This window comes from Carya illinoinensis, chromosome 10 (assembly GCF_018687715.1).
Source record: "Carya illinoinensis cultivar Pawnee chromosome 10, C.illinoinensisPawnee_v1, whole genome shotgun sequence".
Classification (NCBI taxonomy): Eukaryota; Viridiplantae; Streptophyta; class Magnoliopsida; order Fagales; family Juglandaceae; genus Carya; species Carya illinoinensis.
The window spans coordinates 11,917,125-11,989,213 of NC_056761.1; the positions used below are offsets into that span (position 1 = coordinate 11,917,125).

The window sequence follows — 72,089 nt, forward strand, 5'->3', positions numbered from 1 at the left end:
AGGCTTTGCATCTTCATCTACATCAAAATCCACGGCACTAAGAAATAGTATTGCAGGTAAGTAATAATCCAACCAACTCACAAGATAAAAATACATTCATGCAATAACAATATACATGCACATGATGACATATGCACAAAACCTAATAATCATCTCTTCCAAAAAATGAATATTTTACAATGCACGCTATAATCTCATTTTGGCCCAAAAACCAAGTTCATTAAAAATATCATCTGCCATTTTCACAAAAAATGGCCCAAATATCCAATTAACACTGTAGGCGAGAATTGCAAACGAGACTCTACTACCATCCATACCGCATGCGTTGTAGGTAGGACTCTACCACAATCCCTACTTACCACCATCCACTGCATGCACCGTAGGCAGGAATCACAGACATTACCACCATTTCTACAGTTCCTTTTACCTTTCTTTCAATCTATCAGAGCATTATAGGCGGGACTCTACCACCATCTATGCTTACCACCATCCTTACCGAGTGCACCGTAGGCGAAAATCACAGGCGAGATTCTACCACCGTCCCTGCTTACCACAATTCCTACAACAACTCTCTGTTAAACTGTTCAATCCATTATTTCAAACACACCAAAAATCATTTCTCGTATAAAAATCCAATTTTCAAATATATATATGGACATGCATGCCATTAAGCGAAAACCCAGTTTTCATTTTACAAATATGAACATGCGTGCACTATACAATGCATGACACAAAACAAATATCCAACAACCAACGAATCCCAACATCAACCAAACGCATAAACAACTCCGTTCCTCATCCCAACCGACCCCTGACTCCTCGGCCACAATCCGGCACAACCAACCAATTCACAAAATATTTGTTAATGTAAAATATATTTAAACCTCAAAAGTTATTCAAAAAATACTTACAACACTATAATATAATTTTCGGAAAATCAATGAGCTACAAAAGGTATCGGCAAAGCAACGTCACAGTGCAAAATGCAATATGGCCGTAGGTCTCAAAATACCCAAATTTAAACAGAGACAAACGAAAACTAGGGAATGCTAGGGTAGGACTTAGGGGTGTTGGTGAAGCTACTGGTGGTGGTGATGGTTGGCCGTGGGTGGTTGAAGCCAAAAAGTCCAAATCGAAAAATGTGATGGTTGAGTTTCATTGGTGGTGGATCAGAGCTAGGAAAGGGTGGTTTGGGTTGTTAGGAGGCCGGTGAAGAAGTGGTGAATATATGATGGCCAACGGCAACACGACGACAGCATTGAAACACAAAAGGGCCACGCCTTGGATTCTCTCGTGGCATTAACGGCGACATAAAAGGGGACGATATTGGAAAGAGTGGGACGCCGGCCAAAGGGGAACCAGGTGGGAGGGGCAGTAACGTCCACTCGGGCACGCTGGGAGGAACAAAAAAATGACAGGGGAGAGGGGGGAGAAAGACATCGCGCGTGGGGAGAAAAACAGGGGAAAAATGAGAAGTGTTTATTATAATTATAATAAATAAAATAATTTATTTAGTTAAAAACACACGGAAATATGGGATATTACAGTTAATGCATTTGTGTGCACACTTATTTTCATATTCATCCAGCATATATTGGAAGTGTTGATTTGAATATCTTTTATGTTGGTGCTATGGTCATCTTTCTGCTAAGATTTGCAATTGGGTAATAACTAATATGAATTTATTTCCCTTTACATTGCCAAACAAAAGTACATCAGCAGCATCATAATAATATTTCCTTGCATCTTTACATAGTTTTTAGTTTTGGGTATCAATGAGTCAATGTTCTATCCTTAGGCATGAACTTTTACTTGTTAAAGCCCTAAGAGAAGACTTGGAAAGAGAAATGGATAGGGATCACCATGTGTGTGTTATGGGTGAGGATGTGGGTCATCATGGAGGGCAATTCAAGGTGACCAAAGGCCTGGCGGAAAAGTATAGGGATCTCAGGGTTCTTGACACCCATATTGCTGAGAAATCCTTCACAGGTATGGGTATTGGAGCTGCCATGACTGGTCTGAGGCCAATTATTGAGGGTATGAGCATGGGATTTCTCCTTTTAGCCTTTAACCAGATTTCCAACAACTGTGGCATGCTCCACTATACATCCGGTGTCCAGTTTAAAATTCCAGTTGTTATTTGTAGACCCAGTGGATCAGTTGGTCGGGTTGCACATTCCCATCGTCTTGAGTCATATTTTCAACCAATCCCTAGAATCCAAATGGTGGCATGCTCGACTCCATATAATGCGAAGGGCTTGATGAAAGTTGCAATTCGAAGTGACAACCCGGTGATACTTTTCAAGCACGTTCTACTTTACGACCTCAAGGAAAGAATTCCAGATGAAGAATATATATGTTCTCTAGAAGAAGGTGAGATAGTTAGGCCTGGGGAGCATGTCACTATTTTAACCTACTCCTGGAAGAGGCATCATGTAATGCAGGCAGCTAAAACTTTGGTTAATAAGGGTTATGATCTTGAAGTAATTCATATCAGATCACTGAAACCTTTTGATCTCTACACGATTGGGAATTCGGTGAAAAGACGCATCGAGTGTTGATACTAGAAGAGTGCATGCGGACTGGAGGGATTGGTGCTAGCTTGACGGCTGCTATTGCTGAGAATTTCCATGATTATTTGGATGCCCCGATTGTATATCTATATTCGCTATTGGGAATTTGGACCTCTCAAATTCACCGCCCTAAAATCTACTATTTGCAAGAATAATAAGAAAAATAGAGAAATAATAACAACACAACAAATTTACATGAAAACTCCAAAACAAAAGAAAAACCACTAGACCCAAAGAAGAAAATTTACTATATGAAAATTATTACAATCACACAATTTTTCTCCTCACTCCAAACACACCACAAAACTACCCCACTAGTAAAACTTTAACTTTACACCTCTTCCCCTTTTAGAAAAGGCTAATAGAGAAATTTAACTAAAGTCAAAAGTTACTAAATAAGCTTTCAACTGGTGCACTTAGACTAAGAGATTAAGCCTCTTATTTATAACTTAAAGTGCACTCAAACTAAAAGACTAAGCCTCTTATTTATAACTTAAAGATTTTGCTCCTTTATTATTTCCCACCGGTGTGGGACTAAATAAATGAGCAATTTAGTCAACAATCTCCACCTTGCGACTTTGACTGATCCCACAGCTAAGCTCCATCTCAATGAAAATTTTCATAGATTCCGCTATCATACTTCACCATAAAAGCATACCTTCTCAGAATAAACAAATTCCAAGCATTTCACTTATGCCTTTGTCGAAAACAACATTGCTGAAAATTATGGTGTAACTTCCACGTTTGACTTTCCTGAAAGTTCATCAGCCATCGACATGAATTTCCACCATACACCCTGTATCAATGCTAAACCAATGCATGTGTGCAAACTTGTGTACCCGCTAATATTAACACATCCTCTATCATGGCAACTTTGGGAATTAGCGACATGCAATGAGGATATACATGTCTCTTTTTCTATGGAGAGAGACACAACATTAGTATCAATACCAGTATTTCCATTTACTGACTTAGAGCCACTTGTCGAATTCGCTCCTTGTACTAGCCGTTCTACCAGTCGCTAGTATAACTGCTGACTTCAGGGGTTGGTCTACCTTTTAAAGTCTTGTGTAAACCAATTTCTCCACATCAAATCTAATAGGATTTGAAGCCCTACTTCCTGACATTACTTTGATGAATTTTATTGTAGAAATGAATAGTACCTCACTAAGTCAGTTCCCATGAAAGATTGGAGGGTCACAATGGACACACTTAAAATTTTCAATTTCCTAGACAGAACCTCCTTAGACTGTACGTATCCACACTACCACACCAAAGCTCCACCCCACAAAAAAAAAATAATAATAATAATAATCTAGTGGCTCTAATACCAATTGTTGAAAATTTGGACCTCCCAAATTCACTTCCCTAGGATCTACCCTTTCCAGGAATAACAAAAAAAAATAGAAAAATAACAATAACATAAGAAATTTACGTGGAAACTAATTCCATATTGGATTCAAAACCTTCACAGTATTAGATCGCAAAAGAGGCGTCATGGTCCTTATGTTCACAAAGAGGCTCTATGCAACAATTCTGTTAAGAAAATTACTCTTGCAATTGATTTTTTTCCTTAAGAAAATGTAATAAAACATCATGGTCCTTAGATTTCATTGGTCAGAAACTCCTGTCTATCTCTCCTCTGCCTTGAGCTCTTGCATGCCTGTCCCCCACTTTCCCATATGTGGCAAAGGAGAGATCCCAGTGCCGGAGATTTCGGCCCTTCTTGTACCGGCCAGCCATTGAAGGTCACTTGTAAAGAGCATGTTTGGATAATGAGATGATATGAATTCTGTAAATAGTATTGAAATGATTTGAGTTAAGATCTTTTATAATTTTATTATACTTTAGAAAATGAGAGAAAATTTTGAATAAAAATATTATAAAGTCAAAAAATTATTTGAATAAAATTTTTTAATATAACTTTTGTTTTAAATTTAGAAAAGTTGTATTTTTTTTTTTTTGAAAATTTGAAAAGGTGGTGATAATTAAATAAAAATATTGAAGATTTAAAATTAAAAAATATTTTATATTTGATTAATATTTGAAAAAGTTAAAGGATGATGTTATTGGAACTGATGTCCCTACCGATAATCCAACCTATAAGTACATTTCAGAATTTTTTTTTTATAAAAAATACATAAACTCAATAATATTCACTTACTTAATTATTAAGAAAAAAAATTTTAAAAAAAAGGAAAAATCTATCAACCGTCGATCATCTATCAGTTCAATCAGCATTATCCAAAGTTAAAAGCATAAGTTACTATCCTTATATCTCCTTAATTATATTTTCTCCCTTTCCATTTTTTTTTTTTTTTTAAGTAAGTAGGCATTCATGAATGAACTAAAGGATTATAAGATACAAGGTTCAATGAGGTGGAAGCCTCCTACAGTCTTCTCAAAACTAACAAATACAACACGAAAAAAATAAAAAGTAGAATGTAGAGCCAAAAATTGGCTCCCTCCAATTTCTTACAAAGGGAAGATGCTCGAAGTGATTTTAACGTAGTCTGATAAATAGACTATTAGACTATGGCTAGAAGTCGCAGTGAAGATAGAGTTGTGTGCTGCATTTTGTTAGACTAGATTGGCTGAAAGAGTTCACAACCACTTCAACTTGTTGCTTGGTTAGGGAATGTAGAAACATAGAATAATAGCAACCGGAAACTGTATTGAATCAAGGGCAACCAGAACTTGTTAGGATTTGGAAATCTAATTCATTAAGTTTAACGGATCATGTTCAGGTTAATCCATATCGTATAATATACACAACTTAACATGACATGAATACGATTCGTTAACATGATTTGTCACTCCTAGTTTTCACGTCAAGTAATCCCATGTCTGTTTTCAACATGATTTGCCACTCCTAGTCTTCCCTCAGTTTTTATTGTGCTTCACAAAGGTAAAATTCTTGAACATTCTTATGTTTTCAATTTCTATTTCTATTATTTGCTTCATTTTCGGAACTAGTATAATATGTGTTTGTGGGGAAAGTATATTGTTGAAATGGGGTTTGCTTTGTGGTCTGTAGAATGTATACTCAAGTTGCTTGGTCTATATGTTTTGTGGTCTGCTATGTGTATGTATTTCATAAGAACAAAATGCTTAATTTCTATTGTCGCTTCTTCATTGTTCAAAAGATCTCTCTCTCGGCTTAGCTGTGTTTTGTTTGCTTGGCTTTTTAGAATTTGTTTAAGTGGTGTTTGGTGGTATTAGTCGAGGATAAAGAAAACTAACAATATGATTAATGAAATGAAGAAGCAAAAATATTGTGGACATCTGAATGCAGTGGAAGAAATAACACTACATGGTAAGCAAAATCAAAGAAGATGAGGAACTTGCACTGCTACAAAAATAAAAAATAAAAAGAAAAATCTAGAATGTGTTTAGGTGGTTTGCAACCACAAACAAACTTTGTGGTTGGTTTAATTATTTCCAATTTTTTCTTAGAATGTATTTTGGTGTTTCTTTTGTACACTTTCTATGTACATACCTTTGAATACATGTTTCTTTTATTTTTCTTTTCTACAAGTATTATAATGAGATATTCCCAAGCCTATCTTATTAGATAAGAAGACTGACTTTGTTTGAATTTGGCTTGGGCACGTTTGGGTGGATGTTTATCCAAGTTGGAATTTTTTTTTTTAATAATAGAGAAGAATATTGTTGCATGCTAATATATGCTTCTCAAAAATCTTCATAGATCTCTCTTTCCTCATTGCGTGTTAGTTAGAATTGTTAGTAAAACTTTTACAAATTATTATTGGTGGTGATTGAAGTTTGAGTGGGACTAACTCAATGCCTTGAATGGCTTGTGTTTATATTGTCAGGGCAGAGTTCTTCTTAGTGGCTCACTAACTGCTATTACTTGTATTGTCTCATTGTATATTAGTGCTTTTCCTGCCCCTCTTTCCTTGGAAATAATATATATTAGTGCTTTTAGAAATCATGTTTATTTTTCTTAGTGGCTCATTTTCCTTTAAAGATCATAGTAGAGAGGAGAGTAGCGGTGATGAAGGCAGATCGTGATAATTATGCACAACTAGAACTTGAGAAGAAAAGTTTGAAGCGAAGATTATGAGATTGGATCTTATTGGCATGAATGCCATGCATCAAGACAACTTCCTTAATATTTAGATGGGAATTTATGAGGCATCGAAGAAGAATTTCGAAGGTACATCCACATTTCCATCCACACCTTATGTAGGTGTGTAACTGTTGGGCAGATTTGCAAAATTCTGCTTTTAGTGGCTATCCAGCCACATATAACATGAGGCTAGGTAGCAACTATAGGTCTTATTTTTGTTTGAAATGGATGATATTCTTTTGTGGATGAGATCTAATTTTAAACTTTGGCAGCTGGAAATGGACGATATCTTTTTGTGGGCTGGACGTTGTAAATTTTTGGAATTGTGGGTAACATTGCAAGTAGAATCATTTCATGCTATTTGTTAAGTTTGGAAATTATTTTATAGATTTGGTTTGGTTGGATTTAATTTCCAAGATATTTTGTATTTGGATTGTGGGGATGTTTGTCTATGGTTTGGATTTAATTTTTAAACTTGAACTTGTGTCTGATTTTGTGTATAGTTAACTTGCATGTACCAAGAAATACTAAGTTCAGATTTTTCCAAATTTCCCTCATGGCTATATTAAGTTCTAATTTTCACAAAATTTTCTTGCTGCTAATGCAAGTGGAAACACACATAGACATGCTACCTAGCTAATTACTACTCTTTGTGTTTGTTTTTCAATGTAATGATGTCCCACTGCAACGAAGATTGATTCCTAAAATTCTTGGAAATAATGTTTTAAAATATATGAAAAGAAAATTAATAATAATATTATCAAACAAATGTATTATATTATTATTTTAGCTAATACATGGATAATCTAATGTGGAGTTATCTCTTGAATGGCTTTGACTTTAAGCAAAACATGTAGTTTTAGCCATATTAGCCAAATTTTGGCTTTGGCTTTAGCCAAATCATTGTCAATGCTCTTTGTATATATAGTTTGAAAAATAAAATAAAATAAGGTCTATAATATATAGGATAAAATAGTGTTATAAATTTATCATAATAATGATGATAGAAAGTCCATAGATATCTATACGATAAGTGAAAATACTTATGAAAAAGCAGTGGTTCTACTCAACACTACACCTAGAGGGGGGTGAATAGGTGTAATCTAATTTTTATGGCTTTTTGAAAATTAGACAAACAATCAGTTAATAAATGAATTAAATAACACAAATAATCAACGCATGATTTTGATCACGAAGTGGAAACTCATTTGAAGAACATCTTCAAAATCTAAAACCACTCTGGGTGTAAGACACCACCTCAAATCCACTATAGAAATTTTAGTTTGTTATAACCAATTTAGAGACACTCACAAAACCTTTGTAGTAGCTAAACTTGGCTTGCAACACCACGAGTGACCCACTCAATCTCTACACGCATGTAGTGTCGGAATTCCGACCTTCCTATAGCTTCCCACGAGAACCTCTCGATCTCTGCATCAATGGCAGCTCCGGACTCCTCCGGCCAACAAAAATGTCCACTTCAATGGACTCAAGTAAGAGTTGATTTTGAATGTGTTGTGGTGGAGAAATGTTTATCTAAGAGAGAATCAATCAAATGGGGGAGAGTTTGCTCTAAGAAGTTCTTGGAAGCCCTTAGGGTTTTTGCTTTGATTCTCCACCCATAGAACAGAAGTTAACCTGTTCTATTTATAGTTCCCATCAAATGAGGCGTTCAAAACCCTACATTGTAACTGATCTGGAACATTGGCTCGAGCGAAGGTCGAGCGCCACAATCTGCCAAAGTTCGCTCTAGCGACATGTCGAGCGAGTATCAAGCGGTCGACTCTGCCTGCGTCCGCTCGAGCTCAGTGTCGAGCGAGGGTCGAGCGACACACTCTGCCTAGGTTCGCTCGAGTTCAGTGTCGAGCGAGGGTCAAGCGAGATACTCTGCCTAGGTTCGCTCGAGCTCAGTATCGAGCGAGGGTCGAGCGGTTGAATCTGCCTGAGTTCGCTCGAGCTGTATGTCGAGCGAAGGTTGAGCGGTGCAATCTGCCCAAGTTTGCTCGAGCGCTCTGTCGAGCGAGGGTCGAGCGAAGTCACTTTCTTTGACCAGTCTTCAAGCCTTTCCGCAACAACATTTGTTACAACACTATTTTACATAGATTTTCACAAGAATATGCCAATACGCTCATTTTTCCCTCAATAACTTACAATTATTTTAAAAAATAAATAAATATTAGATGTTTTCATGTTAAAATATATATAACATCCTCATTTTAAATTATTTTCGTAGGCCTCAATTCACATCGAGTGGTGGCCACCGATTACTAATTAAAGAGATCCTCTCAACTTTCAAAAACAAAAAGGAGATCCTCCTTAATTAATATAATAGGCTTCAAACGACAGGGAAACTATCTATAACAACGTGATTTACAAATAACGGATTCTGAATTAAATAGGTTTACCGTAAACTGATTTCTCCAGTTTGAGAGACGAGGGAGATGGATATACGAATTATCTAGTAGCTGGCTAATATATATTATTTATTATTCTCTATATAAATATTTTGACAAAATTAAATGAGCATTAATATATATTATAAAATCCACTTTAAAATTTTAATTGTCTAAGTTAGAGAAGCTAGCCATTTCAAGTAAAGTATATGATCGAATCAAACGTGTTACTTTAGGTATTATTTATAGAGATATTATGGCGTAATAAAGATGATCAACTTCTAAAATATATCTCGAAGACTCTCCGTATTAATTAGAACGATCTCCTTCCGGATCATTACCTTTAATGTGTATCAATAAGACCGTTCTTGAGTTTGCAATCAGCTATTAGACTTTCGTTATAATGGATCCGTGGACGTACCAAATATCCCTTCCAGAATCAGACGTCGAGCGCATGAATAGAGGGCAGAGGACATGCACTTAATTTGATTAAATATAGCAGTCATATTCACTTCTAAATAATGATAAGTAATTAATTAATAAATGCTGCATGCATATATGCCATAATTGGTAGGCTTTTGCAAGCAGATTCTTCGCATGCATGAAAAAACAAGACAATAGAAATGGCTCATGCATTTTAGTTTTTATGTGAACATTTATTATTAATTAATGCATGTTTATAATTACATGTGTACTTATTAATTTTTTTTTTTTCCTTTAACATTTTTCTGAATTCACGGTTTGAATTAGTAACACGTTTTAAATAATTCCTTGCCTCTTTAAGTATTTTGAAAATGCGTCATTTAACTGCGCATGATATTCCATCATGACGGACGTTGGGGAACGCTAGCTAGTGCACGTACAGTGTTTTGCCTTTATTCCTTTCTTACAGCAGTATTAGTTTTTGGCCACAAACATACAATAAAACGGACACCTAGAACGGTTGACAATGTCGCGATACTTTTCAAGAAAACGCCGCTGATATAATCTTAAGAGTTAAAAATTTAACTAAATTAGTATCTAATAATTTTAAAATTTTTAGATTAATGATTAAGTCTTTAATAATTAGTATTTGGACTACATCACGAGTTCAAATCACAGAAAATGGACCTATAAATTGAATTAAATGTCTTAGTACATTATATGAATATAATTTTAAGTTTTTAATACTAATAGATAAGTTAAGCCACCAAAAAGGAAATGATTATACTAGGTGAGTGCCGATTGAGTAGGCCACCGTTGACATCGAATTCAGAAGCGTGGTGAAATGTTAGGATCTTGAATGTTAAACTATTAACCAAATTAATATCCAATATTTCTAGAGTTTTGGATAAATGGTTAAGTCTTTAACATGTAGCCATTATTGTTTTCTCCCAGCACTAAAACTATATATATATATATAACTAGTAATTGCATGTGTATTATGCACTCCATCTAGATCGAACTTTGGTAAAGCCTTCAACGTTCAAGTTCTTCAATTAACCTAGCTAATATATATATTGAGATCCACGAGCTTGTACGTAAACATGGAGATTTATGCAGTATATATTTTCAAGCAAAAAACAAAGCTCCGTTAATGTAGAACATCGATCCACATGAGTAAACACAACACGTACGTACGTACAAGATTACTATAATTACTAGATTACTATAAGTACTATTTGCAAGCTGTGGGCCGGACGTACTTAACAAGAGGAAGATCTAAGGAGGCAGATCATATATCGATCGATCTCGATACACACCATAGACGATGAATCCAAAAGCAAACGGAAACCAGCTGAGCTCGAAAACTAGCTAGCTACCTTCGTTCCAAAAACTTCAATTAGCTGAGTCCCCATCAAAACGATCGAGTAAAAAAATGACCAGAAGGAAAAGGTTGTAAGGTTTTGAAAACGAATTGCACGCAGTAGATTATTCGGGGAATAATCTCCAAGACTGGCCGGGGATCATACGGTGGTCATTCATTGCGGTCCTCTACGCCTGGTTTGTCAAGTCCTTTGAGTCTATAAACGTGCCATGAAAACCATACGGCACCCTCGAAGGTAGCTTTACTGAAGCTTCTATCTGTAAATTCGTGGCGTTCACAATCTGAAGCTCGGATTTCCATGTCCTCTCGTCGTGGACGAAAGTAAGAATATACCCATCATCTTCCCTTTCTGAATGGGGGTCTCTTGGCAAGAAAAATGGCTCTCCGCCGTACCTTTTATCGCCGTATATATACTTCTTTACCTCCCCAGTTGAAAGATCGACCTTGGCGAACCCGGACACTTTTGGCCACGGTTCAGCAATGGCAAGGTAACCGTACCTTGTTTTCCTCCCAAGTTTGTTCCGGTTCACCATCCCGGCCTCTAGGTTCACATGCTCGGAGGCCGAAATTATTGATCTCCGCGCCGACTCTCCAGTCTTCAAATTGAACCTGATTTCAGAGAGCACACTTTTCAAGCTCTCATCGCATTCATTAAAAATGGAGTCCGGCGGTGTCATGCATGAGCCGATTACCACGATCTCTTCAGACTCCTGTTCCTCCCAGGCATTCCACAAGTGAAAGCAAAATGTGTTTGGGGACTCGACCCAGAAAATATCTGTAGCATTACGGGCATTTTTTGCGAGAATTCCGAACCGGGACTTCTTGTCCTTGTCGTAAATCACGGGAGAGCCACCTCTAATCATCTCGTCGAGCCTGAACACCACCTGTTGATCTGGAATCACCACAAAGTTCTCGGTGATTGCAAAGTCATGCATCATGGTAGGTACCGGCACTTGAATTTCAATGTCCGGGGACTTCTTTCCATCGGGAGAAAATTTGAAGTACTTGAGGTACGGTTTCTGGATAACGTCGTAGCTGAGAGCAAAGAGCTCTTTGGAAACTGGGTCGACCTTTGGGTGAGCAATCATGGTGGACTTGAGCTGGTTATCGAAATTGTATCGGCCTACGGTTTCAAGGTCCCCGGAGGTAGTGACTCTTACCTGATATGGCAAGTCGTCCTCCGACATGGCGAGCAATCTCTCGTTGAAGTACACTAACCCGGCGTTGGCGACGCCGGTGCCATGGTTATTGTCCAAAAGTCCGGAAAGCCCTCGAGCGTAGAATAAAAGAAGGCGTGCGATACCAGAGTGTCCGTGGAGCTCACCTATGGCCTTTGGGAAGACCGGATGGCCGAGTTTTTTTTCTTGGACGAATCTTTGTGTCTTGGTGAACCGGCACGCGTAGCTGGCGGAGTGGCCATGAATGGTGACGGCGTGAACCATGCCGTCGCCGTCGAAGAAGTGGTGGCCAGAGACAGGTTCAAATAGAGGGTTGGCTCCGTTTCGGAGGTAAACGCCGTTGATGCAGTCGGGGATTGTGCCGGTGATCGGAAGTGAGTGCAGAGCAGGTTGTTCGGGTACGGGAGCGAAATTTCCTGCAATCTGAACTTTTGGGTCCGAGGTTTTGGGAAGTGGGTGTTGGCGCTCAAGCGAGAGCAACACGCCTTCGGCCATGTTCAAGGCCATGGCAGCAGCTCTTTGTAGCAAATTCCACTGTGGAGGAGGTTGGTGGCAGCTCTGTTTTGGGAAATGAAGTACCGAAGGAGAGTGTAAAGCACTGTTTACGCTTTTGACAATGCTTGCTCTACTATTGTTGGGCTTCTTCGTGTAGATAGACCACGATGGAAAGCCCAAATCAGTGAGGCGAGGCATCTGGGCAGCCCAACTGCTAGAGTTGGGTGCAGTTGAAGCAGCAGTCATGGCTTTGGGTGCAGTCTCTCAGATGACTGAAGACGGGAGGTTCTAAATAATCGGTTTGGTTTGCGAGAAAGAGAGAGAGAGAAGAGAAGAGAAGAGAAGAGAGGAAGAGGCGAGTTTTGAAGAGAAAAGGGTGAGAAAAGAGGTTATAAATAGGGCATTTGGAGTCTGGAGTTGTTTGTAAGAGAAGGTTTTCGTTTTGGCATAGAGGTCCACCTCAGACGTATGAGAAGACCACGTGATGGTCTGGTGGGAAAAAAAATCTACGCAACTTTTTACTATTTATACAATCTCTATATATTATACTTTTTTTTAATTTTTATTATTTTTTATTTTATTAAATATTTAATATATAAATAATAATTAAATTAATTAAAATAAAATAAATATTTAAAAAATATTAAAAATTAAAAAAAAAGTGATGTGTAGAAGTTGTGGAGCATTGCTCATGGTGGGAAGGGCACTTAGAGATTGACATTAGAGATTTTTATAAGAGAATTACTATATACACAAAAAGATTATATAAAGTAAATTTATAAATTAATGTGATTTTATAAAATTTAATTATATTTATTTTATAAAAATTAATTTTATAATCTGACATACTATATTAAATTATATTAATTTATAAATTTATTTTTATATAATTTATTTATAGTTAAAATATTTTTCTTATTCGAGATGTATTGGCGTGGGGCACTCGAACAGGGTTTGAAAGTTTGGAACCACCACCATTATACCATATGAGAGAGATCCTCTTTCTTAAAAAGAGAGAGAAACGTACATAATTGGAGGGGACCTATAATCTAGGACATAGCTAGACACAGTGATCAAGTCCTTACCTCCCTCCGTGACTCGAAATGTCGAATCCATTATCTCTAGTTATGATATATATGCTTTGACAATTCCAGCATGCAATAATGCAACCATAAGCTAGTGCATGCAATACCATGGCCATCAGGTCCTTTTGAGAATATAATTATTTTTAAATATTTTCAAATTATTTCATTATTATTAATAAATTATTCATTACAATCTATCATTTGAGATATTGTCAATATCCCAACAGAGCATTAGTCACTGCACATTTTGTTTCTAATATTGATTAATTTATCAATACTAGCCGTTCAGTCATATTCGTGTGTATTTAAACAAATAAAAAATGATCCTATTTCTCCCTCTCAAGTTAAAACCCTACTCTATATATGTTCATTTAAGGTTTTTTATTTGTTTTAAATCCCTTTTGATTACATAAATAAAATAAGATGAGATGAGATATTTTAAATAATAATAAATAAAATATTATTATAATATAATTTTATAATATTAATTTTGTATTAAAATTTAAAAAAATAAAATTATTTATTATATTTTATATAAAAATTTAAAAAAATTATAATGATGAGTTAAAATGAGATGAGATAAATTTTTTAATTTTATGTAATCAATCCGGGTCTTATTTTTCTTTCCATCATATATATATATATATATAAGAAAAATTTTATAACCTGTTTTTTTTTACTTACAAATTAAAAAATATATTTTAATAATATTGTGTGAAATTTCTTTTTTGATAAATATTTAAAAATTTTTAAAAAATTCATTAAAAAAAATAGAATACAATTCTGAAGGCAAATGTGTCGGCAGGCATCCCTACTCAAAAGCATTGTCCGGACAATGTGTCGGTAGCCTAGCATGACCGAAAAGGACAGTTGTTTGATGTTATTTTCCTAGCTGGAAGTTGTCCACCCCGTACACGATGCATTACATCCTTCCAAGTTCCCAGACAAAAGTACATTGATAAAAAGCTATCTGAACACTACTTCCTGATTTTATGGGACTAGCGAATATGACCTCGATCGGAACAATAATGCAATGGATAGTGTGACATTATCCTAAGCCGCCGGCCCTAGCACGACCACCACAATAAATTTTATTTTTAAGGATAAAATTTATTAGAGATCAATTTTCATTTCTAAAAGTAATTATTAGAGAGAAAATTTAATGATTTTAAAAATTTGTTTAAATGAATAAATATCTATCTAAATTGGATTTTCTGTAATGAATTAAATCGTTTTAAAAAGTTAAAGTCCTTCAAATTACTTAAATTCTATCCGAATAAAGATTTAATACCCGTTCGAATGGTGTATAATCTGTTCGAACAAATATTATGGAGGAAAATTAAATTAAAATTTACGGAGACTTTTTTAAACCTGTCCGAACGGTGAACTCCTCGTTCGATGCAAAAGTAAGCGTTTGGAAGGGATTGTTTAATTATAATAATATATTGTTAAAGAGGTTTAAAATATTAAAATAATAAATAATTTTTTCATTAATTTGTTATTATTTTTTGTTAGTAAATTACATAATAATATAATAAAAATTACAATAAAATTAATATTTAAATGAAATCAGTTTTAATTGAGATACGAAAATATCACTCTTTTTAAGAAGATTCAAATTCTTTGTGATATATAAAATCTCAGATTAACGGGTACAGCAAAATTTTTATTGACTTGATTCCTCTAAAATATAATAGTCTAACTAATTATAGTATAATCTAAACTAATTATACATAAATAGTTAAGTTCAAAACTCTATTAAAAAAATATTTTTCTTTTATTTAAAAATACTTTTAAAAAATATTTACATACAACTTTCTTTTTCTCCCTCTATAGAATTTTCTTTGTATTTATAAAAAGACAATACCATATATTAAAACTTTCAAAGTAGTCTAGACGGACGCCCCAATTATATGGAGAACCAATCATGCAAGTAAAAAGTAGCTGTTCGTACATATGGCATTCGGGCAATAAAGAAGATAAATTAATAAAAAGAAGGACGTCGGCCATCAATGATACTTAATCATATTAGGCTACTAGCACAGAGCAACGGTAAAAAAATATTAGTAATTAAAAAATACCAACATTTTCAAAATATAAAAAATGGATATATATATATATATATATCTATCTTATATATTATGATTTATGATGAATTAATATATTTATGAATTCATAAATTAAAAGATTTATAGATGTAGAAGAGGTGGGAGTTGAATAATCAAAAAATATTTGAACCGTGACAATTAATAATGTCTTAAAACTTTATGTCACCACCATAATTTTAAAATTTACTTTTTCTTTAATTTTCTTTTAAAAATATTTGAATAATTGTGATGTTTGAATTATAATTTTTTGCAATATTAGTATGATATTTTTTAATAAATTCTATTTTGTATAATTAATACCGTTCAAACTGTAAATAACATGTTCGAACGGTAAATTACAATTTATAAATCTATTCGAACAAAAAAAATCATTCGAACAAAAATTAATCCATTTGAGCGACAACCGAATAATACAGTCTGTACAACCGTTCGAACAATAAAATATTTGTTCAAATAAAATTAATATGCAAAACCCTGTACGAATAAAATGAATTTCTGGAAATAAAAAGTATATTTGAACAAATAAAATTTATGTTCGAACACAATTCATTCGAAAAATTTATTCATTCGACTGCATAAAATCTGTTTGAACATTCATTCTGTTCGAGATCAAATATGGTCATTAGTTCAAATAAAAAATTCTTATAGTTTGAACTATATATGTCGGTTCGAATGGATATGTTTCCATTCGAATGGTTTGTTGAGACAACAATGGATTTTTCCAAAAAAAAATCGTTCGAATGGTTTCGACTGGATCAATCCAATTTTGTCCCTAAAAATGATTTTTTGAGAAAAAAAGTAAAAATTAATTTTTATCTCCAAAAATATTCTAAGATATTATTTTCGAGATAAAATAGAGATGAATCAAAAATATTTTAAGATGAAATTTGAATTTTTGAAGACAATGATTTGTCTCAAAATACCCAAACTCTTGAGTGCCACGACAACTTTTTGATCGTGCTACAAGAATTATTTGATTGCATTTGCACCGACATTAACGTTCATATGTATATATATAATCTTGTCTGATGTTTTGCTAACAAAAATAAATTTATTTCCACAACTGTTAATTGACATGCTAAACCTCAGTATGGATTGAAAAATTATATCAATATCTCATTTTATCATTATAAATTTTTTAAATTTTCACATAAAATATAATAAATAATTTAATTTTTTTTAAATCTCAAAATAATAATAACATTAAAAAATAATATTTTAATAATATTTTATTTAAATTTCAACTTCCATCTAAAACCATTTCAGAACACTCTCACTAGATTATCCGTATCCAAAAATAATCCTATTTTTTTTAACTATTATAGAGAAAAGCTACTTGCATCGAATTATCTATAACCAACTTTTTTAACTTTCAGCTATAATAAATAGAAAAATAAAAGCAAATTTGATAGTTACTATACGCCAAGCAAACACTTATTTTATTATTTTTCTTTAACTCTCCCACTCTCCTTGGATATTTTCAAAACAACTGCTTATTTCTCTCTCTCTCTCTCTCAGACGACACTCGACAACAATTGCAGCACCTTCGATCTCCACCAATTTGTTCAGAAAGCTAATTATGGATGGCTATGGGTGGAGCACTAGTCGAGTTCTTCTAGCGAGGAAGCTCTGTGAGTGTTGGCCCGTAGAGCTGGGTGCTGCGGCTAGTAAGGCTTGTGTCGTGGGATAAGGTGGTCAAGGAGAGAGTGAGGGGGCAACGGAGGGAAGCTCGGTGGTGTATAGACAGTAAAAAATCTGGGATGACTTCTAGTGTAGCGTGGATGTCCTGTCGTGGATGGTGTAAGTCACGATGTGGATGATAAGTGGTTGTCCAATATGCATATTTGTTGCTCTGTTTTGGGTTGTTTAAAACAGAAATTTGTGCAAGAGTTGGGCCGTGTGCTTGAGTTGTTTTTATGGTGGTTCTAGCGTGAGATAGCGCCTTGTGGTGTGGCTTCCATGGTTTTCTTGTCTGTGGGGGCATGGAGGAGGTATGGTGCCTTGTTGGGTGGCGCATAGCTTCTTCATTAGGTTGACGAATGTGGGATGAGCTAAAAAGAGAGAAGAAGTCGTGATTAACTGAAAAGACGCGAGGGAGGTGATAACAGGGAGGAGAGAAAAATGGAGGGAGGTAACCGTTGTGGTGGAAAGGAAGAGAGGGAAGAAGATTTTATGTAAATAGTTAAAGTTAAATTCATCTTATATTATTTTATTATTATATAATAAAAAATAGCTATTTCAAAGTATAGATTAATATAAATGAAATAGTAAAAATATAAATTTATATTATACTCCTCAAAATTATAATTTACATATATATAACCCATATACATAATCCAATAACAATATTCTTATCTAATCTTACTATTCAAACTAACACTGTATTATTGATATAAAGGTCTGTAACATCCATTGACATAAAAATATATTGATATTTTAAGGAATACTCTTTTTATATACGGACATAACGAAGTCTACAATAAGGTATGCATGCTATACACCACGACATGTAAATACCATGTAGGCGTGCTACGCCCACTTTTGAGAGTTCCGTTAGACGTTTTTTAATTTTTTTTTTATATTGTTTTTTAAATACTTTTAAATATTTTTAAAAATGATTAAATAATATTTTTTTAACCACTTAAAAAAACCTAAGAACAAGAACAGTAAACTCCAGCGGAATCCCAGCATTTTTCAATATTATATATAGAAGATGAAAAATGTTAATATGTTGTTTAAGTTTATTCACTTATTTTAATAGTTTATTTATTTATTTATTTAATTTATTAATTAAGGAAGTAAATTTTAATATATTGTTATATTTTTTAAAAATATTAAAAAAACAAAAAATATAAAAAAGCAAGTTTGTGCGGAGACTATCATTACTCATAGACGATAACTCATTCGTGCAGGTTAGTACTGTACATGGATTTCGACTAGTTGAAGTAACCTGAATGATGAAAGGAAAACGTCACTGCAATCCACTTGAAAATAACGAGGTGACACTCCATTGCTGACCACAAAGCTAGGCATGTCCACAGCTCTCATCCATTTGGTTGACGATGACAATCAAAGTTATCAAACTACCCAAGTGGCTACCCTAAATGGGATTGGATAGTGATAGGTTTATTATTTTATTATTATTTATTTATTATTTAAATATATTATAATTTTTTTTATTTTATTTTTTAAGTATTTTTTTAATATTCTTAATTATTAAAAAAATTAAAAAAATATAATTTTATTAATAATCACTTCTTTAATCATTAAATAAAATAAAAAATTAAAAAAATAATACAAAAAGAGTAGATAGATTGAGGTGGAATAGTAAGTATATCATTTTCTAATGGGAAATGCTGTGTACTGTGACACCGATTTCTTTTTTATTTTTTTAATAGTTAAGTAAATACTTTTTAATAAATTTGTAAATAATATTTTTTTAAAATTTTAAAATTTTTATTTACTTTTTAAAATTTTTTATTTAATTTTAAATATATTGAAAATAAAAAATAAAAACAAATTAGTTTTTTCCGTGGATGTTTCGGTAAACTCCCTGGGAACAAATAAATTACTACATGTTGATCGATCAGTTTCTTAAGCAGTCCCGGGATCTGCATGCAATAATAATTTTGTTAAGAGGTTAAGAGTATTTTAAATTATTTGTAAATAATATTAAAATAATATATAGTGAATAATTTATAAAGATTAATAAATTATTTATGAATAGTAATGAAATAGTTTAAAAATATTTAAAAATAATTGTATTTTCAAATAGGTAGGGTTAAGCATATGCATTATTCGAATTTTTAGTTACTTTTAATCACTATTAATGGTCTGAAATATTTGGTGCAATCTTCCATTTTGATCATCGTTAAATTAATGTTTTTTCATGGCAACATAGGAAAAACTATGAACCGACGTAGCTAGGGAGCTAACTAATTGTCGATTACAAAAGTAGAACTAAAACATGAACAAAAGAAGGGACGTTAGTTGCAGACTAATAGTACCGATACTGTTACGACGTTGTGGTACGAAGTATATAATTACAACTGAAGTAGAAATGAAAAAAAAATAAAAAAAAAATAATAAGGAACTCCAATTGTAGAAGAATTTTACTTATAATAAAAGGATTTCAAGAATTTCTCTCTTGAATAAGGAGAGCACAATTGACATTACCCTCTTTTATAAAAGGAGAAAAATACACTATTTCTTATAAAAGAAAAGACTATAGGAGAAACCTCACTATTTTTCTCTCTAAAACTCTCTCTCTTTATCTATATTTTTCTTTCAAAATGGGATAGGTTTTCAAAAGTAAAAACATGTATTTATAGGAGTTGGACGTGAAAGATGGCGGCTTGGAAATGTGAACGCAAGCTTGATATAGGTTGTCAAGTAGCCACCATTTTTGACCCATAAAAGTGGCTTTACCGCTACATATCTCCCACTTAAAGTCACTTTTGTAATCCTTCTATCTTTTTTACACTTTTCATCTCCATGCCACTTACATATCTACTAGGCCTAAGGAGGATCGACACCAAATAAACTTGTCATTATTAATTGGCTTTGTTAATATATCTGCTAGGTTGTCTTTTGTATGGATTTTTTGTATATCCACACTTCCTTCTTCTACCTTCTCACGAACGAAGTGATACTGAACTCGTATGTGCTTTGTCCTTGAATGAAATGCTGGATTCTTTGCCAGATGCAAAGCGCTCTGACTATCACAAAATAAATCAACATTCTCTTGTACGTGGCCGAGCTCTTACAGTAGCACTTGCAACCATATTGCCTCTTTGCTAGCTTGTGTAGCTGCGACATATTCTGCCTCTGTTGTAGAAGTAGCCACGATAGACTGCAATTTTGAAACCCAGCTTACAGCTCCTCCAGCAAGAGTAAACACATAACCTGAGGTGGACTTGCTCTTGTCAAGATCACCTGCATAATCTGAATCAACATAGCCTTTGACAGTAAAGTCTGATCCTTCATAACATAATGCGACATTTGAGGTACCCTTGACATATCTCAGGATCCTCTTTACAGCACTCCAATGCTCTTTACCAGGATTCGTCATGTATCAACTAACCACTCCCACTGATTGTGCAATGTCTGGTCTTGTACAAATCATAGCGAACATTAAGCTACCCACTGCTGATGCATACGGTACTCGAGACATTTCCATCATCTCTGCTTCATTGCTAGGACTCATACTTGAGGATAACTTAAAATTAATAGGAAGAAGGGTAGAAATTGGCTTACAATCTTGCATGTTGAAGCGTCGTAAGATTTTCTTCAAATAATTTTTCGGAGAAAGCCATATCTTCCTATTATTTCTGTCTCGGTAAATTTGCATTTCTAGAATCTTGTTTGATGGTCCCAAGTCCTTCATTTCAAACTCCCTAGCCAACTATGCCTTTAAGTTTGTAATACGATCTTTGTTGGGGCCTGCTACCAACATGTCGTCAACATACAACAACAGAATAATGAAATTACCATCACCAAATCTCTTGTAGTAAACACAAGGATCTGAACTATGTCTATTGTATCCAAGGCTCATGACAAAGGAATCAAATCTCTTATACCAATATCTCGGCGCCTGTTTGAGACGTATAGAGATTTGTTCAACCTGCAAACCAAGTTCTCTTTTTCTTTTTCTTCAAAACCTTCTGGTTGGAGCATGTAAATCTCTTCTTCAATTTCTCCATGAAGAAATGCAGTTTTCACGTCCAGTTGTTCTAAATACAAGTCAAATGTAGCACACATCGCAAGGACTGCTCGAATTGTTGAGAGTCGAATAACAAGAGAGAATATTTCGTTGAAGTCTATGCCTTCTTTCTGAGCGAATCTTTTCACCACTAATCTAGCACGATACCGCTCCACTTGGTCATTGCCATTTCGTTTGATCTTGTAAACCCATTTGTTTCTGATAGCCTTCCTTCCTTGTAGTAGTGGTACAAGATCCCATGTTTTGTTTTTATGGAGAGCTTTAATTTCTTCTTGCATTGCAACCATCCACAGAGACGCTTCTTGGCTATTTGTAGCCTCATGGAAAGTTGACGATTCTCCATCTTCTGTTAGTAGACAGTATGCGACATTTCCCTCCATGATTTAGTCTGAGTGCCAAGCTAGTTCTCTTCTCTCCTGAGTTGACCGTCGAACTTGTGGAATTGCACATTCAGCTTGTTTTTGTTCTTCGTGCCATGATATTGCTTCAGAAGAATTTGGAACTTCTAATTTTTGTCTTTCTTCAACTTGAACTGTAGTAGTCTCTGGTTTCTCTTTTGAAGCGCTATCATTTTCTTTTTCTTGTACCTTATCTTCTACAAATACAACATTCCTGCTGATTAGCACCTTGCGGGCAGTGGGATCTCACAGGCAATACCCCTTAACTCCATCAGCATACCCTAAGAAAATACATTTTCTAGATTTTGGATCTAGCTTTGATGTTTCTTGGGTGTTGTACATAACATAAACAGGACTTCCAAATGTATTTAAGTGAGAATAATCAACTGGCTTATCAGTCCACATCTCTATCGGCGTTTTCAGATCAATTGTGGTTGATGGTGACCGATTGATCACATAACAGGCAGTGTTGACTGCTTCTGCCCAAAATGACTTGGCCATTCCCGCAGTTCTCAACATCGCTCTTGTTCGTTCTAACAAAGTTTTGTTCATCCGCTCTGCTACTCCATTTTGTTGTGGAGTGTATACCACCGTGAGCTGCCTTTAGATACATTCTTGTTAACAGAAGCTATCAAATTCACTACCAGTATATTCTCCTCCATTGTCTGTCCTTAAACACTTGATCTTCTTTTCAGATTCAAGCTCAACCCACGCTTTGAATATTTTGAAAACTGGAAATACATCTGCTTTATTTTTTATTGGATACACCCAACATCTCCTGGAGTAATCGTCAATAAATGACACAAAGTATTTTGCTCCTCCTAGGGACAAAACTGATGCTTGCCAAACATCAGAATGTATTAGTTCTAAGATAGCTTTACTTCTAGCAGAGGAACTACTGAATTTCAATCTGTGCTGCTTACTAGTAGCGCAATGCTCACAAAAGGGTAATGAAACCTTTTTGAGCCTTGGAAGAAGCTTTTGTTCAGCAAGAATCTTCAAACCTCGTTCCGACATGTAGCCAAGCTTACGGTGCCACATCATTATTAATTCTTTTGTCGAACTTGCCAACGCAGTGGATGCTTCTCCTTCTTGTTGTGTTTTTCCTTTAAGTATGTACAAATTTGTAGCTATCTTTTCCGCTTTTATCATTACAAGCGCGCCTTTAACTATTTTTATGATCTCATCTTGAATATGGGTTTTACAATCACTATTATCTAATTGTCCTAAAGACAATAGATTTTTCTTCAGGCCTTTCACATGTCGTACCTCTTGAATGGTGCGAACTGTACCATCACACATCTTCAATTTGATGGTACCAATACCAGCAATTTCCAAGGCATGATCGTCTCCCATAAACACAGATCCTCCTGAGATAGATTTATATTGATGGAAACATTCTCTCCGGGGAGTCATATGCCATGTTGCTCCTGAGTCAATAAGCCAGACATCAGCGAATCTTTTTTTATCTTCAGTAACTATTGTTGCCTCACTGTATAAAATTTCACCATTATCTGAGGTGCTTGCTACACAACCCTGAGCTTTTGACAACTCAGGGCCTTTTCCTTTGGCTTCTTTGTTCTTCTTGAGATGCCAACACTCCCTTTTATAGTGCCCTTTCTTGCCACGGTGATGACACTTGACATTCTTCTTATTTCTGAATTTTGATCAACTCTGATTTTGACTCCTACTGGGGCCACGTTCCATTGATCTCTCTCTCGTCATTACCAAAGCTTCGGCTTTCTGTGAACTTCCTGGTCTATCTTCTTTACTTTTGCGCCGACTTTCTTCTTCAAGAACCGTAGCTGCAATATCATCGAAGACTAGAACTTCAATGTTGTTGGTTAAGTTGATGATGAGTTGATCATACGAATCAGGTAGACTTTGAAGTAGAATTTTAGCACGTTCACCCATCTCTATGTTATGCCCCATTGCTGTGAGTTGTGAAAATAAAGTGTTGAGGGTGTTGATGTGGTCTGTCACCATAGTTGACTCCATCATCCGAAGGGTGTAGAGTTTTCTTCTCAATAAAATTTTGTTGTGTAGTGATTTGGCCTCGTATAATTTTGTCAGAGTATCCCATATCTCTTTTGCTGTCTTTTTCTCCGCCACACTTGACAATACTCCATCAGCTAGTGTTAGGTGCAAATTAGCAATAGCATTGCCATCCATCTTGTTCCACTTGTCGTCGTCAGTGATTTCATTGGGCCTATCTCCAATTGCCGTTAAGCAATTATCTTTCATCAAAATTGCTTTTATTTTCATTTTCCACAATGAGAAATTACTCCCATTGAAATTCTCTATTTCGTACTTCGTCGTCATTCTTGAAGATGCCTCCTTTCCACTAAATGGATCTAACTGTAGTACGAAAACCGACTATAAACCTGATGCTTTGATACCACTCTTAGGACGTTGTGGTACGGAGCATATAATTACAACTGAAGTAGAAATGAGAAAGAATAAAAAAAAATAATAAAGAACTCCAATTGTAGAAGAATTTTACTCATAGCAAAAAGATTTCAAGAATTTCTCTCTTGAATAAGGAGAGCACAATTGACAATACCTTCTCTTATAAAAGGAGAAAAATATACTATTTCTTATAAAAGGAAAGATTATAGGAGAAACCTCACTATTTTTCTCTCTAAAACTCTCTCTCTTTATCTATGTTTTTCTTTCAAAATGTGATAGGTTTTCAAAAGTAAAAATATGTATTTATAGGAGTTAAAGGAGGTGGAAGATGACGGCTTGAAAATGTGAACATAAACTTGATATAGGTTGTCAAATAGTCACAATTTTTTATCCATAAAAGTGACTTTACCGCTATAAATACATTATGGGACTTGTCGCATACAAATTTTGGAAAGAAAATGTGATCATGCATGAGCACGTACGTGCTTTCGCTTATAAAGCAACGTCCATGCAATAATATTACAGCCCATGTCGACGTACGTAGGACACACACCTTCAAGCGATCGAAGGGCAGCAGAAATAGTACCTGCGGAGTAAGACATGCATGCAGTGACGATCCCAGACAATCCCTTCTCACGCATCTTAATTTCCCTCGTCTTAATCATCTTAATTTGCCGCATTCCCACTTCTCAACAGATTGCAGACATCTTTACTAAAGGTCTTACCTCTGCTCGATTACTACTAGCTACTTATAAAAAGACAAGCTAAAGGTGTGTCCCACCCATTTGTTTGTTGGGGGGATGTTAACAGATATGCAGATCATGATGAACAATCCAGCTATGGAAACCGGCTGCAGACAACTGTCAACAGCATCCCTGCAATGTGAAAGCATCATGTCTGCCTCTAAGGACAACAGTAATGCAGATCAAGACTCGTAAGGAAATATCAACTGAAACGGTTGGTTACAACCTTGAGAAGAAGTCAATGGACGGAATAATCGGCCTAAAGTTACCGAGATTTACAAGGCAATATACAAAGATAATCTTACAAATCTATACTAGACCTTATAAAGCCAGACTACGAAAGGTAATCTTGACTAAAGTTTCCAAGTTTGTCGGGATCTGGACGCTCCTCACAGCCACTAAGATTAGATACTAATAATATCAGAAGCATCAATGGCTAAACAACTAGAAAGAAAATCAAGAGATTGTTGCCACCATTGAAGAGTACAACCAAATCCACTTTTAGGTATTCAAGACTTACCTCTTCAAAATATCTTATCATCAGACAACACGTACACAAATGTAAATAGATCCAAATTCAATAACTTGTATTTGTCGTTTGATTCACCGCCGCCTTAAGTATTATTATCTATTTACATTTTCGTTCTTATCGCTTCATTTGTAAAATTGAAACCAGATTGAAACAGCCTCAAATATCAAAACTCAATATTTTTTTGGTTTCTAATGAGAAAAAAACATGTTGTTATATATTTGTTTACCTAGCTACTAGCACATACTTCTTTTAAATTTTTTCACTTAGTATATGAATTCTACATAAAATGGTATTAAGAATTGAAAATATAAAAAAAAATAAAATTTAAATTATTGTAAAATTTTCTTTGCTTTAATTTATACATTAATAATTATTACAAATTTAATAATAATGTTTATAAAAAATCTTGAATTTACTACTGTAGTATCGAAAAATATAAAAGATGATGTGTGAGTTGGGACTGGCCGCGCAACAGGGCAAAATGGGAAAAAAAAATCACAAATGGGCTAGATTGGAATTTACTTATGAGGACAATATAGTACTAGGAGTGAACACTAACTTAGTTTGAATTCCGACTCTGATTTGTATAGGTTTCGATCCGACTCTGACTCTGACTTGTTGAAACAGTCGGGACTTAGACTTTCAATTTTGGGCTTTTTTTTAGCTTCATACTCAGCCTATTTAAAAAAGAATTTTTTGTTATCAACTTTTCAAAAAAAAATTAAAAACTAAAACTAAATCATTCACTACTAATTTACTTTTATACTAGTATCTAACTTATTTTTATACTAGCCTTATACTATAGTGTCTAATTACATGTTATCATACTATAGTATTCCATATTATTTTTAGTGTCTAATTATATGTTATTATAATATAGTATTACATGTTATTATATTATACTAGTGTCTAACTTATTTATAAACTAGACTTATTACTAGTGTTTAATTACATGTTATTATACTTTAATAAATTGATAATATGTGTTATTAACTCATTATATTAGACTTATTAGTTAATTCTATACTAATGTCTAATTTATTTCTATACAATACTTATACTATAGTGTTTAAGTACATGTTATTATACTAATGTCTGACTTATTTCTAATTTAATTAATTATGATGGCTTGCAAAATTTCATATTGCAGATTTTACAAGTTCGCTCGAGCGGAGGCTTTTGGCCGCTCGAGCGAATTCAGGCAGATTCAAACGCTCGACTGCCGCTCGACAGGGAGCTCGAGCAGGTTGCTGAAAAACGAAGATCGCTCGAGCGGAGACATTGGCCGCTCGAGCGAAATCAGGCAGAGTCGAACGCTCGATGTGCGCTCGATAGGACGCTCGAGCGAAATCAGGCAGAGTCGAACGCTCGACGCGCGCTCGACACCCCGCTCGAGCGAACATCGTATTTTGACAGATTTTAGGTTTTCCGCCGTGGGACCATATAAAAGGCCATTCTTCACTCTAGAGCCGCGGTTTTTGACTGGAGAACACTCTTTGGGAGAGAAAAATATAGCTAGAGGGATTCAAATCATTTGTTTTGGAGACGGAATTCCAATTTATTGCACGTACGTTGGATTCCTACACGAGCACGGACGGGAGAAAGGCGTTGAATCGTTCCCTTGAGCTTTTGACGACCAGTTGAGGCTGCAAGGAGGATTTTTCAGTGTTTATTTTCTTCTTCCCATCTTCTCAGAACAATTATGGTGAATTCGTTTATGTTGAATTCCAATTCTAGCATGAGCTAAATTTTCTTCTTTCTAGGAAAACGATGTAACCTAATTCCAAACTATGCTTGTTTGTCCATGCTAATTTAATGCAATTCTCTATTTGTTTATCTGATTTATTCTGAGTTTAATGCTTCTAATTAACTGGCCATTGATTAGATGATTATTAATCTTGTGATTTGCTATCGAAAGAGGGAATCATAGGGTAGATCTTGGATATTTCAGCATAGGTAAGTATAGAGATCGAAAGACTTGTATGAACCTGTGTAGTAATTAAATCATTGGTCTTATTGCGTTCTTGATTATTTAATTTGCATACTCTTGTGTGAATTGATAAACTAGAATCACTTCCAATTGACTATCGAAAGAGGCTTTTGGATGAATTAGAGATTTGCTAATAGACAAAAGAGGTTTAAGTTAAATTAGCTGGATGAGAAAAGCATAGTGAAGAATTATGGTGAAATCGATTTCCTAGAAGGTTTCTTCCCCATTGAATTTGATCTTTGAAAGTCAGTTTTATTTTCTTTGCTTATTTCTCTTTGAGTTGATCTAAGTTTATTGGCAACTACAAAAACCTTAGCGATTCCTCTAGATAAAATTGAGATTAGTAAAATTTTGGTATTTGGCAAGAGTAAGGTACCAATCCCTGAGGACGATACTCTACTTATTACTTTACTATAAAACTACGATACTGTGCACTTGCAGTTTTGCACCGGTCAAGTTTTTGGCGCCGTTGCCGGGGATTGGTTTATTCTTATTCTTTTCGTCAATATCGATACAAAGTAATCTTGGTTTTAATTTAGAATTTTGTTTTAATTTGTTCTACAGGTGTGTTTTTGACATTGGATGCGCCGTACTAGATCTCGTGACATTATTCCTGTTGATCCGGAGATTGAGAGAACTCTTAGATCACTAAGAAGAAATAAGATACTAGCTATGGCTGAAGAAGATCGTGAGGTACTACCACGCACCTTGAAGGACTATGTACGGCCAGTTGTGAATGGAAATTACTCGAGCATAATGCGCCAGCCAATCAATGCCAACAACTTTGAGCTCAAACCAGCTTTGATTAGCATGGTGCAGCAGGCTCAATTCAGTGGATCACCACTTGACGATCCCAATATTCACCTGGCTATGTTCTTGGAGATTTGTGATACTGTGAAGATTAATGGTGTTACTGAAGACACCATTAGACTGAGATTGTTTCCCTTCTCTTTGAGGGACAAGGCTAGAGGTTGGCTACAATCTCTACAACCGGGAAGCATCGTTAGTTGGCAGGACATGGCTGAGAGGTTTCTTGCTAAATTCTTTCCTCCTGCCAAAACAGCCCAACTCAGGAGTGAGATTGGCCAATTCAAGCAAAATGATTTTGAGTCACTCTATGAAGCATGGGAAAGGTATAAGGACTTGATTCGACGTTGCCCACAACATGGATTGCCAGATTGGTTGCAAGTTCAGATGTTTTATAATGGGTTAAATGGACAAACTCGAACTATAGTTGATGCTGCTTCTGGTGGAACTTTGATGTCGAAGACAGCTGAAGGTGCTACTGCACTTTTGGAGGAAATGGCCTCAAACAACTATCAATGGCCAACTGAGAGGACTTTGGCTAAGAAGGTTGCTGGAATTCATGACTTGGAGCCGATAGCAGCTCTTTCCGCTCAAGTAGCTACTCTATCTCATCAGATTTCAGCCTTGACAACTCAAAGGATACCACAAAGTACAGAATATGTTGCATCCACAAGCATGATAGTTCCAAGCAATGAGGCGAGTCAAGAGCAAGTTCAATATGTCAACAATCGGAACTACAATTATCGTGGTAATCCTATGCCAAATTACTATCATCCAGGGCTTAGAAATCATGAGAACTTGTCATATGGAAATACCAAGAATGTGTTGCAACCTCAACATCCTCCAGGATTTGATAGCCAACCAAGCGAGAGGAAGATGTCACTTGAGGATGCCATGGTTTCCTTTGTTCAGGAGACCAATGCAAGGTTTAAAAAGACTGATTCACGGTTGGACAACATTGAGACTCATTGTAGCAATATGGGAGCTGCTATAAAGAATATTGAAGTGCAAATTGGGCAACTAGCCAATACCATCAATGCCCAACAAAGAGGAGCTTTTCCCAGCAACACTGAAGTGAATCCAAAGGAACAATGCAAGGCCATCACACTTAGGAGTGGAAAAGAAATAGAGAGGTCACCATTGAAGGAGAGCAAGTCCACCCCTACAGCTGTGAACATTGGCCAAAGCAAGAATAAAGTAGAAGAAGATGAGATTGTCAATGACACACTAGAGGAGACCGACTTTGCTCCTACAATTTCATTTCCTGACAATCCTCCTATTCTTGTTCCTCCACTTCCTTACCCTCAGCGCTTTCAAAAGCAAAAACTAGATAAGCAATTTTCTAAGTTTTTGGATATTTTTAAGAAAATTCACATTAATATTCCTTTTGCAGATGCCTTGGAACAAATGCCAAACTATGTCAAATTCCTGAAAGACATCATTTCCAAGAAGAGAAGGTTGGAGGAGTTTGAAACAGTGAAGCTTTCTGAAGAATGCAGTGCCATTCTTCAAAAGAAATTGCCTCAAAAATTGAAAGATCCGGGGAGTTTCACTTTGCCTTGCACTATTGGAAATTCATTTTTTGATAAAGTTTTATGTGATCTTGGTGCTAGCATTAATCTTATGCCACTTTCTGTTTGCAGGAAATTAGGACTTGAAGAGATGAAGCCTACAACAATTTCTTTGCAACTAGCGGATAGGTCCATCAAGTATCCACGTGGAATCATAGAAGACGTATTGGTAAAAGTGGATAAATTTATCTTCCCTGCTGATTTTGTGGTGTTAGACATGGAAGAAGATGAAGAAGTCCCACTAATTCTTGGCCGACCATTCTTGGCTACGGGAAGAGCTTTGATTGATGTTCAAAAGGGTGAGTTAACATTGAGAGTGAACAAGGAAGAGGTTTTGTTCAAAATTTACCAAGCCATGAGAATTCCAGAAGAGCCAAGCACTTGCTTCCGGGTTGATGTCATTAAGCAAGGTGTGGAAAAGGCCTTTAAAGAAGATGCACCAGCCAATCACCTAGAACGAGCCTTGCAGCAAGATACATCACTTAGCAATGAAGTGGAGAGGAACTGTACTCTTATTCCTCTTAGAGATCCCGATTGAGGAAGATTGAAAAGTCTGGCTGTAGACTTTAAAACAAGCGCTTATGGGAGGCAACCCATAAATCTATCTTTATTTTTTTCATTTATTTTATTATCTTTATTTATTTAAGTTTTAATAAATTAATTTTTGATGCAGGTATTTAGCAAGAATAAAGAGCTGGAAAATTTTTAAACCTCGGAAGGTTCACCATGAAACCAGGGAAGTTCCTTTATTTCTTCAATCCTTTTTACTTTTGCATCACAATGAGGACATTGTTTAGTTTAAGTTTGGGGGTGTAAACTCCTATAATCATTGGATCCTCTTGTTTTCTAAGTCTTGGGTTGTTGATGGGTTGTATGAGTCTCTTACCAAGCATGCATTGGAGTAAGATTGAATTCTCTATGACTCTGAAATTTGTGATTGAAGATGGTTTTGAGAAAAATTTTCAAAAATTTCTTTTATGTCAAGTGAAGTTTTGTGGGTACTTTGGTTTAAATCTTTGACCTTGAACACAATTGAGCACATAGTTGTTTTTCTCTTATTCCATTTTGCTTATGAAGAGAAGAAGTTGAATTAATTGAAAGAGGAAGGTTCGATTTTGCTTTGCTCTAGAATCCGTTGATGGGTCCTTGAGGCGAAATCCTAGTCGAGACCAAATATTAGAGAAATGATCTAGGCATTTCTTTGGCACAACCAAAAAGCTTTCCCAGCCGTCCTAAATGTCATGCCATCATTACATGGTGTGTTTCCATAGTCAACCCCCTTGAGCCTTCATGAGCCTTTATTGATTCTTTAAACTACATAAACCATGCCCGCTCTAAGCCTGAAAAACAATGAATCTACCGTTGATAGTTTGAGAAAATACTTTGGTGGAGAGTTACATTTAAAAGAGAAAATTGGTTTCATGATGAAACGTATTATGTTTGCTCTATTTGATCAAAGAAAAAGAAGAAGAAGAAAGGAAGTGATTGAAAAAAAAAAAAAAAAAAAAAAAAAAAAAAGAGAAGAAGAGGAAAAAGAAAAAGAAAAGAAAAGAAAAAAAAGTCGCCAAGCGGAATGTGAATTACCTCAAATTTTGTTAAGGGAAGTGTTGGTATTACATCAGTGATTACAGCAATTTTAATGCCACAAGTATGAGCATATTGCCAAGAAAGAGCTATGATTTGAATCATGTGAGTTTCTCTTTTAATGTTCTTTTCACTAAGTATTTTCCCAGTTTGATTTAATTTCCCATATCCAGTTCTTTCTTAACCCTCACCCTGTGGCCTATCATTACAACCTTAATAAAGACCTTTTGATCTTTGATTTTGGTGTTGACTACATTAGTGGAGAGGATTTCTGAAAATTGGACTTATGGGGTTAAGTTTTAAGAGAATTCTTTTGATTTTAGTTGTTCTACTTTTATCTGAGTTTGCAGGTGGTTTGAGGTTAAATTGACTATATCACACACACACTCAAGGTCTTAGCTTTAGGTTGAAGTAAACGCCTAACTCTTGCTTGACAAATTGCAAAATTTTTGATTGATTTTCTTGCTATCTTTGATGTTAAAAGAGTAAGATACTAGAGATGAAATCTAAATTCATAAAAGCTTGGTGAATGATGATACTTCTCTTTGGGGTCGAGTTGATATTGACTAAACTATCATTTGTTTTTCTTTTTGTTTGAGGACAAACAAAGTTGTAAGTTTGGGGGTATTTGATGGCTTGCAAAATTTCATATTGCAGATTTTACAAGTTCGCTCGAGTGGAGGCTTTTGGCCGCTCGAGCGAATTCAGGCAGATTCAAACGCTCGACTGCCGCTCGACAGGGAGCTCGAGCAGGTTGCTGAAAAACGAAGATCGCTCGAGCGGAGACATTGGCCGCTCGAGCGAAATCAGGCAGAGTCGAACGCTCGATGTGCGCTCGATAGGACGCTCGAGCGAAATCAGGCAGAGTCGAACGCTCGACGCGCGCTCGACACCCCGCTCGAGCGAACATCGTATTTTGACAGATTTTAGGTTTTCCGCCGTGGGACCATATAAAAGGCCATTCTTCACTCTAGAGCCGCGGTTTTTGACTGGAGAACACTCTTTGGGAGAGAAAAATATAGCTAGAGGGATTCAAATCATTTGTTTTGGAGACGGAATTCCAATTTATTGCATGTACGTTGGATTCCTACACGAGCACGGACGGGAGAAAGGCGTTGAATCGTTCCCTTGAGCTTTTGACGACCAGTTGAGGCTGCAAGGAGGATTTTTCAGTGTTTATTTTCTTCTTCCCATCTTCTCAGAACAATTATGGTGAATTCGTTTATGTTGAATTCCAATTCTAGCATGAGCTAAATTTTCTTCTTTCTAGGAAAACGATGTAACCTAATTCCAAACTATGCTTGTTTGTCCATGCTAATTTAATGCAATTCTCTATTTGTTTATCTGATTTATTCTGAGTTTAATGCTTCTAATTAACTGGCCATTGATTAGATGATTATTAATCTTGTGATTTGCTATCGAAAGAGGGAATCATAGGGTAGATCTTGGATATTTCAGCATAGGTAAGTATAGAGATCGAAAGACTTGTATGAACCTGTGTAGTAATTAAATCATTGGTCTTATTGCGTTCTTGATTATTTAATTTGCATACTCTTGTGTGAATTGATAAACTAGAATCACTTCCAATTGACTATCGAAAGAGGCTTTTGGATGAATTAGAGATTTGCTAATAGACAAAAGAGGTTTAAGTTAAATTAGCTGGATGAGAAAAGCATAGTGAAGAATTATGGTGAAATCGATTTCCTAGAAGGTTTCTTCCCCATTGAATTTGATCTTTGAAAGTCAGTTTTATTTTCTTTGCTTATTTCTCTTTGAGTTGATCTAAGTTTATTGGCAACTACAAAAACCTTAGCGATTCCTCTAGATAAAATTGAGATTAGTAAAATTTTGGTATTTGGCAAGAGTAAGGTACCAATCCCTGAGGACGATACTCTACTTATTACTTTACTATAAAACTACGATACTGTGCACTTGCAGTTTTGCACCGGTCAAGTTTTTGGCGCCGTTGCCGGGGATTGGTTTATTCTTATTCTTTTCGTCAATATCGATACAAAGTAATCTTGGTTTTAATTTAGAATTTTGTTTTAATTTGTTCTACAGGTGTGTTTTTGACATTGGATGCGCCGTACTAGATCTCGTGACATTATTCCTGTTGATCCGGAGATTGAGAGAACTCTTAGATCACTAAGAAGAAATAAGATACTAGCTATGGCTGAAGAAGATCGTGAGGTACTACCACGCACCTTGAAGGACTATGTACGGCCAGTTGTGAATGGAAATTACTCGAGCATAATGCGCCAGCCAATCAATGCCAACAACTTTGAGCTCAAACCAGCTTTGATTAGCATGGTGCAGCAGGCTCAATTCAGTGGATCACCACTTGACGATCCCAATATTCACCTGGCTATGTTCTTGGAGATTTGTGATACTGTGAAGATTAATGGTGTTACTGAAGACACCATTAGACTGAGATTGTTTCCCTTCTCTTTGAGGGACAAGGCTAGAGGTTGGCTACAATCTCTACAACCGGGAAGCATCGTTAGTTGGCAGGACATGGCTGAGAGGTTTCTTGCTAAATTCTTTCCTCCTGCCAAAACAGCCCAACTCAGGAGTGAGATTGGCCAATTCAAGCAAAATGATTTTGAGTCACTCTATGAAGCATGGGAAAGGTATAAGGACTTGATTCGACGTTGCCCACAACATGGATTGCCAGATTGGTTGCAAGTTCAGATGTTTTATAATGGGTTAAATGGACAAACTCGAACTATAGTTGATGCTGCTTCTGGTGGAACTTTGATGTCGAAGACAGCTGAAGGTGCTACTGCACTTTTGGAGGAAATGGCCTCAAACAACTATCAATGGCCAACTGAGAGGACTTTGGCTAAGAAGGTTGCTGGAATTCATGACTTGGAGCCGATAGCAGCTCTTTCCGCTCAAGTAGCTACTCTATCTCATCAGATTTCAGCCTTGACAACTCAAAGGATACCACAAAGTACAGAATATGTTGCATCCACAAGCATGATAGTTCCAAGCAATGAGGCGAGTCAAGAGCAAGTTCAATATGTCAACAATCGGAACTACAATTATCGTGGTAATCCTATGCCAAATTACTATCATCCAGGGCTTAGAAATCATGAGAACTTGTCATATGGAAATACCAAGAATGTGTTGCAACCTCAACATCCTCCAGGATTTGATAGCCAACCAAGCGAGAGGAAGATGTCACTTGAGGATGCCATGGTTTCCTTTGTTCAGGAGACCAATGCAAGGTTTAAAAAGACTGATTCACGGTTGGACAACATTGAGACTCATTGTAGCAATATGGGAGCTGCTATAAAGAATATTGAAGTGCAAATTGGGCAACTAGCCAATACCATCAATGCCCAACAAAGAGGAGCTTTTCCCAGCAACACTGAAGTGAATCCAAAGGAACAATGCAAGGCCATCACACTTAGGAGTGGAAAAGAAATAGAGAGGTCACCATTGAAGGAGAGCAAGTCCACCCCTACAGCTGTGAACATTGGCCAAAGCAAGAATAAAGTAGAAGAAGATGAGATTGTCAATGACACACTAGAGGAGACCGACTTTGCTCCTACAATTTCATTTCCTGACAATCCTCCTATTCTTGTTCCTCCACTTCCTTACCCTCAGCGCTTTCAAAAGCAAAAACTAGATAAGCAATTTTCTAAGTTTTTGGATATTTTTAAGAAAATTCACATTAATATTCCTTTTGCAGATGCCTTGGAACAAATGCCAAACTATGTCAAATTCCTGAAAGACATCATTTCCAAGAAGAGAAGGTTGGAGGAGTTTGAAACAGTGAAGCTTTCTGAAGAATGCAGTGCCATTCTTCAAAAGAAATTGCCTCAAAAATTGAAAGATCCGGGGAGTTTCACTTTGCCTTGCACTATTGGAAATTCATTTTTTGATAAAGTTTTATGTGATCTTGGTGCTAGCATTAATCTTATGCCACTTTCTGTTTGCAGGAAATTAGGACTTGAAGAGATGAAGCCTACAACAATTTCTTTGCAACTAGCGGATAGGTCCATCAAGTATCCACGTGGAATCATAGAAGACGTATTGGTAAAAGTGGATAAATTTATCTTCCCTGCTGATTTTGTGGTGTTAGACATGGAAGAAGATGAAGAAGTCCCACTAATTCTTGGCCGACCATTCTTGGCTACGGGAAGAGCTTTGATTGATGTTCAAAAGGGTGAGTTAACATTGAGAGTGAACAAGGAAGAGGTTTTGTTCAAAATTTACCAAGCCATGAGAATTCCAGAAGAGCCAAGCACTTGCTTCCGGGTTGATGTCATTAAGCAAGGTGTGGAAAAGGCCTTTAAAGAAGATGCACCAGCCAATCACCTAGAACGAGCCTTGCAGCAAGATACATCACTTAGCAATGAAGTGGAGAGGAACTGTACTCTTATTCCTCTTAGAGATCCCGATTGAGGAAGATTGAAAAGTCTGGCTGTAGACTTTAAAACAAGCGCTTATGGGAGGCAACCCATAAATCTATCTTTATTTTTTTCATTTATTTTATTATCTTTATTTATTTAAGTTTTAATAAATTAATTTTTGATGCAGGTATTTAGCAAGAATAAAGAGCTGGAAAATTTTTAAACCTCGGAAGGTTCACCATGAAACCAGGGAAGTTCCTTTATTTCTTCAATCCTTTTTACTTTTGCATCACAATGAGGACATTGTTTAGTTTAAGTTTGGGGGTGTAAACTCCTATAATCATTGGATCCTCTTGTTTTCTAAGTCTTGGGTTGTTGATGGGTTGTATGAGTCTCTTACCAAGCATGCATTGGAGTAAGATTGAATTCTCTATGACTCTGAAATTTGTGATTGAAGATGGTTTTGAGAAAAATTTTCAAAAATTTCTTTTATGTCAAGTGAAGTTTTGTGGGTACTTTGGTTTAAATCTTTGACCTTGAACACAATTGAGCACATAGTTGTTTTTCTCTTATTCCATTTTGCTTATGAAGAGAAGAAGTTGAATTAATTGAAAGAGGAAGGTTCGATTTTGCTTTGCTCTAGAATCCGTTGATGGGTCCTTGAGGCGAAATCCTAGTCGAGACCAAATATTAGAGAAATGATCTAGGCATTTCTTTGGCACAACCAAAAAGCTTTCCCAGCCGTCCTAAATGTCATGCCATCATTACATGGTGTGTTTCCATAGTCAACCCCCTTGAGCCTTCATGAGCCTTTATTGATTCTTTAAACTACATAAACCATGCCCGCTCTAAGCCTGAAAAACAATGAATCTACCGTTGATAGTTTGAGAAAATACTTTGGTGGAGAGTTACATTTAAAAGAGAAAATTGGTTTCATGATGAAACGTATTATGTTTGCTCTATTTGATCAAAGAAAAAGAAGAAGAAGAAAGGAAGTGATTGAAAAAAAAAAAAAAAAAAAAAAAAAAAAAAGAGAAGAAGAGGAAAAAGAAAAAGAAAAGAAAAGAAAAAAAAGTCGCCAAGCGGAATGTGAATTACCTCAAATTTTGTTAAGGGAAGTGTTGGTATTACATCAGTGATTACAGCAATTTTAATGCCACAAGTATGAGCATATTGCCAAGAAAGAGCTATGATTTGAATCATGTGAGTTTCTCTTTTAATGTTCTTTTCACTAAGTATTTTCCCAGTTTGATTTAATTTCCCATATCCAGTTCTTTCTTAACCCTCACCCTGTGGCCTATCATTACAACCTTAATAAAGACCTTTTGATCTTTGATTTTGGTGTTGACTACATTAGTGGAGAGGATTTCTGAAAATTGGACTTATGGGGTTAAGTTTTAAGAGAATTCTTTTGATTTTAGTTGTTCTACTTTTATCTGAGTTTGCAGGTGGTTTGAGGTTAAATTGACTATATCACACACACACTCAAGGTCTTAGCTTTAGGTTGAAGTAAACGCCTAACTCTTGCTTGACAAATTGCAAAATTTTTGATTGATTTTCTTGCTATCTTTGATGTTAAAAGAGTAAGATACTAGAGATGAAATCTAAATTCATAAAAGCTTGGTGAATGATGATACTTCTCTTTGGGGTCGAGTTGATATTGACTAAACTATCATTTGTTTTTCTTTTTGTTTGAGGACAAACAAAGTTGTAAGTTTGGGGGTATTTGATGGCTTGCAAAATTTCATATTGCAGATTTTACAAGTTCGCTCGAGTGGAGGCTTTTGGCCGCTCGAGCGAATTCAGGCAGATTCAAACGCTCGACTGCCGCTCGACAGGGAGCTCGAGCAGGTTGCTGAAAAACGAAGATCGCTCGAGCGGAGACATTGGCCGCTCGAGCGAAATCAGGCAGAGTCGAACGCTCGATGTGCGCTCGATAGGACGCTCGAGCGAAATCAGGCAGAGTCGAACGCTCGACGCGCGCTCGACACCCCGCTCGAGCGAACATCGTATTTTGACAGATTTTAGGTTTTCCGCCGTGGGACCATATAAAAGGCCATTCTTCACTCTAGAGCCGCGGTTTTTGACTGGAGAACACTCTTTGGGAGAGAAAAATATAGCTAGAGGGATTCAAATCATTTGTTTTGGAGACGGAATTCCAATTTATTGCATGTACGTTGGATTCCTACACGAGCACGGACGGGAGAAAGGCGTTGAATCGTTCCCTTGAGCTTTTGACGACCAGTTGAGGCTGCAAGGAGGATTTTTCAGTGTTTATTTTCTTCTTCCCATCTTCTCAGAACAATTATGGTGAATTCGTTTATGTTGAATTCCAATTCTAGCATGAGCTAAATTTTCTTCTTTCTAGGAAAACGATGTAACCTAATTCCAAACTATGCTTGTTTGTCCATGCTAATTTAATGCAATTCTCTATTTGTTTATCTGATTTATTCTGAGTTTAATGCTTCTAATTAACTGGCCATTGATTAGATGATTATTAATCTTGTGATTTGCTATCGAAAGAGGGAATCATAGGGTAGATCTTGGATATTTCAGCATAGGTAAGTATAGAGATCGAAAGACTTGTATGAACCTGTGTAGTAATTAAATCATTGGTCTTATTGCGTTCTTGATTATTTAATTTGCATACTCTTGTGTGAATTGATAAACTAGAATCACTTCCAATTGACTATCGAAAGAGGCTTTTGGATGAATTAGAGATTTGCTAATAGACAAAAGAGGTTTAAGTTAAATTAGCTGGATGAGAAAAGCATAGTGAAGAATTATGGTGAAATCGATTTCCTAGAAGGTTTCTTCCCCATTGAATTTGATCTTTGAAAGTCAGTTTTATTTTTTTTGCTTATTTCTCTTTGAGTTGATCTAAGTTTATTGGCAACTACAAAAACCTTAGCGATTCCTCTAGATAAAATTGAGATTAGTAAAATTTTGGTATTTGGCAAGAGTAAGGTACCAATCCCTGAGGACGATACTCTACTTATTACTTTACTATAAAACTACGATACTGTGCACTTGCAGTTTTGCACCGGTCAAATTACATACTAGACTTTCTAATTTCTAATTATATGTTATTATACTTTAGTAAATTATTATATGTTATTAACTTATTATATTAGACTTATTTAAATACTAGTGTCTAACTTATTTCTATACTTGATTATGTATGGTAGTAATATTATGATGTTTACATATACTAAACTATCATTAATCTATTTCTATTATAGTATAAGTATATATTATTTTATAATAATTAACTCATACTAATATATTATTGAGTTAATTAACAATATAAGTTCGGGTTATATAACTATATAACTATACTAGTATATATGATAAATATATAGGTAAATACATATTTTTATAACATATGTATAATATCAAAGTCGGAATTGGAGTTAGTCTAACAAAACCTCCAACTCCGACTTAATTTTGTCGGAGTTGGAGTGAAGCCTGAAGTTGGAGCAGAGCTCGATTTGGGCTTTTCAATATACTATTCTTGGGTCTTTCAAAAAAATAAATAAAATATATATTTTTTTATAAGTAAAAGATCATGAATAAAATAATTAGAATAAATTATGTTAAGAATATTAAATAAATGATTAAATCTACATCTTCTCATCAATTTAATTTTTTAAAAATATAAGTGATGATTTCATATGATATCAAAGTAGAAGTCCTAATGATTAAAATCTTGACTTTATATCATTTAATTAAATACTTCACGTGTTGTACCACCTATTAAGATGAACTTTTAAGAGATAGTAATTTTACAATTTACATAAGATCTAAATAAACTAATCCAGTGTGTTTTACGCTGTAAATTTTAATTAGCTACTTATTATAAATTAAGGAAAATCAAGAAGACCTTCCACAATCGTAGGTGATATGTTTTCAAATGCTGACGTTCTTTTTCTAGGCAATTAAAGAATTCTAATTAATTAAACATCAACCATATAATTAAAAGGTTGTTTGGATTAAGAAATAGTACTCTTAATTTATTTTATTTTATTATTATAATTTTTTAAATTTTTATCTAAAATATAATAAATAATTTAATTTTTTGAAATTTTAATCTAATTTTTTTAAATTTTTAAATAAAAAATATTTTATTTAATTTTAAATTTTTATTTAAAATTATTTTATCTCATCACCTATTGTAAACGATTCCAAAGTGGTTCTTTGTGTTGACATGTGTTATCTGTCTCTCCCTCTCTCTCTCTCTCTCTCTCTCTGAGCATTACTAGTTAAAGTTTCATGTCTTACCACGTTCGTACCAAGCTAACCCTTTCCACTTGACGTTGTTTTTTCTTTCTTGGTCAAGCATTAATAATAGGTTATAATTACTTGTCCTGGTTCAGAAGAAGAATGAGAATATTTATTAGGAAAATGTGTGTTTTTTTTTTTTTTAAGTTTTTATTAGGAAAATGTTAGTCTGCAGTGAGTTCATCGATCTCTATATTTTAATTATTCTTATATTTAATTTTTTTTCATTTTTTTAATTTATTAGTTAAGAAGTAATTTTTACTATATTAATTAATTTTTTTATTTTTAAAAAAAATTAAAATATATCAAAAATGTAAAAGAATAAAAAATAAAAAATTAAGATTTATGGTAGTGGGCGGCACACTACAGTCATCCTATTTATCATATGGAAAATAGGATGCTCTCCACTACCTTCCCAGGCTGTTATCCACTGATCTCCGTACGTACTTACGTACTAAACTTTATGATCAGTGCTAGGCTGCTGGGACCGGTAGAGCAAAAAAGTTATTTATTTTTTTGATTTATTTATTTTTTATTTTCTTAAATATTTATTTTTTAAAAAAAATTTACAATATCATTAAAAAAATAATTTTTTAATCACCAAGTAAAAATAAATAAAAATAATTGTCGAAGCCCAACTGTATATGACTTATCATTTCTTAAACTTTATATTCTCTCAAACTACATGGTCTGATTTTATATAAATTTTAAAATCAAACTAATATATATCAATTTTGTATTTTTAAAAAATAATTTAGACTGATTATCTTTTTAAATCAGTACTTTTAATTTTGCATGTTTCGATCCAAATCGGTTCAATTTTTCTATTTTAATTAAATGTCAATATAATTATATATAAAAAATATATATATTTAAGATTGAAATTTTATGTTATAAGTTATAATATAAAATTATTTCATATATAATTATAAATATTATATATATTTTTATATAATATTAAAAATTAATTTATATGTATTTTATAAACTGGTTCAATGTCGAAAAGCCAAAAATAGAAATCGAACCGGATAGTCGGTTCAAAGTGAATCAACCGGTCTGATTTAGTACAGTATGGACCGATTTTTTGATTTTTCAATTTAAATTTACGTCCCTAACTATGCGCACGTTCATTTGCTTGCAACATCCATCGTACCATCCGAAATGGTGTACTCTATCTGTGCAAAATCATGCCTATATATATATACACACACATTAATAGGCAATATACGTGCATTTGACCCTTATTTCTGGCCATTTCAATTATTCTCTCACGTGGAAAGAAAATTTTGGAGGTACGAAGATAAAAAGTCGTAAAATGACCCCTCCATCTTCTCTATCTTTTATATATATATATATATATATGAGAAGGTTCTGATCGGTAATGCAGCTTGCATTGAAAAAATATAGTTGTAAATATAATTATGTATTAATCTATGTATCAATTTGAGGTGATTGATAAAAAATTAAATTTTATTAAAAATAGTGTTAATTTAAATTTTAAATATGTGTGAATTAATATTAATATATAAATTAAGAACAAATCTTCACAACCTTCCAACATCCTAACATCTCACATTTTTTTTAATTTTTATTATTTTATCTTTTATCAAATATTTAATATATAAATAATGAATAAAATAATTAAATTAATTTAAAAAGAATAAATTCAAAAAAAAATATTAAAAAAATATTAAAAAATTAAAAAAAATAGAGTGTTAAGGTGTTGAGAGATTTTATAGCAAAACCCATAAATTAATGCGTAATTTTACTTATATATAACAAAATTCGTTTACATTATATCAACTCTGAGTATAATTTCGATTCCATAATATTGGTGCACGTACGTACATCCTATTTTTCTACGTGTCCTTTGAGTATGTCAGGAGAATATATTTTTTATGAATAGATGAATGACAATTTTTTAAATCAGCCGACGTTCCAAGGATAAGCACGAGACTCGTCCGACAAGAATAATTTTATTTTATTTTTTATTTTTTTTGTTCATTTTTTTTATATTTGTAAATATTTTTTTTTTAAAATTTATAAAATTATAAAAAAATATTTCATTAATTATTAAGTGAAAAAAATAATCAGAACCAATCATGATCTATTTATCATTGAATATAAGATTTTTCTTTTTAAATCAAAAGTTAAAATAAATCATGTGCATGCCATATGTTTAATGGACAGTAATGGACATTTTTATAGATGGATTACAAGAAGTTTTGTTATAAAATGATCAGCTTTTAGTTATAAAAGCTTACTTTATTGTGATAATAAATAGAACCAGTTTATGAATATAAATCCTTTTGGATTGTTTTTAAAAACACTGTGTTTTGAATCCAAAGAAAACCTTAGATGCAAGAATCACAATAACCTCAGATTGACATCAACTACAACCATCGAAACAACAGTATACCAGTACATGATCATATCATCAATATATATACAGTATGCTATTTACTCGCATGTTATACAGATTCACAAGATAATCTATCAGAATATAACAAGATGCAAATATTTAACTCACTAGCTATTCCTTTCAGCCATATGGCCTCTTTAATGGCTTCAGTCAATGCTATATATTCAGCTTCTGTGGTAGACAATGCCACCACAGATTGTAAGTGTGACTTCCAGCTAATAGCCCCCTCAAAAGCAGTAAACACATAACCAGTCAATGACTTTCTAGTGTCTATGCTCCCAGCATAATCAGAGTCTACAAAACCAGCCAGTTCACACCCCTTCTTCACATTGTTCCCAAAGATAAGCCCCAAGTTAGTAGTACCAACCAGATATCTTAATACCCATTTAATGGCCTGCCAATGGGGTTTTCCTGGGTTCCCCATAAATCTACTAACTACACTCACTGAATAGGTTAGATCAGGCCTAGAACAAACCATAGCATACATTATACTTCCCACCATGCTAGCATAAGGGATTTGTTGCATAAAACAAATATCAGAGTCTGTTTTTGGGGCCTGATCTAAGGACAGTTTAAACTGCTGTCCGAAGGGTGTAACTACAGGCTTTATTTGTTCCATACCAAATCTAGTGAGAATTTTAGAGATGTAGTTTTTCTGAGATAAGAATATCATCCTAGCATTTCTATCTCTTTCAATTTCCATTCCTAAGATTTTCTTAGCAGGGCCCAGTTCCTTCATTTCAAATTCTGACTTCAACATGTTTTTAACTTGATCAATTAAAACAGTGTCTTTACAAGCTATCAACATGTCATCAACATACAAAAGGAGATAAACAAATATTCCTTTTCTTCCTTGTAATAGACACAACTATCATAGCAGCTTCTTTTAAAATTATTGTTAATCATGTGTGTATCAAATCTTTTATACCACTGCCTAGGTGATTGTTTAAGACCATATAAAGATTTTTTAAGTAAACACACTTGATCACTTTTAATTTTATTAGTAAAGCCTTCAGGAGGCTGCATATAAATTTCTTCTTCAAGTTCTCCATGCAGAAAAGCAGTTTTAACATCTAATTGTTCCAAATGCAAGTTTTCAAAAGCTGTATAAGCTAGCAGTAGCCTAATTGAGCTATGTTTAACCACTAGAGAGAAGATTTCATTGAAATCTATTCCTTCTCTCTGTGTAAACCCTTTGGCTACAAGTCTAACCTTATATCTGGTCCCTTCTACCCCTGGTATGCCTTCCTTTTTCTTATAGATCCACTTGGATCCAATGAGTTTTACCCCCTTAGGTTTAGTTACTAAAACCCAGGTTTTATTTTTTCTAAGAGATTCCATTTCCTCGTGCATAGCAAGAATCCATTTTGAGGAATCCTTGCTAGTTACTGCCTCTTTGTAGGTTCTAGGTTCCTGGTAAACCACCTCATCAGCTATAGTTAGAGCAAACATAGTGAGTTTTGCCTGCCCATATCTTATAGGTGGTTTTATAACTCTCTTCTGCCTATCTCTCACTAAGTTATAGGAGTTAGCACCACTTTGTTTAGTGTCCCCTGAGTCTTCTTCCTCAGGTTTGCTACTTTCCCCAATTTCAGTTTCAGATTGGGCACTTACTTGCTCCACCTCAATCTGAGATCCCCTTGGGGGTTGGTTAGTTTTTAGATCACTATTTTTCTCCTGTACCCTAGCCATTTGTGACTCATTGAAGGTCACATCCTTGCTCACAATGCAGTTATACCTACCAGGTCCATCTACCCAAAGTTTGTAGCCCTTAACTCCTTCAGGATACCCTATAAAGATGCACTTGAGTGCCCTGGGTTCCAACTTGTCAGTTTTTGAGTGTGCATAAGCAACACACCCAAAAATTCTTAGGTAGTCATAGCTGGGAGGTTTCCCAGACCACAACTCATGTGGAGTTTTAAACTCTATGGCAGATGATGGGCATCTATTTATGAGATGTACAGCAGTAGTGGTAGCCTCTGCCCAAAATGTTTTGGGCAATCCTGAGTTTGACAACATACACCTTACCCTTTCTAGGATGGTTTTGTTCATTCTTTCAGCTAAACCATTCTGTTGGGGTGTTTCCCTCACTGTCTTATGCCTAAGAATTCCTTCTTTTTGACAGTACATATTAAACTCATTAGACAGAAACTCTAGGCTATTATCTGTTCTAAGGATTTTGAGTTTTCTACCTACTTGGTTTTCCACTAGAGTCTTCCACTCCTTGAATTTTTCGAAAGTGTCACTCTTGTTTTTAAGGATGTATATCCAGACCTTCCTAGAGTAATCATCCACTAAGGAGAGAAAATAACTCCCTCCACTATGTGAATTTACTCTTGCTGGTCCCCATAGGTCAGAATGAACATAATCTAGAGTTGGTTTGGTGTTGTGGGTTGCTGACTTAAAACTAACCCTCTTAGTCTTTCCATAGATACAATCTTCATAGAAAGGTAAGTTTCCTAGGTTTTGGTCACTCAGCAACCCTTGTTTTTGTAATTCTAAAAGTCCCCCTTGACTTACATGTCCAAGTCTCCTATGCCATAGTACAACTTTGTTTTCTACTATGTTCTGAGTTGGGTATGCTTCCCCAACTACTGTTTTCCCAAGAAGTGTATACAAGCCATTTTTAATTTCTCATTTCATAATAACTAGAGAGCCTTTAGTAACTCTAAGAACCACTCCTTCAGATTTAAAGGTATAGCCTGCCAAATCAAGCATACCAAGAGAAATTAAGTTTCTCTTTGGTTCAGGTATGAACCTGACCTCGCTCAGAACCTTTTCAATCCCATCATGGCATTTTGAGTCTCACTGACCCTATACCCATGACCTTACAGGACTTGTTATTTTCTAGAATTACTTGCCCCCCTTCCATCTTAGTGAATGTCTCAAACCACTCTCTAATTGGACACATATGAAAAGAACAACTAGAGTCCATTATCCACTCTGTTTTAGAGTCAACTTCACTCACAGTAAGTACCTCAGCACTTTCATACCCCTCTAAGACCACAGAAGCATCCCCTGCCTCTTTGGTCTTGTTCCCAAGGTTTGTTTTCCTTTCAGGACAGTCCTTCTTAAAATGCCATTCCTTGTGGCAATGAAAACATTTAAACTGTTTTCCCTTTGATTTAGACCTAGATTTCTTGTTTTCATTTTTACCCTTTTTCTCCCTTGTTTCTGTTCTACCCCTAACTGATAAACCTTCCCCATGATCTTGTTTGGTATCTCCCCTACTTTGAAGTTCCCTAGTATGGAGTACAGATTGTACTTCATCTAGTGTCAAAGAGTCTCTACCATACATCATGGTTTCTTTAAGGCTTAGATATGATGAGTCCAAAGAACTCATCAAGAGGATGGCCTGATCCTCATCTTCCACCTTAATGTCTATGTTAGCTAGGTCTAGAATAATCTTGTTGAACTCATCAAGGTGCTGCCCTATTGGTGTTCCTGGGGTCATCTTGAAGGTATACAATTTGGTTTTCTTGTGTAGTCTATTTGCTAAAGACTTTGTCATATACAAATTTTCTAATTTTAGCCATATGCCTGCAGCCGTGTCCTCACTAGCCACCTCTCTCAGGACTTTATCCCCAAGAGAGAGGATTAGGGCACTATGGGCCTTCTGGAGAATGTCCTTCTGGAAAATCTCTTTTTCTTCCTCTTTCGAGGAAGAGCCCTTTAATTTTTCACCAAGAAGGGCATCCTGTAGTCCATATTGGACTAGTAGTGCCCTCATTTTTATTCTCCATAAGCCAAAATCATTATCTCTAGTAAACTTCCCTATGTCAAACCTCATGGTCCCCATGAACCTGGCTCTGATACCAGTTGTTATAAAATGATCAGCTTTTAGTTATAAAAGCTTAGCTTATTGTGATAATAAACAGAACCAGTTTATGAATATAAAACCTTTCGAACTGTTTTTAAAAACACTGTGTTTTGAATCCAAAGAAAACCTTAGATGCAAGAATCACAATAACCTCAGATTGACATCAACTACAACCATCGAAACAACAGTATACCAGTACATGACCATATCATCAATATATATACAGTATGCTATTTACTCGCATGTTATACAGATTCACAAGATAATCTATCAGAATATAACAAGATGCAAATATTATCAATAAAGAATATGAAAGAATATTAAAGCTATGAAAAAACAAGAAAGAACACACCAATATACGTGGTTCGACCCTAATGGTCTACGTCCACGGCAGGAATGGGCCTCAGAGCTCTTTATTGATGAGCAATACTTCACAGAGAAGCCTCAGTACATTTAGAGTAACAAAATCCTCACAGAAAGCACTAGAAATCACTTAGATTTCTTCTCTCTACAAGGAAACCATGGAAACCCTAATTTCCCTCTCTGTTTTCTCTCTCGAGCTCTCTGTCTCTCAAAGCAGCCGCTTTGTACAAAAGGAATGAATGAATCGAATTAGGTTTACACCGTATAGCTATGTATTTATAGTTTACAAGAGATGTTAACACGTGTAATGATCCAGCAGCTCAACTCTAAGACCTTCTGAAGGATGCACGGGCTAGCTCACGTGATTAGGCAGCTCAATAGCCATCACAAGGAAGGGTCCAGATTTTGCCACTTGTCCACCATCCATTTAATAAACACTTCAAGAGAACATAAAGCAAATTAAATGGTACGTAACATATAAATGTATTGACATATATCTATATATTACAAGTTTGATCTCCTAATAAGTGCATTAAAATAAAGGGTAAATTATGTCGAACGACACCTTTATAATTAATTGCGCGCTTTGCTTTCGTTCATTTGAAAAACCAAAGTGATCATGTCCAAAATCTCATCCCATAGCTAGCTAGCTAGGCGCGCACTGACTATATATTTGCTAGTCTATGAGGTAAAGATCATTCATTTAATAGTACACCATATATATCAAATTAAGTTCCCAATTAAACACGTTTTGTCAAGAATGATTAATAAGAAATTAATTATATTTATAGTTTTAGGACATGCAATCTAATCCATCGCACTCTCTTTACAAATAAGTGGGGTGCTTTTAGGGATGAAAATTTTTCTGTTCGAACCGGAAAAATCGATTGTGCCGAATTCATCCTTACATGGCCTCGGTCTCAGTCCATGGTGTCTCTAAAATTTAGTTTTCAGTTTGGAGTGGTGATGGGGTCTGGTCTTTTTGGATTGGACCTAACTGAAATAGACCAAATCGCTTCATAAATTTTTTTAAATATATTATATATATATATATATATTGTTGGTAGTGGGTACCCCATGACCCATATTAATGTCCACATGGGTGATGAAATTATTAATTAACTCTCAACCATTACCACTTAACTTCATGGAAGTTCCTATAAAAAAATAAGATAAAATAAAAAACTTCAAGAAAGTTAATTAACTTTCCTGAAAAAACTCTTTAAATAAGAGTTTTACGTACATTAAATTAAAAAGAGTGAAAAAGTGAAAGTACAAAAAAAAAAACTCTCATGTCTCTCTATAACTTCTTAGAGAAACCATCTAAATTTTTTAATCTTGAAGTGTGAAATTTTTTAAGAGACTCTAGTAGTCTTCTAAGCAATGTAGAAGTGCAAACGACAAAGCAATGTGGACTGTAAGATGAGCAAAAATTGGGGCTTGTAGGAATTCTACTCCTTAAGGTAATTTGAATTAACCTTAACATTGGTATTAGAGCCTATAATACTTGTTTTTGGCTATACGAATATGATTGCATGTTGTTTGATGCTTTTAAATGAGTTTAAAAGAGTGTAATTGATGATATGTCATGATTGTATATGTTTCAGATTTCTCAATAGAGGGTATGGTATGACATGTTTAAGGTTGAATTCTCTACATGAAAACATCCTTTACAATGTCATAAACATGTCTCTTAAATTTGGTGAAGTTTCATTGTATATAGAAGAAGGAATCTAAAACCCTATTTTTAAAGTTCATGTTTGAACCGTGACTTTGACCCAACTTCTAACCAACCAATTATTTATTTATTTTTTTGGAAATAAATCTTATATGGTTAGAAAGCTGGGTTCATAAGTTTTAATTTGACATATAATATGCTTAATTCAAACTTTGTGTATGTTTGGGATTACGGTAGAAAATATAACTTATAACTTTTGGGCTTATACCTTATAGTTTAAGTAATAAGTTCTACTAGTAAAATGTTATTACTGTTTGGTAACCATACGCTTAAAACACACATATTATATTTGTTTGGAAACAAATTAAAAAAAAAAATTTTTTTGAGGTAGAATAACAATTATTTGATTTTTTAAAAATTATGACCATATTATTAAAAGTTTGAAAGTTGTAATTATCTAAAAGTTGTATGGTTATTTTAGCCTATTAACAGTCTTTTTAAAATTTGAATTATGTTCTACATTATCCAAAAAAGCACGTTTGAGGACATAGTGAGGCTAGAGGCTAGACGGGTGAATAAGGGGGATTTATACCCTCCAATGAAACTTTGACATGTTTACACTCTAAGAAGGGAACAATGAAACTGCACATCAGTTGAATAAATCTCAGACAAACAAACTCCCTGGTCACTCTCTCTCTTTCTTCCCTCTCCCTCTCCCTCTCATCAGCATATGGACTTCAGCTCTGTAATAATTGAAGCCAAGATATGTATGCTACCCACCCACCTTAATTCATGGCTCTGTAAAGATGGAAAGCTACAACAAGCTTTGGAAATTCTTGACAAGAGAGATAACTTGAGAGATTGAGAGGGGAGAGATAGCATGAGGAGAGAGAGAGCTTGAGATTGACTAAGGGGGAGAGAGAAATCGAGAGTGACTGCCTCTGCAATAACCAAACAAAGTGCAAGTAATTCATCTTCAAAGCCTTCACTCTAGGTGAAAACATTCAAATCAAGGTTAAAAGAAAGTGAGAAGAGAGTGCCTTTACTCTCTCTTCAAAGCTTAACTTTAGGGAAAAATGAGTAGTATTCAAATCGGGGGTGAGAGGTACTCAGTGGGTATTAAATGAGTAATATTTTTTACATTTTTTTATTTTGTTAAGCTTCAAAACTAGGAGCTTGAGACTCTGAGAGAGCCTGAGGGGTGAGAAAAAATGAGAAGAGAGAGGAAGAGTATGAACAAGTAGAGAGAGAGAGAGAGAGAGAGAGAGAGAGAGAGAGAGAGAGAGAGAGAGAGAGAGAGAGAGAGAGAGAGAGAGAGAGAGAGAGAGAGAGATATTGAGGGTGATTGCGTGGAACTTGCTTATTTGTTGTTATGCAGTTTCATTGTTTCCTCATTATAATGTAGACGTGTCAAAATTTTTGAAAGGTGTAAATCAAGCTTGTTCACCCATCCGGTCTGAAGTTAAACTCTTGAGGAGAAGCATCAAACGTACTTTTTAGTATAGTTTTAGCTTATTTAAGATTAAAAAAGCTTTAATATGTAATACTCAAACAACCTAATTATTTCATTAAAGAGTTTTTAAATTACTTTTTAATACTCCTATCGCAGCGCTGGACATGACCTTAGTATTAGTAAGTTATGACTGATTGGAAATAGGTGGTCAAAATTGGAAAAAACTAGAAATTTAGGTTGAGGAAGAAGACGATGAACAATATTCTTTTACTAGTCACACTCTCAGTCTTGGAGAGTGTGATTCACCATTGCACTTGTGCTGTGTTTTTGTTCACTTTATCAACACACATACATATTAAGATAACTGAATTTTGTGTTTGGAGATCGGGAAGCCCCAAGAAGGATGAAGATGATATACACTCTCCGTCGTGGCAAGTGAAGTAAAGGCAAGACAGCCTCTAGAGCTAAAACAAAGCCCACACGTGTAGGAGGTGCGGAAGGGTGCGTGTGGTTGCTTCCAGTATCTATTCATGTGTGGCACGTGTAATTTTGTGTTAGTGTCTAAATTTGATTCATATATTTTGTTTTGAGATCGAGAGCCAAAAAAGTAGTTTTTAAATTATTTTAAATAAATGCTTAAAAGAAATTTAGACACTTGTCATACTTCCTCAAGTTGAATTTTCTTTGTTATAAGAACATTGGTATAAATTATTTTTGAATGCATGTTTTGAATTGATATTGTTAAATACATGTCCATATTGAATATGTGTCCCTAAATTTGATGACCTATTAAACCCTTCTAATTAGTTAAGAATGTGAGTTCTATAATCATTGAACTATCATGCACACATTTATGATTGGATGTTTAAGTTCATTATTTTTTAATTAAAATGGATAGAGTTGACATTGATAATTTGTTGGGCTCATTTGTAATGTATGTATTTATTTTTATGTGAATGGATAAGGCATAGCTTATAAGTATATCAATGACATGACGTCTCTATCTATTTATTGTTTTCCTAGAAGATTTGTAGTATGATTTTTTTTGAAAATGTAACGTTGGGAATATAATTTTATTATTAAGGCCATGTAAAGGGATGTGTTTCACGTCTATTGATATACTTTAAGGTCACCTTATCATGATGCACTGAATTACTAATGGGGTTTCGGATGGAGCTTATGAGTAATATGTTTAGCACAATGATTATGGATTTAAAAAAAAAAAAAAACTCTTCTATAAATTTTATTCAATATTAATTAGATATGATATTTGGACTTATATAGTGGGAGATGATTACTAGTTTTTCACAAAATTTTTTATTTCACTATGTAGGAAGAAATTACATGGTCTAGTTAGATTTTGGAATAAAATTAAATGTGTACTAATGTCAATCTCACACAATGAATATAGTAATAATGGCCACTAAGAACGTATTTGCTGACTTTACTAAAGGAAAGAAGCTGGATGAGACCATTTATGATACAACCTAAGGATTAGAATACTTCCCAATATCATCATAATATGGAAGCAATCAGGCTTGGGGAAAAAGATATCGGTGTGTGCACTTTAACATGCTTAACAATATACACAATAATCTTATCAAGGAGTTTGAGAAATGCCCAACTACCCAAGATATGTGGAACCAGATGAAAATTGCCTACTGGGAGACATTAGCTAATAGGCTCTATGCTCTCACTTTGAGGTTTGAGTAGTATGTTATGAATCCTAAACATACCATAATTAAGCATTTGAGGTCGATATTTGCCTTGATTCGTGATCTAATAGCTGTTGGCAATAATCTCACTGATGAATAGCAAGTTACTGTTGTAATACAATCTTTGCTTGAGTTAACATAGGGGTAAATGAAACTCATTTTGACACAGTGAGAATATTAAAACTTTTGTTGTTATATCTCGCCATTTGGATCTAGAAGAAGAGCGCATAAATGCACACTGTAATACTTTTCTTGTTACCCAAGTCGGGAAACTCAAAACATTTAGGTCTAAGCGCAAACAATGTGGAATATCTGTTGGAGCGGCAAATAACAAGTCCAAATTGAAGTGCTATAATTGTGAAAAAGTGGGACACTTTGCTTTGAGTGCAATGAGGCAAAGAATATATCCACTAAACACTACTCTCTCATTACTTATGTTTATTCACATATTTTTGTTGCTCACTCAATTTCTGAATGGATTATTGACACAGGAGCAACCAAACATGTAGCTCAAGATCAAGTTGGGTTTATAGATCTTGGAAGTATACCAACTGGCAAACAATACGTTATATTGGGTAATGGAACTTGGGGATGAAGTACTTGGAGTTGGCACCTACCAACTCAAGATCCGTCTTTGGCGCTTGTTACTTCTTCATAATGTCGTTTATGCACCTTGTATTTAATGTAATTTATTTCTAGTTATTTCTATTTTGATGGCCCTCAATTGGACTTTTATTTTAATAGGGTTTTGTATGGACATGGTTTTCTTTCTAATAGTTTCTATATTTTGGATTTAGATAATTCTTTATTTTCTTTTATGACTTTAAATGATGATGATGTTGTTTATAATTAATTGAAATGACATGCTAGACTAGGCCACATAGAAAAAGATAGAATCGCTAGACTACCTAGAGATCGAGATTGCCTGTTGGGATCTCTCGCTAATGTAAACTCACTTGTGTGTGAGCCTTGTTTAGTTGCTAAGGCTTATAGGAAGCCTTTTGGAAAGACTCATAGGACATCTTATCCTTTAGAGCTAGTTCATTATAATATTTGTGGAGTTATGAATGTGAAGGGACACCATGACGCCTCTTATTTTCTCACCTTTGTAGACGACTACTAACGTTTAGTTATGTCTATCTAATCTTCCATCATTTTAAAGCATTAGATTGATTTAAGCACTTTGTGGTTGAGGTTGAGAATCAGAAAGAAAGAAATTTAAAAACTCTACGAATTGATCAGGGTTGAGAGTACTTGTCTAAAGAGTTTCAGGGACTATGTGAGCAAAAAGAGATATGCAGGCAATTAACGATTATTGGCACACCACAATAAAATGGTGTTGTGGAAAGGAGGAATAATACATTATTGGAAATGGTTTGATCAATGATAGTGCAAGTTAACCTGCTGATATCATTTGGGGGGATGTTCTTCTAACTGTCGTCCACATTTTGAACCGTGTGCCTTTTAATTCCATTCCTTTAACTTCATTTAAATTATGGAATGACACAAAATCAAATTTGGAACATTTGTGGCCTTCGGGTTTTGCAGATTATGTTCACACCACTACCCATAAATATAGAAAACTTACCTTTAGAGCAAATAAGTATATCTTCATAAGATATTCTTAAAGCTCAAATGATTATATAATTTTTGGTGAACATCCTAGTGGAGAGATGACACAAATAGGGTCGCGTGATGTCACATTTATTGAGAATGATTTTGTCAATATTGGTGAAGCAAATAATGATCTTAAACTTTTTGAGTTGTAAGAACTTGAGGGAGTTACACCATATTTTGGCAAGGGTGAAAAATTATCACATACTAAAATCGTAAAAGATAGTGGGAGTGACTTTTCTCCTAGTGAGAGTGTACCACTAGAAAGTAATTCACAAGAGTCTAAGTTATGTAGAAGCGAATATGGAACCATTCCCCATCGTCGTTTTGAGATTGAAGAGGAATCTTTCATGTGCATTCTGTGTAACTTTGATGAACCTTATTCTTATGAGAAAGAATTAAGTTCACTTGTTTCAAATAAATGGTTGGCTACTATGAGAGATGAGATAAGTTCTTTGGTAAAGAGCCAAGTTTGGGAGTTAGTTGATCTTCTATCTGGGCGCAAATCTATTAGAAACAAATGAGTTTTAAAAATTAAGTACCTGACAGATAGATCAATTGACAAGTATAAGGTCAGACTCGTGGTGAGGGGCTATACCCAAAGAGAGGTTATAGATTACGAAGAAACATTCTCCATTGTGGTGAGATTTGCATCCATTCGCCTCACATTCTAACTATAGTTATACATTTAGATTTGGAACTTTTCCAAATGAATCTGAAAATTGTATTTTTCAATAGAGAACTAGACGATGAGATATATATATATATATATATATGGATCAACCTGTTGGTTTTGAGATTGAGGGAAAAGTGAGCAAAGTATGCCAGCTGAAACGTTTCATTTATGGCCTCAAATAATCATCAAGACAATGTTACTTTAGATTTCATGATGCCATTACTTCAATTGGCTTTGAGATGTTAGAAGAAGATTATTGTGTATATCAAAGGTACATGGAACAGTTTTCTAATTTCTTCTCTATATGTTGATGATATTTTATTAGCTGGAAATGATATGGAGATAATTGTCACCATAAAAAAGTGATTGTCCTATATTTTTGAGATGTAGGACATGTGTGAAGCAAACTATGTGCTGGGAGTTCCTTATTTTTGAGAAGGGTTATGCATTGAACGTAAAACATTTTCCTAAGAATGATGATGAAAAGAAAGAAATGACCAAAGTTCCTTATGTAAGTGCAATTATTAGGTTGTGTATATACTATGTTGTATACACAACCTGACATTTGCTTTGTAGTTGAATTTGTTAGTCGTTATAGTGTAACCCAGGAGCTGTTCATTGGCAAGCAGTTAAAAGGATTTTTTGATACCTTCGTGAGACAACAGATCTTGTTGATCTTTACTATTAGGATGGAGATATGAGATTGAAAGGTTATAATGATGCTGATTGGGTTAGTGACAAATATAAGCGAAAATCCATGACAGGTTATGCATTTATCCTTAGTGAGAGAGCTATTTCTAGGTATAGTAAGAAATGATCCCGCATTGTTTTGTTCATGATGGAGTCAGAGTACATTGTTTGCTCATCAGTTGTGCAAGAGACTGTTTGGTTTAAGAGATTTTTTCAGTACCTAGAGGTTACAGCTCATGCAGATGAAACCGTTAAGATATACATCGATAGTATGGTAGTTTTGACATATGCCAAGGATCTCAAATACTAGGGGTGGCAATTTGTGACACGACCCATTAATCCAACACGAACACGACACGATAAAAGCGGGTTTGGATTTAGCCTTATCGGATTCGGGTCAAAACGGGTTGACCCGTTAGACACGATTGCTTAATGGCCGGGTTGACCCGTTAAGTTTAAATTGATTTTGTTTTCTTTTTCAAATAAAATTAGGGGACCGGCGGGATTTTAAAATTTTTAAAAAATATTAATTAAATTTACTAATTTAGCCTTTAGCTTTAAGCATTCGGTCGAAATTGTCCCTTGAAAGTTGAATCCCTTCTTTTAGTTTTACCTCTATTATTCGGATTCCATCTAAAAACATAAAAAAAAGAAAACCCTAAACTGAATCAGCTCCTGCGCTGCACGCCCAAAGTGCCGCACTCCATCTCCAGATTCATCATTCACTGACTGAATCACAGAATCAGTGCTACTGCTACACTGCTATAGGCTGCTACTCACCTTATAGCTCACGGCTCATGGATCACGGCCTCACTGCTCAGTGGCTCATAGCCTCACATGGGGATTTCGGATTTTCGGCGTTAACCGAGCTGGCCAGCTCACCTCACGTCGCCGTCGGACTCGGTATGTATTTTCACTTTTCGGTTTTCCTTTTCCCTCTTTGGCGAATCAACTCTTTCGAGTTCTCATTTTTGGCTTCTCATTTTGACATTTTCGGTATTCTCACTTCACAGTTCCCAGTTCTCACTTCTCATTTCGGGGTTCTCTATTTTCTGGTGGAAGTCTGCAATATATATTTTGGTAAGCACCTTGTAGATTATGATGTATATATGGGAAACTTGCAGATTGTTGGTAGTATATTTTCTTTTGGTATCGATCGATTCTAATGTATATATTGGCTTGTTGGCAGTATATTTTTTCCCCATATATCTCACGGTTTGTCTATTCGAAATATATATCTCACGGGACCTGTTTTCCAGATCTGTAATTGACAAGCTATCTGTTTGCTGCTGTTTTTGCTTTGTCTTGGGTCCAACATTTTGCTAAATTGCAGGATGATGTTTTCCATACCTTAAAATACTTCCATGAACTAGACTTGTGTTATTATCTCTACTGTTAAACATATATATAATTCATATATTTTTTTGGGGGCCCGGTGGGGAGAAAGGGCCAAGTGATTTTTTGTATACAAAAAGGTAAATTTGCTACCTTTCCAAATCATTGATTCACGTAGGATTAAACTGTTATGGGTTGGGTTACCAACTTGTGTAAACATACTGGCTTTGATTTTGCATGTGAAGGAAGAAAATAAGATGGGGGGTCCACAACTTTAGCTTGTATGATAGACTTTTGTGAGGGGCCACATGTTTAGGATTAGTGTGTAGATTAGCTAAGGATTGAATGAAATTTCAGCGGCTAGTTGGTGAAGCTTCCTCCTAAAAGTCCACAAAACAACAAAAGTGATTTACTTATGGGTTATGATGAGTACCAATTTGTCAGCTTGAAGTGACCCGCTTGGATATAATAAGTGATTTTCCTATGCATAATTGCAATAAACAATGTGTATCAGATTGTCTATGGCCAATTAACAACAACAACAGCTTTGGTCATTACTGAAGCAACAACTTTCTTATTACCAAGACTACATTCTTAGCAACACTTTTGTTAGCCTGTTTGTTGTTATTCGGAGATGGGATTATTAGAATTGAAAACCCAACTAACCAGCTTTAATTGTTGACACTAGGTATGCTTTTTAATATACTCATACACTTATACAGTCATACTATAATCTCATATAATATACTCATACAAGTCATACTATAATATCATTTAATATACTCATACAGTCATATTGTTGTTTCTTTTCAGATGAGTTTGGCAACAGGTGAAAATGATGATTTGATTGATTTGGACCCGTTTGAGTCAGAAAGTTTTCAAAATGAGGAATCTAAAACAAAACGAAGGAAACGGTCAAACGTGTGGACTTTTTTTGAAATGGTTCCTGAGTCTGAGAACAATGATGGCAAACCATGTGCAAAGTGCAAGATGTGTGGAGTTACTTATATGGCTGCGAGTAAATATGGAACCGGAAATATGAAGCGTCACATTGGTGCATGACCTAGGAGAAGTTCACGAGATATTGGTCATATGATGTTATCACAAGGCAGTGGATCTATTTTGGTAAGCACTCCTAAATTTGAAACTGAACAATATAGAGAACTTTTGATAGCTGCTATTGTGAAGCATGAACTGCCTTTCCGTTTTGTTGAATACTCGGGGGTGAGAGTCCGGATGTTCCAATTATTTCTAGGAATACTGCCAAGACTGATTTGGTTAAGATATATAATCGAGAAAAGAGAAGGATTAAATGCATGTTAAATGATTCTCCTGGTAGAATTAGTCTAACATCTGACTTGTGGACTTCTATAACTACTGATGGTTATATGTGCATTACAGCACATTTTTTAGATAAGAATTGGGTTCTGCAGAAAAGGGTTTTGAACTTTTCTTTTATGCCACCACCACATAATGGCATATTTTTGTCTGAAAAAATTTATAATTTGCTATGTGAGTGGAGAATTCACCACAAGATTTTTGTATTGACTTTAGACAATGCTTCGTCTAATGATGTTTCAGTGGAATTGTTAAGAACTCAATTGAACATTAAAAAAGCTCTTCTTTGTGATGGTGAGTTCTTTCATCTTTGTTGTTGCGCTCATATTCTGAATTTGATAGTACAAGATGGGTTAAAAGAGATTGATTCTGTTATCCAAAAAGTTCGTGAGAGTATCAAGTATGTGAAAGGGTCACAATCAAGGAAGGTAAAATTTTTAGATTCTACAAAACAAATGTCTTTGGATAGCAAAAAAGGGTTGAGACAAGATGTTCCCACTAGATGGAATTCTACTTTTCTTATGCTTGAGAGTGCTATTTTCTATCGTCGTGCTTTCAGTCATTTGGAGTTGATTGATTCCAATTTTAAGCATTGTCCATCAATATTTGATTGGGAAAAAATAGAGAAGATCAACAATTTGTTGGGAGTTTTTTATGAAGCTACTTGTGATTTTTCTGGGACCAAATACCCTACAGCCAATCTATACTTTCCAGCAGTGTTTTTGATTTATTTTACATTAAAGCAACAATCTGAGGGTGAAGATACTACATGAAGACCATGTGTTGTAAAATGCTTGTTAAGTTTGAGAAATAGTGGTTTGAGTTCAATGTATTATTGGCTATAGCAGTTATTTTGGATCCTCGATACAAGCTTCATTTTGTTGGTTTTTCTTATACAAAACTTTATGGGGATTGTTCTATTGAGTATATGAATGTTCGGAGCAAAATGTCATCTCTTTCCATGGAATATAGTTCTTCTAGTGCTCCCACATGTTCTACCACGACTTCTGATAGCACTTATAGTAGAGCGGAAAGTCAATCTTCGATTAATAAACAAGTATTTCAGGTAATAACTGTGTAATATTTTTTGTTTAATGATTTATATTATATTGTTATTCAATGATTTATAATATTTTATTTTTGTGTACAGGAATTTGATTCATTTAGACATGATGACCTTGCTGCCCGTATGCAAAAAAGTCAATTGGATCTTTACTTGGATGAACTTAGAGCAAACAGAAATGCAAAGATTGACATTCTTTCCTTTTGGAAAGGAAATGAGTTTCATTATCCTGATCTTGCTTGTATGGTTCGTGATATTTTGAGTGTTCCAGTTTCTACAGTAGCATCTGAATCTACTTTTAGTGTTAATGGGTATATCATTGATCAATTTAGGAGTGCACTAAAAGCAGATATTGTTGAAGCATTAGTTTGCACTAGAGATTGGCTATATGGCGAGGAGCAAGGTAACATTATTTTTACCTTATTGAATAAATAATTGTAATTTTTCAATACAATAATATTATTTGATATAAAATTTTACTGATATCTTTTTTTAATAGAAACACAAGAAGTCAAATTGGACGAGTTAACCGAAGATGTAATGGAGTTGGAGAAAAACAAGGACAAGGAGGACGCTCCACCTCATTCTTGAAGCTCTAAATTTGTTTAGATTTGTGTTTTTATTGTACTTGGGATTGTAAAATTAATATATTTTCTGCGTGTTTTGTTTATTATTTTGGGATGTAATATTAATATATTAGTACAATGTGTGTGGAATGGATCTATTTGGATTATAATTCTAAACTTGTGGTTAATTTTTAATTTTTATAAATAATATTTATATTTAAATATTTATATAAAATTTCAATAAGGTCAAACGGGTCGTGTCGTGTCGTATCGTGTCTATTCAACTCATTGACATAAACGGGTTGAAACGGATCGGGTCGTGTCGTGTCGTTTCATGTCAATTTATTTTTTATTCATTAACGGGTCATCACGGGTCGTGTCGTGTCAACCCGTTATCTTACCGTGTCGTGTTCGTGTCTAGAATTTTGACACAAAATCCTTAACGGGTTGTGTTCGTCTTGACCTATTAAGCGTAATGTATACACCTTGACACGATACGAACACAACCCGTTAACACGATTTGACACCCCTATCAAATACTATGGCAGAACCAAATACTACTTTGCTTGCTTTTTTAAAATATGCATATACACTATCGATCACTAGTGTCAGTCAAATGCATCGATTAACATAACATTTTTTATTATAGAAAGGCAATGTTAGATACAGTTCTGGAGTCTGCAATCTCCGCATATTCCATTTGAAAAATAACTAGGTCTACTATTAAAAATGATCTTTTATATGGGTTTTATATATATTTTATTCAAATAGAGTACTCAGGACTTGCACACTTAAGATTGTAAATATAATTTTTCTTTTAAAAATTTACAAAATACTCATTTTGATTTATTTAAAAGTAGACGGAAATCTTATAGGGACCTCAATATTTCTTTTTGAAAAGAAAATCAGTTGATGTTTTTTACATCAATTGTTTGGATAAGAAAATTTTCTATTTCTTAAGAAAAGTTTTACAGATGTATGTTTCTTTGTTAGTTTTGGTAAAATCGTTGAGACCAAATATATTTAGAACCAAAACTTTTCTTGAAATGATATCTTTAGAGTTTGAAATTTTATGATTTTTTTTTAGCCTTTCGGGAAATGATTTTGATTTCACTCTTTTCTGAAAAATTGATGTAATGATTAGATACTTTTGTTTAGGAAAATGATATTCCTACGTAAAAAAGTCATACACAAAAGTAATCGATTGGCCATTTTTTTTCCTTAATGGTTAAATATATATATTTTTTTAATGATTTTGTGATTTTATGATTTTTTTTAAATTTTTTTATAGAGTTTAAAAAAATGTTTAGAGACAAAAAAATAAAATAAAATTGACCTTATCGATGGAGACTCCCAATGGGTGTAGCATCACCCTTTGTTTCAGACAAGATGATATATATAAATATATATATATATATATATACATTTATATGATATTATAATATGTCAAGTACATAAGTATATCATTTATTTTTTTTAAAAACGTAAGTATATCAGTTGTCTCTTTGCCAATACAACTATTCTCAAGTATCTATAGATATTTTTACATATTTTATTTTTAAATATTATTTAAATACAAAATATTTTTTAATTTTATATTTTTAACTTTTTTATCTAATAATTAGAAGTTACAGTCTTCAAATAAAATATAAAAAATAATCCTGATTTTTCAAAATTCAGTATAATATTTATTCATTTTTTTTCTAATGTTTTAAAATATTTTAATTTAATTTATTTCAGTATTATTTACCCTTTGTCGTATGAAGGAAAAGTTTTTGTGGAAAACTTGTCAAACTTGTCCGTTTAGATTTTGAAGTTGAACAGAAGATGGAACAAAGAAGGAAAAAGAAAGGGTAAAAGGATCAAAGGTTAAAAATCTCTAGACATGCGCCATTGCTTGCAGAGATGAGTCCTTCAATATGTAATGGTCTCTCTCGCACTCTCAAAATTTATAATCTCTCTTAGCCATTTCATATATTTGCCGAGATTGTTTGGTTTCACATTCTATGTAAATTCTTCTGGTACTCTGCCTTTTCCTTAAGATTCTTTTTCTATGATCATTGTATCATTTGCTGAAGATAATAGGGCCTTCGTTCGTCTTTCATGGAATCTTAGACCTCTGTTATGGTAGTTCTAAGTTTTAATTTTTTGAGGGTTATTAGTTTGCTCATTCTCATGGACAAAAATAGGGAAAAAAAAAAAAATTAGCTCAATCCCATTGATTATATCTTTGTAGTACTTGATTTGGTTTTAAAAGTTAAAAAAAAAAAAAAAAAAATGCATATTGGACTAATATGTAAACTCAATTGCGATACTTTGTTTTAATTTAACCCAAGAGTTGAACTCAAAATCTAACAATTTCCCTACAGTTGCTGCTTGTCCTTTGGCAGTATGCTAGGATCCCGTTGCCATGCTTCTGTACTTTTTCATTATACTCGATGTGGGTAGACAAAGATGCACATATATGCTATACGGGATTGAACCCAGGTAGTGACCTCAGACTTTATGGTTTGTTTATGAGGAGGGGAGATGTTATTTTGTCTGATGACCATTAGCAAAGTATCTGCTTCTTTTAGTGATGAATCATGAAATTCTTTTCGTGTATGGCTTAAGAGTCTATCCTTGATCTCCTTTACCAGCTAAGGATGTTTAATATTGTAAGCCAACTTTGGTCAATGTGGGGGCTCTTTCAAGAGCTAAACAACTTTAATTACACTTTGCACCCTTATCTTAGCATTAGCCAGCTTATACAGGTCTGTTGAAAGAAACTTTCTTTCTTTTCCCATTTCTTGAACTACTCTCGTTTGTAATCGTACTTTTTGCATACCATGCAATGCACAAGAGGTAGTGGCTTCTGATCTTGCATATATCTCACACAGAAATTAAGGCTTATTTGTGTTGGTACTTGATCCTGTTACTAGCTAAAGATGTTTAATATTGTAAGTCAAATTTGACTATTTGAGCCTTAGGCTTGGGGGTATGCTCCTCCTAGATTTAAGGTTCAAATCCCTTTGGATGCAAACAATCTCTAGGAGCCATCGGATTAAGAGATTTTTCTATTGAATTATCTGAGGTGCACTTGCGGCAAACTCCTTGCCGAGGCCTGTGCACCGCCGGGATTAGTCGGGACACTGTTTCGGATACCTGTTGCCGATTAAAAAAAAATAATGCTATATTTGATCCAATGTAGTGAGAGATATATTTAGTATTAAATGTTTATGCGGTGTCCACACTAGAGAATTCTATACCTATGGCATTAATGCTATAGGGCCCATTTGATGTGTCTATCTCTCTCCAGAGTAAGACCACCCAATTTGGTCAGGTGATTGGAGAGGATTTATATTCCAAATAAGGTTGTATATATTTGTTGTATACATTTAAAATTATTGAGAAGGAAGGTTTATGATACTGTAGTTTACAATCCTTAAACCACATCAATGTATCCTAAATAGCTGTAATGCAATTGGTCCAACCTCAGATAATATAAACGGGAATTTTTCCTTAAAGGAATGGCAGCAAATATGTTGCATGACATCCATAAAGCATATCATGAACAATTAATGTTTTATTTGTTTAGGTTTAGTATCTAGCTACAACAAGATAGGAAAGTCAAAACCAGCAATTTAGATTCCATGTACCATATCACCATTGCAAAACAGAAAGAGAGCTAAACATCATCTACAAGCACAATGCTTAATTTTTGTTCAGGTTGTTGGTAGGCCATCGACAGTATAGGTTGCTATTCTATGGTGTGCCAAACCATGTATAATGGGTGCAAAGCAATGAAGAAAAGAAGCTCAAACACACGGCTTAACATATAGCATTTCACATTCAAAATGTTAAGAGAGCTTAGCATTATCTAAAAGCACATGGCCTTTGCATGCTAATGCCTATCCTCAATCAGGTAGTTGTTTGGCAATGTGAGTGTACTGTTTGAGTTGTATAATGTGATTTGTTAAACTTGACTAATGGAGCTAGCCTACAAAAGCAATTAAGATATTCTCCAATTATTTGATCAAATTGGCTGGTCCAACACAGTGAGAGATAGATATAATATTAAATGTTTATGTGGTGTCCACACTACCCAAGAATCCTATACCAGTGGCATTAAATGCTATAGGGCCCACTTGATGTGTCTATCTCTATCTAAAGTTAGACCATCCAATTTGGTCAGGTAGTTGGAGAGGATCTCTATAAGGTTTTATATATTTATTGTATATATTTAAAATTACTAATATGGAATGTTTATGAGACAGTAGTTTACAATCCTTACTTATATATATATATATATATAAAATAAAGTTTACAATCCTTGAACCACATAAGTGTATCCTGAATAGCTGTAATGTGATTGGTTTGTCCTCAGATAAAACTTTCCCCCCAGGTAATGCTGGATCTCATTCATGAACTTTTATATACTCATTTTAGGATATTACAATCTGCCACACCCAAACTTCTTGCTAGGGACCTTAATTTTACTCGTAAAGAAAAATCCTGGTTGGAGATGAGCGCCAATACCATATATAATGATCCTAGAGCAGTTCAAGTCATATTTGGGCTTATACTTCAAAAGAACTAGTCAATTTTATATTGGAGCTCTTAAGAATCATTACAAAAAAAATCAAATTTTACTAAGCAAGGAACCAATTTGAGACTTGACAGTTGACACTCAATAGCCCTTATCTTACTATTTTCCCCTCTGTTATATATCACACACCCAATGTGGGACTTAGTGGGGTGTTACAATCTCCCTCCCACTCAAATCTTTGGCTTTCTAGTCAAGGCTCACATTCCACTGAGTCCCAGTCCCACATGGGTTGGCTTTTGATGCCATTTGTAATGACCCAAGGAAAGCCCAACTTACATATGTGCTTATACTCTAACAAGAATAGTCAAGGTTAAAAATGGTGCTCCTTAGAATAATTATAAATGGCAAGAACTTCTCCCCCAGGCAATTTGGGATCTTATTCAACACCATTCATGTACTTAATTAAAGGTATAACAACCTTCCTCACTCAAATCCTTGACATCCATACCAAACTATTCCTAAGGTGGCACAACTCAAGTCCCACACTTTTGGCTTGGAATAGGCTTTGATACCATGTGTAGTGAGCCAAGAAAAACCGAATTCGTTTTTGTGCATATATTCTAAAAGAATTAGTTAATGACACAATAAGAGGAGATGAAAGCAAGCTACTTTGGGCTTCTTCGAAGAAAGAGATGTTCAATGTCCATACTTTCTATAATGTTTGCATTCCTTCAAACAACAATTCATTTCCTTGGAAAAGAAAAGAGCAAACTGAGCTACCTCTAAGAACTGCATATTTTGCTTGGACAACCTCTTTAGGATAGATTCTCACCATGGATAATATGAGAAAAAGATTCATCATTGTGATTGAATGGTGTTGCATGTGAAAAATGGGTGGAGAGTCTTTAGATCACCTTTTACTACAGTACAAGGTGGCTAGTGCTTTATGGAATGATTTTTTCAGCTGAGTTGGTTTTGCTTAGATCATGCCATGAACAAAGGAACCTTTTTACCCTTAGAGTGAGGATTAGGTGGTAGGGCACAAATCTCAACAGCGTAAAAAATGCTTCGTATATATCTCATATGGTGTATTTAGAGGAAAATGAATTGATAGAAATTTTGAGTACCGGCAACGGATTATGTAGGATCTTAGAACTTTCTATTTCAACACTATCCTCGTTTGGATAGCTTCTATATACTTTAATGGGATTTTTTTTCCATTATTTTATTGTATCTTTTTCTATTTCTAGCTATCTTAGAGCGTCCCCATCAGCAGCTGCATTCGACAATAAACCCTGCAATTTAGGGAAAGTTATCCAATTTTCATCAAAACATTATCTTCATCCCAATCCCTAAAATGGGGATGAGGTTTACGGGTGCTACAGAAGTTCTCCATATTTGGGAAATGACTGTACATCCCCAAATGCACTTTTCATTCCTAAGCCATCGTTGTCCTGTGTCTTCTTCTCTTTTGACAGTTGGGTGACCTCGTTCGTTGAAGCCCCTCCCTTGAACGAAGCCACCAACCCTGTGCATCCTCTTCATCGGCAATTTTTGTAAGTCATATCCCCTAGGTTTCTTTTCATGGCTGGATTCCCCCATTCTCTCTATGGATTGAGCATTATGTTTTTTTGGATCTAGACTCTCTATGAACCAGTTGCCTCCCTCTCAGAAAACCCGTATGGTTTCTCTCTATTTTTCAGTCTCTCTCTGTCTTCGCCTCTTTCTAAAAAAAACCTACACATTTTCGGACCCACTGTGATCTTTTTCCTTACACATATTTCAAACCACTTCAAGCAAGTTGCTTAGTGTTTTCCGTGGAGTGGTTGGCCATGGATGGAGGCTCTAGTTTGGTAGAAGATGAACTCATCACATGCCTTGGCATGTGTTTGATCTGGGGCTTCAAACATTCAGTTTGAGTTTGATTTTTTGAAAGTTTACATTGATCTAATTTTATGGTTGTTGGATATCAATTTCAACAAATTTCTTGTCGCAGATGATCTGACTTTATGGATGTTTACATTGAGCTGATGGGGTATTGTTATTTTGTAAATCAACTCTACATTATTTGAAGTGTATTGGCATGTTGACAAAATTTGGATCATTCAGACATTAATAGTTGGGGAGTTGTAGTTTGGTTGAGCTAGGAAATTATTAGAATGAGAAAATCCAAGTTGGAATTAGCCTAAGCAACATTGACACTGCAAAACAAGGTCGAACTAAAATGGAGTTTGCTCCACTATGGGAGTGTAGAGGGTGCTGGCAGGTCATTGGCACCACGATAAACTGCTTTTCCCTTTTAGTTTGTATGCACACTCATGGATATTAATATGTTGTCTCGGGTGTTAGTGGCACAGTTCTGTAGGGTTGATTGTTTGTCTTTGGTGGGTCATCCAAGTTGCATTTTAAAAAAAAAAATCCAAACAATAAAGGTATAGCACTTTTGTACCAGTTGTTTCTTTGTTTCTTATCATGGTTGAGCTTGCTTTTATCTTTTTTATTTTGGATCTCTAGTGATTTGACAGCTAGGGCATGACGTTTGTGCATTTCCCCAATGTACTTTCATGGCTTATGGGCTCAATGCCTCTGCTTTTATTTGCTTTGATGGGTGGCCTTGAATATGTTACTGGGGTGATTGCAAGTGGCGCTCAGATATGTCATTCGGGTAATTGGTTGGTTTTTGCATGCTAGTTGGCAGAATGGTTGAGCGTTATGCTTGTTTGTCTTTACTATTATGGATTTTGGTTCTTTGCTATGCGGTTGAGTTTGCTAATTGCTGGTATATTTGTCATTATTGAGAATATGTGAGATGTCAATCTAAAAGAAATAAGCTAGATTTTTTGGTTTTATTGGCAAAATAAGCTAGAAAAGAACCAGCTCATCTTCTCCACCTAATGAGTAATTAAAGCTCTTGAAAATATCTAGACATCCAATCTATTGGTTGATAAACAATAGATTGGATAGAAGCTACAATTTGAGAGGAATTAATGCTATTTGATATGCAAATGTAAAAAATAAAATAAAATAATAGGATGTGGACCATGTATTAGATGACTCTTGATATGACTCTTGATAAACTAAAGTCTTGTCGTAATTTCCAAAGTTTGGCTTCAAGTAAACTCAAAACATGCTTTAAATAGTTAGCTTTGCATATCCTTTTCACTTATCCTTCCACTTTTATAGATTTGTATTCTTTAACCCTTGATAGATTTGCTGCTAAGTCCACATGACGACCTTTCAATTTCCAACTAGAGCTATAAGAAGCTACATAATGATATTACACAAAATATGACATGCAAACTTTTACGCAACTATTCTTACCAACAATGATTTTGTTTGACAATGAATTTCTTTACAACTAATTTCTAGAGCTTTAAATTTTTTTTGCTTTTTCTGAGATTTGAATGGGTTAATTCTTTATTAACTTTCCATTTGATGTTTTATCTTTTTATTTCGATCAATGAATATAAGTACTGTCGAGAATGTTTTTTTCATATTTCATGAAACACTTTTATTAACTCTTGTTGGAAATGCAAGAATGGTTTTTTAAATAAGTAATTTATTCAAAAAATCTTTATGGTGATGATTCTCATGTGTTTTTTTGTCTTCTATATTCATTCTTGATGTTCTCACATTTTTTCTGTTTGTGCAATGGGGAGAGGAATTCATATTAGCTGGCTATGTTATATATTTAGTCTATTCTCACATTTTCCACACTCTTCTTTGTACTCCGGTTGCCTTCCTCTTCATATATTTCTTGGTTATGGATTAATTGACTTCATCTTTGAGTTTTGGTTGCTTTTGTTGGGGTAGTAATTTTATTCAATCACGTATATGAATGGATGGTTTTTTTAATGGTGCACCAATAACATGCTCATTTTCTATATGCTTAGTTATTGGAATATTGCAACTGTCCTGGTAATATCAGTGCTTTTCTACAGTTTATTTGATGTTGGGTCATTTGCAGTATTGCGTATCTCTTAGGGGAGGGGGCTATTATTAGGCTGTGATGATGGTGTTATAGTGCGGGTTAAGTCACAAGTGTTAATGGGGCCCCATCGATATGGCAGGATAATCTTCATTCGGATGACCATATTGCAGTTTGTAGTACTTTCCACAAAAGAAAATTGGGGTTCAGGTGGGGTTTTGCAGCCATTCGATATTGGGCTACCTGCTTACGCATGTTGTCAATATTTACACCATTCTGAACCTTTTTATTTATTAATATATTCAATATATTAATAAATCGGATGAGGATGCGCTTATTTAGCATTATTGTGATTTGCATGCTGTTTGGTTGTTGTTTTGTATTATGTTGTGATAGAGAAATAATGTGTAAAATAAACCTCCTTGGCTGGGATGACGGCCAAAAAGTACTAGCAACCGGTTGTTGCTGTGTAGGTGGCCAAATTTCAAAGATGTCACAAACCGGTTTCTGAGCCAATGACCTCGACTAAACCCCAAACTTCAAAGTGACGTGTCTACCATTTTAATACTTTTTTAGAGATGGATTCACAAGACCCTGGACATATGTACTTCACCAACGTCCTTAGTCAAGATCCTCAACTCGACTCCACTTACGGTGGGCAAAGTGAAACATCTCCTATGACCCTTGATGACTCTCTACCCCTACCCCCTAACGAGTCTATTGGTGTTAGGAAATCAGTCAGGGGTGTGAACTTCACCCTTGAAGAAGACAAGTTACTTGTCTCTGCATAGCTGAATTTTAGCCTTGATGCCGTCCAGGCAACAGATTAAAACCACTCCCAACTTTGGAAAAAAATATTTGAGTATTTCCAGCAATTTAAGGAAACCACAAATGAGCAAACAATAAAGTCTTTAATACATTGTTGGTCAGTTATTCAAAAGGCGGCAAACATATTTTGTGCGAAACTAGCCCAGGTTGAAGGGTTAAATCAAAGTGGCATGACTGAGCAAGATAAGGTAGAATTTCTATACTCTTACTTATTTTACGAATAATTTATTTTTTCCTATATTGGTTTAACATGGATTTTTTCGTTTACATGCAAGATTGACAAGGCTAATGTTATATACCAATCGCTAGAGAAATGCTTCTTCTAGTTCGAGCATTATTGACACCTGTTGAAGAATCAACCTAAGTAGATTTGTAGCACCACAAAGGAGGATCTAAAGCGAAAGAAGACGATGTTCCTATCCCCAACCCCAACTTGATGTTTTGGCACTACGGTTGATTCAGTTTATGATCTCGAGACAGATAATGTGATGGAGAAGGAAGTGATCGAATTGGATCGACCAATGGGAAAGAAAGCTAAGAAAGGAAAATGAAAGGTCTAAGGCAGGCAAGCAGAGAAAAATTTTCAACTCAGGAAGATGAAGTATACTCTTTTGGAGGAGTCACGAGCTCAGGAGAAAGAGTTTTATCCCTTTAAGGCCGAGAAGATGCAATATGACAAAGAAAAAGTGGAAAAAAATTAGGTCTTGAAGATGAAAGACTGAGGTTGGAGGTTGAGAAGATGGTAATTGATTAGGAAAAAGAGCTAAATAAAATCCGTCAAAAGGATGAAAGATTGAGGTTGGAGGCGCAGAAAGTAGAGCTCGCGTTGAACGAAGCAGATCAGCTCATTATAATGATGGAGGTGAGTGCCGTGCCAGAAATGAAGCAGTTATATTTCCAGCAATTGCATAGGAAAATCATGGCTAGACACAATGCTGCAGCATATTTGGATTTATTTGTATTTTTGTAAAAAATTTATTTATTTGTTTATTATGTTTTGGACAATGATAGATGAGTATATTATTAATACCTAACTTTTGTATTTTAATTTTGTGGTGTAAATTGATATTTTGAAGTAAGGAAATTGGCCATTATAATTTCAGAAACAATTACAAATTACCTCTAATATAGTCACTATTAACATGAAGGAAATACGAACACAAATTTGATTATCATTAATATAGTCACTACTAATATGAAGAAATATAAATGTAGCGCAGATTAACTCAAACATAGTCACTACTAACATGAAGGAAATACCATACTATAATGCAACATGCCTAATGTTAGAAAAATAATAGTCATTGATGTTTAGTTAGATCTACTTGGAGTTGATGATGTGTCGAGTTGTCTCTAATATGATGACGACGCTGGATAAAATCTATAAGCTCAGTTGTATGATTGCGCGACAATTCCGGGAGTTCATCATCAAGTTGATCATACTCAATATTCGGAGCCTCACTATCATCACGCTCGTCTTCAATGATCATATTATATAGAATAACACATGCTTTCATTATATTTGTTAGTTCATTCACTTTGAACATTCAGGAAGGTCCACGAATGATCGCAAATTGTTGTTGAAGTACCCCGAATGCATGCTCGACATCTTTTCTTGCCGATTTTTGTGTTTTCACAAAATTTTTCTTCTTATTCCCTTGTGGTGATAGAATTGTCTTCACAAAAGTTCGTCACTTGGGATAAATACCGTCTGTAAGATAATACCTCATAGTGTAGTCATTGCCATTGATTATGTAATTGACTGGAGGAGCACGCCCTTGGGCAAGTTTCATGAAAATAAAAGATCTCTCTAGTACATTAATGTCGTTATGTGAACCGGGCATATCAAAAAATGCATACCATAACCAGAGATCATATGAAACAACTGCTTCTAAAATAATATTTGGTTCATGGATGTGACTTCTGATGCATGCAGTCAATGCTTCCCAGCATTCCTGGGAATCCCCATTGTTCAGCAACAGTAAGTAATCGGGCAATATCATTGAAATTTGGAGATCGTAGATATTCATCCGAAAAAGCACTTACTATTGTCTCAGAGAATTTTTTTAGGCTCTCCATCGCAGTACTTTCACCAATACGTATGTATTTATCCATAAAATCTCTAGTAATCCCATATGCCAGCATTTTAAGTGCTGCAGTTATCTTTTACATAGAAGATAAACTGAGTCTTCTGGCATTTTCTCTTATCTGGACAAAGTACGGCTCGTAAGACTCTACCTCATTTAGAATATAGAGAAAGTACGACTCGTAAGACTCTACCTCATTTAGAATATAGAGAAATGGAGGACAACTAATCCGAAATTTCCTTCGAAATAGATTCAAGGGATATACTGAATTTTCTGCAAAATAATCGTGAAATTGACGCTTGTGCCCTGATGATTGTCCATTGGCCTTGTCATTAAGAACAACATCAATATCATCTTCAGAGGATACGTATATGAGTAATTTACGAAAGAAGGTACGAACCATTTGATGAAAGAAGTGGAAGATCAGGGAAGACTATTGAAATTCGTTTCTATAGATCAAATGAGATTTAAGTTTGTGAAAATGTAAATACAAATAATATGCGTATTTATAGAAAAACTTACCATTACATATAGGACATTTGCATGTTATCGCTTGAGAGAAGACAAAAGAAAGTTACTGTCGGAGAAAAGATAAAAAATGTTACAGTTGGATAAATGATAAAAAATGTTATTGTTATAGAAATGACAAAATTTTTTTATCATCAATACGTGGCTAGATATTACCATTAGAGAAACTGATAAAGAGTACTAAATAAAAAAAATTGGCCATCACGTTAGAAAATGTATATATTAATAAAAAATTACTAATTTTATAATATGAATTTCGGTTTGAAAATTAATACCGTATTAGATAGTCTAAATCATATAAATATTTAGTAGAAAGTGATATTTGAAAAGAAGATAATAAGACAAAAGAGTTAGTAATTAAGGTTGTAAATAGAAGTAATGGAAAAAAATAATAAAAAAGGAATAGAGAAATATTATTTAATAGAATAGAGATATGGATGAAGAATAAGAAGTATGAGATTTTTAGAAGATGAATAAAATTTAAGAATAAATTTAAGGGAATGTGATTTTGAATTAAATTATAGAAAATTTTATAGGAATCCGGATGGGATGCTCTTGTAGACATCTCGTTGTACTTGGATTGCTTTTTTATGAAATTGTTACTGCTTCTCAAAAAACATTTATGGTTTGGATCTTTCATTAATTGTATACTCGAGGCCTCAAGTATTCATAAAAGTTTTCAGTCATTTAGTGTGCTACATTATTATTTACTTGAGGATCTATTTAATTTACCTAGATTTTTTTTTTTTTTCGTATGTCGTTACTCAATAAACTTCAAAATCACATGATCATTGTTTTATGACGGCAAGAATTCAGTTGCATTTATCGTTACAAAAACATTACATAATTGTTATTTTTGTAAGATTTTTTTTATTAAGTAAACAAATTATATTAATTAAAGAATAGGCATAGTTAGGTACAATACAAAAAATGCCCTAACTAAGTAGGTGCAGTAAAGATAAGAAAGTCATGTAGATCTAGACCATTAAAATTAATGGAAATGGCCCAAGTACATAGCGTTCTAATAAAGAAAGTTTTTTGTTCCTCCATCAATTTTTTTGTCTTTGAACGTATGTTCATTAGGCTCTTGCCACGAACACTACATGATGCAAATAGAAATCATTGTCCACATAGTTTTAATTTGTTGAATGCCACTTAGATTTGTCCAGCTGGTCAGAATCACCCCCACTGTCTCAGGCCAAGCCAAGTTTAGCTGAATACTTCATTCCATAACCCGCTAGCTGTCTCATAGTGTAGTATGAGATGGCCTATAGATTCACCCTCATTCCTACACATACAATATTAATATGCGATCATCATCCTACGT

General features: G+C 34.6%; 3 protein-coding genes and 2 non-coding genes across 5 annotated transcripts in view; 1 reads left to right on the forward strand and 4 right to left on the reverse strand.

Annotated features, from left to right (window-relative positions):
• Positions 1-2,728, forward strand: part of LOC122278425 (pyruvate dehydrogenase E1 component subunit beta-3, chloroplastic) — a 5,853-nt gene extending 3,125 nt beyond the window's left edge. Inside the window, 2 exon segments of the mRNA XM_043088613.1 lie at positions 1,799-2,538; positions 2,541-2,728. Coding sequence (XP_042944547.1) covers positions 1,799-2,538; positions 2,541-2,728 — 928 coding nt within the window.
• A 7,854-nt stretch (positions 2,729-10,582) lies between these two features.
• On the reverse strand, positions 10,583-12,911 carry LOC122278746 (9-cis-epoxycarotenoid dioxygenase NCED2, chloroplastic-like). Its single transcript, XM_043088937.1, has one exon. The coding sequence runs from the start codon at positions 12,783-12,785 to the stop codon at positions 11,034-11,036; it is 1,752 nt and encodes a 583-aa protein (XP_042944871.1). The 5' UTR covers positions 12,786-12,911; the 3' UTR covers positions 10,583-11,033.
• A 15,680-nt stretch (positions 12,912-28,591) lies between these two features.
• Positions 28,592-28,698, reverse strand: LOC122280245. Its single transcript, XR_006229830.1, has one exon. It is a non-coding gene; the product is annotated as a small nucleolar RNA R71 (small nucleolar RNA).
• A 5,352-nt stretch (positions 28,699-34,050) lies between these two features.
• LOC122280257 lies at positions 34,051-34,157 on the reverse strand. The gene has a single exon (XR_006229839.1). It is a non-coding gene; the product is annotated as a small nucleolar RNA R71 (small nucleolar RNA).
• A 35,898-nt stretch (positions 34,158-70,055) lies between these two features.
• On the reverse strand, positions 70,056-70,637 carry LOC122278426. The gene is made up of 2 exons (XM_043088614.1): positions 70,428-70,637; positions 70,056-70,310 (listed from the first exon to the last, which is right to left on the reverse strand). Exons 1-2 carry the CDS (start codon positions 70,635-70,637, stop codon positions 70,056-70,058), a joined length of 465 nt encoding a protein of 154 aa, XP_042944548.1.
• Between the last annotated feature and the right edge of the window lie 1,452 nt (positions 70,638-72,089).

Bases quoted from the DNA above. Each gene is read 5' to 3' on its own strand.
- LOC122278746 (XM_043088937.1), bottom strand. From the start codon at position 12,785: ATGACTGCTGCTTCAACTGCACCCAACTCTAGCAGTTGGGCTGCCCAG.
- LOC122278426 (XM_043088614.1), bottom strand. From the start codon at position 70,637: ATGGTTCGTACCTTCTTTCGTAAATTACTCATATACGTATCCTCTGAA. The intron at 70,311-70,427 runs GTAGAGTCTTAC...TCTATGTAAAAG, and splicing joins TTCTCTATATTCTAAATGAG to ATAACTGCAGCACTTAAAAT.